We start from the raw sequence: 72,089 nt of genomic DNA, 5'->3' as shown, positions 1-72,089 counted from the left end.
CAATTAGCTAAAGTAAATTATTTCATGTTAATTGAGTTGTTTCGAAGACTGTAAGGGCCAGATGTATCAAACCTTTTTGCATTTGCAAATGGTGTGAATCGCAAAAATCGTCTGTTTGCAAATGCAAAAATGGTCCCTGCGATGTATGAAAGGCATTTGCAGTGTGAAAATACAGAATCGCTAAATTTGCTAATTTTTAGCGAATATGACATGGTTTCGTGTGTCGCAATCTGCGTATCGCAAATAGCGACATGCCTTACTAAATCACTATTTGCGAGATGCAAACTGCAACACAGTTTACCGAATCGCAGATAGGGATCCGCAAAATCCTGCCACAATTTGCGTTACGCAGATTGCGACACGCACAACCATGTTGCAATGCGATGCATCAAAAAATCACAAATTGCGAAAATACGCTGAATGGCCTTTTGCACATGCAATTTACCATGAATTGAAATCAGGTAGTAACCAGGTGCAACCTATATAAAGTGGCCCAGAATGACTCAGCCACTTTTTCACAATGGCTGCACTCTACATGATGGCGAGGAGAATGAGGATTTTGGCAGGATTGAGGAGAGGGAGGAGGAGACAGGAGCGCATTTTCAGAGTGTGCATAACCCTTTTTGACCGAACAGAGGAGGAAATCTACGAGAAGTACAGGTTAAGCTCAGCCATGATACTTGACCTGAGAGCAAATCTACAACCCCTATTGCAGCGCACCACACACAGGACCAATAGCATACCCACCCATGTACAGGTATTATGCTCCCTGCACCTATTAGCCTCAGGGAGCTATCAAGGGGTCATAGCAGCAGCTGGAGGGGTCTCACAGAGTGATACATTTCTGAATGCCATGCTGAGCAAAATACAAGAGAACATAAGATTCCCCAACACCCCACAGGAATTACAACAAACAAAAATCAATTTTTATCAGATTGCACAATTTCCACATGTCATAGATGCCATCAATGGGACACATGTAGCTATCTGTCCACCATCGGCCACCAGGTATGTTTATCGCAACCGTAAAAACCATCATTCCATGAACATACAGGTAATTAGCAATGCCTCGAACATAATAACCGATCTTGTGGCTAGGTACCCAGGTAGCACACATGACTCCTGCATATTTCGGCACAGCGGGATTCACACAAGATTGCAAGATGGGGAGTTTGGCGAAGAATACCTACTTGGTAAAGTAATAGATGACTATGTTGCATTGAAGTTATAGTGACTGCAGATTTCAACAGTACTCATTTTACCCTCTGCTCATTCCAGGAGACAGTACTTACGCAGTGCACACCTATATACTGATACCCTACCTGAACCCTGCAACGCCTGCAGAGAGGAGGTAAAATGCTGCACACAGGGTAACCAGCCGTGTGTTGGAGTGGACTTTCGGTCTGCTGAAGAGCCGCTTCAGGTGCATCCATAAGAGTGAAGGGGCACTACAGTAGAGCCCAGAGACGAACTGTTAATTTGTGGCCACATGTGCAACATTGCACAACATTGCAACGAGAAGGGGCCTACCTGTTGAATCAATGGAGCCTGACTCAGATGAAAATGGTGATCCCTTACCACCCCATCACCCAGTAGACAGGACCAGTGCAGCAGAGGGCAGGCAAAGACATGCTGACATCACGCACAACAATTTCTGATGTAAGTAATGACAACACCACCTCAATTTTATGTATTTCTGTAGTTAGCAACTTTATTACCTTGACTTCAGGTAACATATGTGCCAATAGGATATAGCCATGAACAATAGGCTACCATGTGTGAATAACAGTGTCACACTATTAGCATCATAGTATAACTGTACAGCTACATGTTACGGTAGTCCCCTTTAAGCCTTAACATTACTTCCTACGTCCACGTACTCCACTTGAGTGCTCAGTGGCCTCATTGGCACCTCTTGTAGCGGGTTCACTGGCAGTTCTGTGTCTGGTACTGCGACGCCTAAGATCCATCACAGGGGCTGTAAGACTGCTGAGGCTAGAGAACTCCTCACTACCAAGTTCACTGTTTGTAGCGTTACGTACTGTCTGCATTGCCTCCAGGACATCGGTTATTTGCACTAATCAATGTGCAACATCCCGACTGCAGTGTGCCATCTCCACCTGTATGCCCACAGCATGTCGTGAAATCAAGACAGTTGTGCTAGCCAGCCAATTGACCAATTTGCAGAACCAATCAAACCTTCCTATAAATTGGTGATGGTGCCCACGGTGGCTGGCACGCTGCTGCTGAATCTCAGTGCAGAGGTCCCTAATGGCATTTGTCAGGTCCGCTGTGTTTTCAGGTGCTGTTTGCTGTCCCTCATTCAGAGACTCCAACTGCTTGTTCATTGCGCCCATGTTCTGATTGATTGACGCCAACTGCCTGTGCATTGACCTCATGTGTTTGCATTGCAGGCGCTGCACTTTCAGAATGGAAGCTTCAAGGCTGCCAAAGATTGACGGGCCCTCTCCTTCCTATGTGCACTGTCTGCCTACATCGTGACACCTCCTGAGGGGAGTTGACCGATGCTGGGGCAGGGACTGCTTTCTTCCTGTGGATCTGTCCTCTGGGGGTGGTGTGGGAGCTTCATCCGGCATCTCAACTAAGTCCAGGTTGTACTCTGGGAGAGGTAACACCCTTGCCCTGCGTCTGGTTGGTGCAATACTGAAAGACTCACTTTGCCATGTTGCAATTTGATCCTGGCAGGCTCACAAAGCTGGCTCCCTGGTGCTGGGCTGTGTCTCCCTGCCTGCTCCTGTGGGTGTGGCTCCTGGAAACAGCCTGGGCTTTCTCACTTCCTTGTTGTTATGTCATCATCCTGTTCCTGTTTGCCATTTTCGCAATTTGTGATTTTCAAATACCGAATCGTTATTGATTTGCGATTCGGTATTTGCTAATCGCAAATTGTGTTTGCGAATTTCAAGAACTCGCAATTACCGACTTGCACTTTTAATATATCCCATTTTGCATTTCTAAAATAGCGATTTCTTAACATTCGCTATTTAAGAAATACAAACCGGGAGCTTGATACATCTGGCCCTAGATTCCTTCAGACTTAGGAGCATGTGCCTGAAAACAAACTGATTTCTAAGGTGGATTTCAGTTTTTTTAATAATTTTCAATAAATCAAAGGACCAGATCCAAGAAACTAGAGCCACAGCCTAGGAATTTAACAGAATTGGATAGAGCTAGGTGCCCTTGAGGACTCCACATAGCAAAGAATGGAATTCCAGAGTAAATGGAGGCAGTGACTACTCTGATGCCTTATTTAAAATACAGGTGTTCCACTTAAGTGGTGTGCAATCCTCAAAAGAAATGTGGATGATGATGCCAAATGCTGCCAATGAATTCAGCTGCATAAGGATGCAACCCTTGCTATCACTGATCTGCATGTAAAGGGCATGCATGATATCAACTACACCATTCACAGCAACCTATTCTAAATGAAAGCCATCTTGGGCTGGATCATTGGCACTAAAGCTTTAAAAAAAGGATTTTTATTTAGGAACACCCCTTTGACAAATCTAACTTACATAGTTGACAAGAAAATAGGCTATAAATCAGAAGGCATATTTTAGCAAAAAAGCAAAAGAATAGAAATGATAGAAAGATTAAAATTAAATGGAGTAGTACCTGAACACATTAGTTTAGTGTGCCTGGGATAGTTATGTGACACATTTCATTAAATTATGCTGTTGAAATGTTGAGTAGAATCTTGATGAGTTGGCTAATTTGCATGACACTAACCTTAATCTGAAAATTATGCGTAGTCAGTGTGGAATATTTGGATCCCAACAATACTGTTTGTGTGCAATTCTACCATTGCTAACGTTCTTCCTAGCTGTTTTTCTTCTTTCTCACCTCATACCTAGCAACATACATTATTATGAGCACACAGGTGATGGAAGACATTCATTATGCACCCAGTGGGAAGATATGTTTGTGAATAACATTTGGTACACAATATTTACTTCAGACAATATTGTGACAATATTCAGACATACTGTACAATTGAGTTTAGACCTCAGGAAACTACATGCTGAAGTCCAATACACTTAAAATAGTAAAAGGTCGGCTACATTGCAGAAATAGGGGAGTACAGAAGATAATAAAGGTAGATGCACTAAAGTATAAGGACAGACATAACGGTATGAAAAATACTGGCAAAAGGGGGCTTCTGAGTGTCCATACTGTTTTTTAAACAGGGCAGCAATATGATACCTCTGCTCCAAATTCTGGTATTAGTACCTCTGATTCCTAAATAGAACAGTCTAGTGCAGTATCCTTTGATTTTGTCACAGGATTGTAACCTCTCCAGTTTAAGAAAATGGAGATAGATGATGAGATGTCTGAGGAGACAAAGGGCCTGATTTACAGTAGATCTCAGTGGAGGGGTTACTCCGTTGCAACAGTAATTGATATTCCTTCTACAAAATATTCATACCATTTTTTAATTGGCATTTAGAGTTTGTAGGACGAGATATCCATCTCTATTGCGATGGAGTAACCCCTCCGCTGAGATCTAAATCGAGCCCTAAGGCAGACAAAGTAAGTGAGTTCCAAAGGAACAAGCTCAAGTACGCAAGAGAAAGATAGTTTCCACATTCTTATTGTAGGTCAGTTTAATATTAAGGCTTTAGTAGTTCTGGCAATAGCATCACTTTCTTTTAATCCTTCTCACACTCAAATCTTCAGGCATTCCGTTGAGACATATTGGTGGTCATTATGACATTAGCGGTGACTGTTAAAGGGGCGGTAACACCGCCAACAGGCTGGCGGTAACTACGGCCAAATTATGACCATGGCAGTGATAACTCCATAGACAGCCAATGTACCACACCAACCACCAAGGTGTAAACACCACTGACCACAGCGATAGCCATAACAGCCAGGTGGAAGACAAGGTACCGCCCACCATATTATGACATAGCAAACCACCACGATTTCTGGAGCGGTACCAACGCCATCAAAAGCCTGGCGGAAACCGAACCCAGAAGAAGAAATACTCACCATCAAAGACAAAGAGAAGATCAACACTGCCATGGAACAGGAACTTCAAGTAATTCCAATGCTCATCTACGCCATGCTCCACCTGGAACACCAACGCCGATGAAGACGAAAATGGTGAGTACAGCCAACTAGCACATAAGGAAGGGAGAGAGGAAAAGGAGAGTGAAACACATACACGCACTGCACATACCATAACCACACAGCATACACACAACCAGCTACAAAGGAAAACCTGTCTCACAAGACACATGTAATATAATAATGCAAGGACAACATTTAACCAGAAATGATATGGTAATTTGATGCCAACAGACACCATATTGTCCATGTGAGAGGAGATATTTGAGTCACTATTCAGAAAGGGCCAATGGCCAGTCCAAAGTACAAAAGGCCCACATTGCCACAGGGCACAGTCCAAGGCCCAACTTGTTCCCTGACAAAATCAGCACTACACTGTGCAGGGGCATCATCTGGGGAATGGCCAGGAACCTCAGCTGAAGTGGGAAACTTGCCCACTGGTTCTGGAGGGGGCTCCATGCCCATTTCTCTTAGCTGCGGAGTGCAAGGCCACAGTCTATGAGGTGGGGAACCTGCCCATTGGGTCTGGAGGGGGCTCCATACCCATTTCTCTTTGCTGGGGAGAGCAAGGTCACAGTCTCTGAGGTGAGGTACTTGCCCACTGGTTCTGGAGGGGGATCCATACCAATTTCTCTTTGCTGGGGAAACTGGTTCTGGAGGGGGATCCATACCAATTTCTCTTTGCTAGGGAGTGCAAGGTCCCAGTCTCTGAGGTGGGGAACTTGCCCACTAGTTCTGGAAGGGGCTCCTTGTAAAACAGTCACTGGAGGGTGGCCTACATGCCCTCTGCTGGAGGTGAGGGCTGCTGTGTCTCAGCTTGAGGTGAGGGCTGCTATATCCCAACCTGAGGTGAGGGCTGCTGTGTCCCAGCCAGAGGTGATGGTTGCTATGTCCCAGCTTGAGGTGAGGGCTCCTTGCCCACTGCTGTTGTAGGGGGTCTCTTGCCTCTCTTAGTTGGTGGAGTGGGAACCTTCCCTCTTCTTGGCTGGTGGAGTGGGATCCTTCCCTATCTTGGCTGGTGGAGTGGGATCCTTCCCTTTCTTGGCTGGTGGAGTGGGATCCTTCCCTTTCTTGGGTGGTGGAGTGGGATCCTTCCCTTTCTTGGCTGTTGGAGTTAAATCCTTCCCTCTCTTGGCTGGTGGAGTGAGATCCTTCCCCTTCATGGCTGGTGGAGTGGAATCCTTCCCTTTCTTGCCTCCATGACCAGGAGGTGCCTCCACTGTCCCCGTCAACTGTTTGGCTGAGGTGCTGGGCTGGGGCATTGTGTCCCTGCTCTTATGGGCAGGATGGGGGGGTGTGGAGGGGAAGGGAAGAGGTCAAGTTGGACAAGGAAAAGCTTCTTAGGGATGGTGTAAAAACAACAGATGATAGACTGAATGCAGAGCAAATCAAACATTCACCCCATGTCACAGATCAGGGTTTAATCCATCAGTTTTTTTGCATGCCATTCCAGTTTAGACCCAGCCATATGGAACAGTGTGGCGGGATGAGGAAGGAGGGATGGAAGTGGAGGTTGGGGGAGTGATTGTTGGAGGTGTATGTCTGCTGGACTTGGGTGCAGGTGCATGGGTAGTGTGCTGATGTGAGGTGGAGGGGTGCTGGGTGTCTGAGTGCGTACGTTTGTGTCTCATAGGAGAGGGGGTAGACATGGTGGGATAGGACTCAGGGGACGCGTGGATGGATGTTGTGGAGGTGTCTGCAAGTGAGGTGTATGTGCTGCTTGGTGTGGTGATGGTGGTGGAGGTTGAAGCAGTGCATGCAGGTGTGAGTTTGAACATGACTGTGAGAGAGGTTGATGAGGAAGAGGTGGAGACAGTGGAGGCAGTGGATGTGGTTGTGTGTGCAACTGTCTGGTGTTTGCGTGAGTGCTTGTAGACTGAAGTGTGGTGCCTGTGTTTGACTGTGCCACTCCTGTGTGATGTCTTGTGTGCATGCTTGTCTGTATGTGTGCATTGGATGGGTTGGGGTTGAGGAGACTGGGGCTGGGAAGTGGTAGTTGGAGGGGGGAAGGTAGGAACAGGGACAATGGCTGCCATCAGAGAGGAGGCCTGAGCCTGAATCAATCCCTGTTGGGCTGCCAAATCCACCGTGGATGCCCTCCAGGAATGCATTGCATTGCTGCATCTGTGATGCCAGCCCCTGGAAGGCATTCACAATGGTTGACTGCCCTACAGAAATGGATCTCAGGAGATCAATAGCCTCCACATTCAGGGCAGCAGGGCTCACTAGGGCAGGGCCTGAGGTGCCTGGGGTGAAGGAGATGCCCACTATCCTGGATGAGCGGGCATGGGCAACTCGCTGAGGGGTTACTAGAAGGGCGGTGCTGGTACGGGGGTGGCGGCTGTACCTGCAGCTGGGGTGGTCACAGAGGTGTCCACCACCACCAGGGAGCTTCCATCGGAGGAGGCATCTGAGACAGTGTTGTCACCTCCTGTCTCCGCCGTGGTGCTCCCCTCGCCATCCGTCCCACTGGTTCCCTCAGCAGCAGTTGACTCTGCCTCCTGGGTCCTGTGGGATGCAGCTCCCTCTGTCGCCGGTGCCCCTGTTCCACCGCCAGATGATGCTAATGCCACATGAACAGGATGACAGAAGGAGAAAGGGGGGAGGGAGAGAAAGGGAGCGCTGGGTCAATTACAGCACCAACACCATACACAGTACCGTCACACACGGGGATCAGGATTGAGCACTATGGATTGTACTGGCATTCAATTGGCCAGATGCCACAGCAAGATGAGGGCCAACCACTGCCAACTTTACCCCTCCTGGACCCACTAAGCCATGTCTGACATGAAATGCAACCTAGCTAGGTTACCTGTATTTGCAATACATCCATTACCCTTGAGCTGGATCAAGCTGCAATATCTGACCTGGCATTAAGGGGGACCCACTAACTCACACCCACCACCTGGATCCCATGCCACCTATCAATTATTGTTGTAACCCCCACTGTACTCACCCCCTTGTGGCTGCTGTGATGCTCTCAAGCACCCACCCAGATCCGGGTAGGCCACCGCCAGTATGCGAGCCATTGGGGGGGCAGATTCCGACGTGCACCCCTTCCTGGTTGGGATGCCATCCCCAGCTGGGCCTCCGCGGTCTTCCATAACCAGTGTCTCAGGTCCTCCCACCTTTTCCGACAGTGGGTGCTCTGCCTGCTGTAGACCCCAGGGTTCACACGTCCTTGGCAAAGGCACACCACAATTCCTTCTTTTGATGGGTGCTGACCTGCAGATGCAATACAGACAGGAGGACACCATTACACATACAATCCAGCCTGGTACACAAATGGCCCACCAATCCCGTTTCCATCTCCATTGGTACACACATCGCCTGGCTCCCACCATGTACACTACCACCAGACATTCCCCCCCGAATACACAATGCGTGCAAACAGATCTCTATGCAAACTTGTCACATGGATCATGCCCAAAGTGTAGTCAGCTGTTGGTCTGCAGGCCCATTCAGCTGTCCATACTGGGGTAGGACCTCATCCACCAAGCACTCCAACTCCTCCAAAGTGAAGGCAGGGGCCCTTTTCCCGGTCACATGTGCCATGGCAGGATCCAGACACAGGTCACACCAGCACACGTGTAGGTGTTGTCCTGTGGAAAGTCAGGAATCAAGTGAGGATTCAGATAGAAAATGGCGGTCACGTCCATAGTGGTGTACAATACTTACTGACCATTCCTCTGAAAACTGATGTTTTCTGTGTGGCTGTAGCAGGGAGGCATTTACTTTCTTTGTGTCTCAACTTACTGTCATCTATGGCTTCTCATTTTGCAGATGTTGGTGATATAAGAACTGTGTACTGACGTGATGACTACAGAGAGCAACAGGTCATTAATTGTATGCTATCACAGTGTTCAGATCCTTTGCACAAGATGTGATTGTTTCCATAAATGCACATTTTCATCACAGGAAACACTATCACACAAGTTGTGTTCAAGGGTGTTTATTGTAGTGCAAATAATTAATGGTAAGGCGCAATGGAATGGGGTGATGGTAGAGGACAGTCAAAGTTATTGCTCCATCTATTTGAAGCACAGGTCCAGTGTCCAAGGGGCCATAGGAAGGGGTGCAAAGGCAGTTTAAAGTGGACAAGGTGACAGGGTAGGATACAAGGGAGACATTCAGGAGGGTCTCATTTCCTGGCAGTGGTCTTGATCTTGGCAAGTGTCTCTGGCTTGTGTCTGGGTCGCAGGGAACGTTTGTGGGGTAGTTCACCTTCTGCAGGGGGAGGGGTGCTGGTGGCCTGTGGGTCCTGTGGCGGGGCATCCTGACCACTAGCTGCAGCGGAAGAGGTGGGCTGGTCAGTAGACTGGTTAATGGTTGGGGCCTGCTGGTGTGCTGTCCATTCCCTCATGATGTTGCCATATCTGCCTGTACTCCTGCTATGGAGATCATAGTGGTGTTGAGGGCCTGCAAATCCTCACTGATGGTGTTCCTCCTGCAGCTGCTTGTTTTCCTGCATGTTGGTAAGAATCTGGCCGATCTTGTCCTGGGATTGTTTGTAAGTCCCTAGGACATTAGTGAGTGCCTCCTGGAGAGTCGGTTCCCCTACCCTGTCCTCCCCCTGGTGCACAACGGTCCTCCCAGTGTCCCTGTTCCCCTGTGCCTGTGTCCACTGAATGGTGTGCCCAATGCCAGATCCCTGATTGTCTTGGGAGTGAGGTGTAGACTGGGGTCCCTGTACAGGTGAGCACACTGCTGAATGATGTGTCCTGGGGCCAGAGGTGTGGGGACGTTGGGTGTATGCTGTGGTGTTGGATACTGATGGGGGAGGCTCTGTGGTGGACTGTGAGGGGGCTGGGGTGGCCGACTGACCAGTGGTCCCTGATGGGCCAGGTAGTTCATCCAGATCCTGAAGTCCAGAGTTACTATCATCACTGGGGGCATCTTCTGTTGAGTGACTGGATAGTCGTGGCACCTCCTCCCTGCTAAGATTGGCTGGGGCACCTGTGGGGATGTAAGTGATGTATTATGCTTCATGTCTGTGACATATTGTACATCCCTAGCTTCCCCTCTATTGTTGATTTTGCCCTGTCACCTTTGTTTGTGTATGGTGATATATTGTGGGATGGTTAGTTCTTCACACTGTGCATGTTTTGGTGAGGGGTGTAGAGGCAGGGGTGGGAGGGCTGTCTATGCATTGGTATAGCACGCAGGGCTTGGCATTGGGGTTAGTCAGATGTTTAGGTGCAGTGTGTGGGATGGAGTAGAGTGATGGGAGTGAGGGGTGGGGGGTGTGCTGGCATGCATGTGGGGGGTGATTGGTAGTAAATGTTGACTTACTAGTGTCCAGTCCTCCGGCTACTCCAGTGAGTCCCTCAGGATGCAGGGTGGCCCAGACTTTCTCCTCCCATATTGTGAGCGGTGGGGGAGGAGTTGGGGTCCACCAGTCCTTTGGATGGCGAGCTGGTGCATTGCTGCTATGGAACGTACCTTCCTCCCGTAGGTCGTTCCAGCTCTTCCTGATGTTGTCCCTTGTTCTTGGATGCTGACCCACGAAGTTCACCCTGGCCATGATTCTCCACCATAGCTCCATCTTCCTGACAATGGATCTTTGCTGTACCTGTGCTCCAAACAGCTGTGGCTCTATCCTGACTATTTCCTCCACCATGATCCGCAACTCCTCATCAGTGAAACAGGGGTGCCTTAGCGGGGACATGGGTGTTGTGTGGTGTGTATTTTGCAGAGAGTGTTCAGTGATGTGGTGGGGTGTGGGATGTAGGATGCGTGACGGAAGGGGGGGTGTTTGTGGTCTGTGTGTGTAGTTGTCTCAGTGGTCTTTATGTTAGTCTTGTGGCAATTATTGGTGTTCTTAAAGGGTTGTGTGTGATGTGGGTGTGTGTTTTATAGTGCTGTGGGTGTGTGTGGTGTGTGTATCAGTGTCAGATGTGAGTTTTTGGTATTGGCCCATGTTAAGTTGTTTTGTATTTGGGTGGCCATTCTGAGCGCGCCGGTGGGTACCGCCAATGGTTTACCTCCATTGAATGTCTGCTGTGGTGATTCCTGGGTCATAATGTGTTGGGCGTTATTTTGTTGGTGGAATGGTATGGGTGTTCATACTGTTAGAAATGGGGTCTTTGGTTGGAAGTCAGGTTACCCCCTGTCCAAGTAAGGACCTTCACTCTGGTCAGGGTAAAAGAGAATCACCCTCAGCTATCCCCCGCTCACCCCCTTGGTAGCTTGGCACGAGCAGTAGGCTTAACTTCAGAGTGCTAGGTGTAAAGTATTTGTACCAACACACACAGTAACTTAATGAAAACACTACAAAATGGCACAACACAGGTTTAGAAAAATAGAGATTTATCTAGACAAAACAAGACCAAAACAAAAAAAATCCACAATACACAAGTCATCACTAAAAATGCAAAAAGAGTCTTCATGTAATTTTAAACACAACGCTAACGCTGTTAGCGTGAAAATGTACCTTGGGTGCGTCAAAAATAACCCTGCACGGGTGAGTGTGCGGCAAAAAGGGCATGCGATGTGTCGATTTCACTCACGAGCAACCCATTGTATTGTTCTCCTTTAGTCCGGTGGGTGTGTGTTATTTCTTCTCTCCACAGGAGAGCAATGCATTGATCCGGTCAGCACTCTCTGGTCCGGGCAGGCCTTGCATCATTTTTGCACACCCAGCGGTGTTTGCGTCAGAATTTCATCCGCACAATGATCCGAAAACCATGCAGCATGGGTTGCGATCTCACTGGTCTCCATCAGCGATGCTGCGTGTCGTTTCTCCAGCCGCGGGCATCAATCTTCCGGTCGCGTTGCAGACGAGCGCTGATTTTCAGCCTGAAAGCTAGCGGCGCGTCGATTTTTCAGCCGCAGATCGGAGTCGCGTTGATCTTTTCCCCGCACGACGGTCAGTGTGTGGATTTCTCACTCTTGGGCTGCCGGCTTCTCTTCTCAGGGTCCCAGGAACTGGATGGGCACCACTTGGCAGATTAGGAGTCTCAGCAGAGGCTCCATGTGCTGGAAGAGAGAAGTCTTTGCTGTCCCTGAGACTTCAAACAACAGGAGGCAAGCTCTAAATCAAGCCCATGGAGAGTTCCTCACAAGAAGAAAGGCAACACAAAGTTCAGTCTTTGTCCTCTAGCACAGGAAGAATCAGCAACTGCAGGATAGCTCCACAAAGCACAGTCACAGGCAGGGTAGCTCTTCTTCCTCAGCTCTTCAGCTCTTTTCCAGGCAGAAGTTCCTCTTTGTTTCCAGAAGTGTTCTAAAGTCTGTGGTTTTGGGTGCCCTTCTTATACCCATTTTGCCCTTTGAAGTAGGCTTGCTTCAAAGAAAAGTCTCGCTTGTTTGTGAAATCCTGCCTTGCCCAGGCCAGTCCCCAGACACACACCAGGGGATTGGAGACTGCATTGTGTGAGGGCAGGCACAACCCTTTTAGGTGTGAGTGACCACTCCACCCCTCCCTCCCTCCTAGCACAGATGGCTCATCAGGAAATGTAGACTACACCCCAGCCCCCTTTGTGTCATTGTATAGTGAGAGGTGCAACCAGCCCAACTGTCAAACTGACCCAGACCGGAAATCCACAAACAGGCAGAGTCATAGAAATGGTTTAAGCAAGAAAATGCTCACTTTCCAAAAGTGGGATTTTCAAACACACAATCTTATAATCAACTTTACTAAAAGATGTATTTTTAAATTACCCACATATCTATCCGCTCCCAAAGGGAATCTACACTTTATTGGTATTTAAATGTAGCCCCCATGTTAACCTATGAGAGGGACAGGCCTTGCAACAGAGAAAAACGAATTTAGGAATATTTGACTGGCAGGACATTTAAAACACATTACTATATGTCCTACCTTAACCATACACTGCACCCTGACCTTGAGGCTACCTAGGGCCTACCTTACATGTACAAAAAGGGAAGGTTTAGGCCTGGCAAGTGGGTACACTTGCCAAGTTGGATTTACAGGTAAAAACTGCACACACAGACACTGCAGTGGCAGGTCTGAGACATGATTACAGAGCTCCTTATATGGGTGGCACAACGAATTCTGCAGGCCCTCTAGTAGCATGTGATTTACAGACCCTGGGCACCTCTAGTGAACTTTACTAAGGACTTACTAGAATTATCAAATATGCCAATCATGGATAAACCAACTACATACACATTTTGTAAAGGAGCACTTACACTTTAGCACAGGTTAGCAGTGGTAAAGTGCCCAGAGTAACAAAAACAGAGTCCAGCACACATCAACCTGGGAAACAGAGGCAAATATTTAAGGGAGACCACGCCAAGGATGAAAAGTCTAACACATACCAGCACTTTACCACTGACCTTTGGGCTGGCGGATTAGTGTATGTGGCAGTATTCTGTCAGTTTGGTGTGTGTGTGTGTGTGTCATAATATGGCAAACGGATATTCGCCAACGCAGCGGTATGTTGGCAGCAGTCACTGTGGTGGAAAGCAGGAGTTACTGCCAATGTCATATTGAGGGCCATTCTGTGAACAAGTCTGTGTTGCTATTGCTAATTTCTTTTACCTTGACAAGTGAGAGCCGCAAACTGACTAAAGAAGCAAAAGCATCATGATTAATAATTATTTGGCTTCTATATGTACTGAGGCAAAATGGAAATCATTGAGAGTTGACACAAACAGTATGACAGTATGAAGGATAACTCAATAGGGAGATTTGTAAAGGCACATGATCAGTATTATTTGAAATTTAAGGCTATCATGAAGAAGCTGCATGCTAAAAGACTTGGATATATGTGATTGGGAATTTGACAAAGCTTTGAACAAAACCAAAAAATGAACTAAATGCAACTTTGTACATTTTTTTGCACATTTGGTATATGCTGATATTGATGTGCGAGCATCATGGATGGCAAAATCCTAGATCAAAAGTAATTTGACTTGACTAAATGAGAGATAGTAGGCTAATCTCAAAACATTTACCAGATTTCTCGGGAGACAGTTGACCTGTATAATTAAAATTAAACATCAAGTAGCTTATTTGAAAATGAGTTACTTTGTGAATTTTCTTTTTCATGAACTGGTAGAATACAGGATAGGCTCTTTCAAGTTATACCATATGTAAACATTTCAATATGCCTGTGTCAGAGCATGATCGTATGCTTTGATTAATGTGCAGAGAGAGAACTCTTAATAACCACATACTAATTTTTGCTTATAATTTATTTGTCTCTGTATACTGGTTTTCTGTCATTCAATTGGTTAGTATTTTAATAGGAAACCAAAGACATTTTACAGAAAAGTAAAGTTTAGGGACTAGGTAATGATTAATTTTCAGCAATATACAAGTTGAAACACAGCTTTCAAAGCTGTTTGATTAAACATGATTAGTGTGATTTTGAGGAAAAAATGATTGACATTTGAAGTCATCACTGAACAATCAATATGATAAGAAAAAGGAATATTTCAACTCTTCTCATGATCTCGCTATAGGATTAGAATTAAACATATACATAGTTGTTGCATTCAGCTCTAATACCTTTATCCAAATCCCTATTTTAATGTAATACATGATAACACCTGTGTCTACCATTTGCAAGAAAGGCCTTCACAAGCAGAGAATTCCATGGGATGAATATGAAAAATGTTTTCTAGCGAAATAGATTGATACATAATGTCGTCATTACAATGTTTTAGAAATGTAGATACACATCCAAATATCGGAATTAAGATCCTTTTTATTTGACCTACTGCAGCGATCTTTTCCTTTGCCAGCAACACTCCAACTGGCTTTGAGATTCAAAGCACAACATTCTTATTAACTTGTTCAGAACATGAGCGCTCCTCAACATGAGACAAGCGCTCATGAAGACCAAGGTTCCACATATGACACATCCTTCTCCGGCATTAATTTACACTACAAATGATAAACTGTATCTAATACATAAAAGTCACTAAGTTGTGAAAAACATATCTAGGGAAAACAGACACATTTGTAAAAAAAAAAAAAATACAAGCAAAGCGGAATATCATACAGATTACAGTCAAATGTTGACTTCAAGCTTTAAAATATAAGATTCTACCTAATAACTAAATTATTTTCAATTCAACATTTTTTTTTTTTTACAAACGATTAGGTTTGATATTTGATTCTCTTATATAATCATCCAAATATGCAGGTGGTCTTCTCTTGTTCACCACTCTGCTTTCCCTTCTGCTTCCATTCTCCTTCGTACCTATTTGCCCACTCACTCCACTTCTTACATTACTCTCGGAGACCATCCTGGAGAGTCATCACAAAGTGGTTTCTCAACTACTCTCTCGGTTAACATAAAACCACTACACCCTTCTTCAACATCACATATTTTTTCTTGATTGCTCACTCACACTTTCTGGTACAAAGCCACTCTGCGTTTATTCCACTTGGTTCCATTGTCCAATACCACATAATAATCACTCACTTGTCTAACCTCAAAAGGACCCCAGAACTTAAACAAACCCAAACCCTTGCATCCATCCTTGACTTTCACCCAATCACCAACTTGTATACATGAACGTCTACTCAACTGTGAAACATCCACCTTTACCAAACCTTCCCTCAACCAACCAGGGACCAATTGTGTTCTGGCCTTACATCCCCTTATAAGCTCAAAAGGTGTCTTTTCTTTGTCTTTGAGCTGAGTGGTGCAATGAGCCTAAACTGCCTCATGCACTGCTACATCAATGTTTTGATTACTCTGCACAGCCAATTGAATTGTACCTTTAACCATACAGTTCATACGCTCAACAATGCCATTGGTTTGGGGATTATATAGTGCAGTACAATTGTGCGTGATGCCACAAGCCAACAAAAATTATTTAATTTCAACAGAGGTCAATTGTGTACCATTGTCAGTAATGGTAGTATGAGGGCAACCTTCCCTCCAAAAAAATGTCTTTTAGAATAGCAATGGTACTCCTTGTCGACACCTCTCTCATAAACACTACCTCCATCCATTTAGAAAACAGATCCACTGAGATCAAAGCAAACCTCTGACTGTATCCTAGATCTGGCAGCGGCCCTATAAAACCCAAACAAACTGTGTGCCACGCTTCAATATGAACCATCAGTGACTTTGTCCCAAGTTTCAGCCATTTTTCACTCTCCCTACAGTGAACCCAATGGGCAGTTTGCACATCAATACCAGGCCACCAAATAGTTTCTTTAACTCTCCTTTGAGTCAACGTCTGTCCTAAATGTCCTTTGTGTGCCAATTGTGTGATTCTCTTTCTTACGTCCTCCGGGGTACAAACTTGTCACCTCTCATCACCACCCCTCCATCACTCAACGACAGTTCATCCAAAACTTTAACATAAGGTCTCACCAATACCACAACTGCACTCTCTTTTTGCACCCTCAACAATCATCCTCCTGACACACTATAAAACAGAATCTTTCGACATTCCTTGAAGCCACTCCGTTTTAGAAAAAACACCCAATCCATGTTGCACTATATCCTCCATCCATGCTACATCTCCTTCTTGTTCTTTGATCAAAAATGCCTCACCATCAACCAACTTCCAATCAACAGCGAGCCATGAAAGAGCGTCAGCTTGAACATTCTGTCACCCTTGAATGTGTTAAACATTATACAAAAAATCCTGTAAATGAGCTGACAACCTGGCCAATGTTGCAGACCCTTTGTCCATCCCTCCTGCCGACAATACCTTTACTAGAGGTTTGTGATCTCTTCTCAATTTGAAACTGATGCCCCACAAAAATGTCCTAAACTATTCCACTGACCAGGCAGCTGCTAAGGCCTCTTGCTCAATCACTGAGTAATTTCTTTCACTTTCAGTAAGTGAGAGCGAGGCAAAAGCCACTGTCCTTTCAACACCTTGGTGCAGTTGAGATAACACTGCATCTACACCAGGCACACTTGCATCTACAGTGACAATAGTAGGGAATGACGTATTGAAGGGTACCAAAATTCTTGCAGTACATACTTTGCGTTTTATATTGTCAAAACACGCTTGTTGCACTTCTGACCATATGAAACTCCAACATTTGCGCAACAACACTCTCAACCCCCCTGTTTTGTCTGCAAAGTTTTCAACAAACTTTGAATGAGTCCCATGAAAGATCTAAGTTCATATTTGTTTTCCGGCATGGAGACAGCTTTATATCCTCCAACAGATCCCTTTTTGGTTTTACTCCTTCACCAGAAATTGTGTGGCACAAATACTCAATATCCTTACTCCAAAAAACACATTTCTCTTTACGCAATGTAAGTCCCAACTCCAAACTTTTTTTAAGCACCTTTCTCAAAATTTTATTATGTTCTATAACAGTTGGTGCAAACACCAAAATGTCATCCTGGAAAAATACAACATTGTTAAAGCCCTCAAACAGTTACAACATCAAACACTCGCAGCAGATGATTGACCAAAGGGCATTCTGGTAAATTGAAAAGTGCCATCCATGGTGATGAATGCTATAACATCCCACGAACAGTGATGTAAACGGATCTTATGGTAAGCACTTTTAAGGTCCAGTTTAGAAACGTACTTGCCTCCACTGAGTAACATAATAAGTTAGCTAATACTGGGCAGAGGAAAATTATCTGTTACAAGGTTCTGATTAACACTGGGAAGGTCCACACAAAATCTCACTTGACCATTGGATTTTTTCATGATAACTATGGGCAAAACCCAATCAGAAGCCTCCACAGTTTCGATCACACCCTCCGTTAACATATCTTTCAACATATTACTGACTCCTCTCTAACTACAAAAGGTACCTTCCCAACTTTATGTTTTACAGCAACTGCTCCTGGATTCATGCAAGTTTTGTGCACATACCCTTTTAGCTCCCCTAACTCTTCTCGAAACACTTCCTTTACTCCTTCAAGAATATCATTCACATCACAATCTTCAACAATCACAATCTGTTCTGAACCTCTTGGATTCACAATTATATTAACATCGTATTGGTGCATCCAACCTAAGATTTGTGGTCTGCTTTCAGCCACGTACACCTAGCCATAGGTTTCTCTCAATTTGAACCGTATATCAGTTGTGAAAAACCACCAAATCTTAATTTCTTCCCCTTGATATCCACCTGGACAAGTGTATTTTGCTCTCAACTCAAGTTGTGGCCACTTCTCTAGAAAAACATCTTTAGGAATAATGGTATACTTTGAACCAGTATCCACCATTAATTCTACATTTACGTTTTCAGTGTTGAACCAGGCTTTGGGACTATTTTTCCTTCTGTCACTATCCATTTTGTTGTCCTTACCTAAGCTAAGGAATGCGATCAGATGGCTCACATCTGTCTTCACACGCCGCCACACCCTTCGACTTAGTCCATTTAACACACATGTGTGCAAAGTGGCCTTTGCTTCCACACCTCCTGCACTCTTTGCCTATGGCATAACATCCCTTGGATTCACTGCTGTGTAAATTACTACTGCACCTGTTACTCTTCTTACTATTTGACTTATTAAGAACGAACTTCTGTGTCTTCTGTGAATTCTGTGTATTCTTTCCCACAACACCTACACTACCACAGTTACTTTGAACTCCTCTTACAATTTCATGTGTCATTTGTTGTTCTCCTCCTCCACTGGCATGTTTCCCCATTTCTTTCATGCATAATTCTGATTTTTCAACCACTTTGGCCATGTCAATAGCATCTTTCAAACTAGGATTATTTGCAGCCCACAATCTTTCTACTCTTGCACTGAACCATTAGCTGATCTCTAATCATTTCTTCACACATGTCACCAAAATGCAATTTCACCAATATCTCTCTCAATCTGGACACAAACTCATCAATATATTCGTTCACCCTCTGTGGTTGAGTATAAAACTTGTACCTTGCCAACACCACATTAGTTTCCTTCACAAACCTATTATTTAATCTCATTCTAGCTTCTCTGTATTCACCAGCAATATGAGCTCCATTATCAGTAGCCACAGGCATGAATTTAAATAATCTCTGCGCCTCTGACCCTAGGCAATTCAACAAAATTGTTTTTTTATACACTGAGCTAAAATCCTCGCTATCTAACTCCAACATATAATTATCAAAGATATCTATCCAGTCTTCCTACTGGACCGCTGGTACTCCTTGATGAGGTAAGAAACATGGTGGTGAGGTAATCAAGATGTGTTCCATGACATGCTAGTAGTCAAATGCACAAAAGTACAAAATAATAAAACAAACCGACCCCACAACGTACTGTCACTAAACAATAACGCAAATACACATATTCATTTACTTTAACAGTATTGTTGTGAAGGTGTGCGCATCACCGTGTAGAATATGAAGAAATTGAATGGTGCACGCTCTACTGGTCCTAGGATGTTAGGTGTGCATGTCACTGTGCCTAAATCTTAAAGTTGATCCAGTCCAGTGAACCTTCTGAACACTATCCCTTTAAGTAAATCAGTGCAGCTTTGTTCTTTGAAAAGAAAAGGTCACCCTTAAATAGACCTTGCTCGTTCAGGATCGGTCTCCCGGAAGATGCTCAGTAAACGCTGCTGTGCAATCCACTAGAAAGCGGTATTCCTTGTAGCACCGCCCCTTCAGGAAGTCCGTCTGCTCCTTTGCACGCTGCTCCTTATGCCGTCTTCGTGCAACGCAGCCAGTAAACATTCAAGCACAGAATTGCTTGAAAACAGCAAAGCGCTGACAGTACCTGTTTTTACAGCCGCATCCTAGCCAGGTATTTAAAGCAAAATATTATCGCTCACACAATCATCCTGCCACCAGTCTTGCTTACACAATCTTGCCAACACGCTTGCTGCTTGCCACCGTGCTCTGTTCTGTTTTGTTTTAATCACTCAGTAGGTCGATGTCCAGCACGCTCGTCACCAAATAATGTTGTAGAAATGTAGATACACATCCAAATATCGGAATAAAGATCCTTTTTATTCGACCTACTGCAGCGATCTTTTCCTTTGCCAGCAACACTCCAACTGGCTTTGAGATTCAAAGTACAACATTCTTATTAACTTCAGAACACAAGCGTTCCTCAACACGAGACAAGCGCTCATGAAGACCAAGGTTCCACATATGACATACTCCTGCTAACTGGTGTTTTTGAGGAACAATAAAGATATTTTGTAAATGAAAATAATTACTAATTGTGGTGCTGTTGCAGTTTCAGAACCTCTCTGGACCTCATAACACTAAATTGAGTCATGAGTTAAGTATAATAGGACTTCACATAGTACAGAAACAGTGATACCTTGGGGAAAATAGAAAACCTCCATCTGTAGTTGAATACCTAGAGTTGTTACGTACACTGCTCCCAAGATATTAAACCCAAAAAGACAATGCCAAAAATGAGCTCAGATAGGTTTACTCTCAAATTAGGAGCAAATTTCCAATTTTTCTTGGATTCACACAACGTTCCCATAGACACGCCTAGAAAACCACAATGGGAATACTCTCATGTCTGAAATATTGGTAAGCAGAATTTCAAAAAAGTGTAGAATTCAAATTGCAGAAATCTGATCTTAGTATAGATTTGGAGATTTAGATTAATTTGTCTGGAAGGAAAATATTCTTTCTCAATTAAGGAACCTTCCCTCTGTGTCTCATTTTTAACATGAATGTTGCCTTCCAGTTCCCACGGAGTAAACACACTTTCTCATGCAATTAGAAAAAGAACATTTGCAAAGGGTTGCTATGGTGTGTATAAAAAACCTGACAAACAGATTGGTAAATAGTTGCCTAACTTTGCAGATAGGATCAAAAAGCAAAGCTCTCCAATCCACCCCAATGTTGTGATTGATTAACCTCCTCCATACTGGATGAATTTCCATATTCACAAATGCCAATTGCAAAAGCTTTAACAATGGGTATCTATATGTCATAGAAATAGTGTTAGAAATTAAGCATTTGACAGCATCTATTTCTTTCTGGTTTGTGCTATTAGATGTCCCTTGTGTTAAATAGAACATTGATTGGTGTAAATAACTCTCACCACTGTGAAATATAAGCAGGCATGTGATGGTGATTTTTGGTGACAACCATTTCTATGCATTTTATTCAGATGGATAGCTGTTGAGATCGAAAAAAACACAACAATGCAATACCACAACACCACATCACATTACAGTCACAAAAACCCCCAATAATACAACTGTAATTCAACACACTAACACAACACAACATAACATCAATATTGTACTCAATGAAACAAAACAGCAGTTGAACATGACACATAACTAACCAACAAACCACAACATTAAATAATACGCAGTCACAAAAAAACAGCACACAACAACAAAAGAGAACAACACATTCAGTATACCAAAACATAGCAACAGAGCACAATGAAAATATAATATTCGACAATGCATAAACACAAAAAATGACACCATTAAACACACACAACGCAATTTCGTTGTCTTTATGTTAAGTTGGGGTGTTTATCTGCTATGCTGTTATTGTTGTGTTGTCCACGTTATGTGCTTTGTATTGATGAAGTATGATTTGCATTATTTTATTTAGGTTGTGATATTTGGCGAGTGTATGCCATTGTGTGTTAATGTTACGACAGTATTGTTTCGTATTGTGGCTCTTTAGATTTTATGTTATTTTTTAACATGTTTTGGTGTGCTGCTGATTTGCAATTTTCAGTTGTCATTATGAGATATTATTGTTTTACAAAGATTATGTTGCAATGAAGCACATTCTTTATATTTCCAGCGCAAAGCAAACAATGAACACTGACAAATGTTCTGAAACACAACCACCTTAGCTCTACATTTTTAATCACATCAATCAGCCTAAAAACATGTTAAAGGGTATGCCTTAAAACTGCACAACTCAAGCTCACTTTGTTATCTCGCTCCTGAGTTCTCGAATGTTATTATGAAGGTAAGAGCAGGTACGCTGACTCTTTTTAGAGGCATGCATGTAATCTTTAATGTTAAATAGGTGGACTAAAAAACTATTAGGACCTCATTTACTTCAATGATTATAATGCTATGTGCTTTAAATGGGGTTAATGTATTTGTGTTATATATATTACAGTGCAGGATTTATTAAGGCATATTTCTATGAGCAGTTGAATTTACAATGAAGACTAAATCTATAAATTAAGTAAAACATGCTTTGGATAAGTCCAGGACATACTGGTACCTATTAAACATAATTGGGCAGAGCAATGCCAATCAATCACAATTGCAATCAGGATTTAAAAATAGCTTTTAAAAGCTCTAATGATGACAGAGCTGATTATCAAGGTGAAAAAAATTCTAAGTTCAGGATAACTAAAAAAAAAAATCAAATGCATCTAGCAAAACAGAGAAGTTTGTTTCAGAGGCTTAGTTATGATGTGAACCACAGTTACTTCAGATGATAATTTTGAGTTAATGTTATATAAATATTTCAGCACCAAACTTCAATGAATTTTTTGCACCACAATGAAACATAGTTGCATTATTGCAGGCACTTACCAAGGAAAATCGTATTCAAGAATAGTGGGATTTGTCCTTGTAAATGTGATTTATGTGTTGTCAGATATACTTTTAAGGGATGCTATTTGAGCATTCTAGGGTTCTGGTACAAGACAACTTTGGTGAACACTCACAAGGTCTGAGGCTTCTGAGAAATGACACACTTTATTCAGGTAGTTTCCACACACAAATGAACCATAGATTTAATCCTGCCAAGGCTGTGTGTAGATACTGGCCATAATAATTCAGGCCTGCAAAGGCAGTCCTAAATCCATGCTATTAAAGTTGCACAGGTGAGTGGTGTAAGGCCATCCTGCAGTCCACACGCGGTGCTTGGCCTTTATGCTACTGGTCACATTGTTTGCCACATTATTGTGTTCCCACTAAAAATTCAGCTATGACAAGTAGAACCAATCAATGTTACCATAAAAAGCAAAATATCTGGGGAGGTGATGTGGAAAGTCAAATTTCCCTACAGGTGTTCTTTCACAAGATTCTTTAGTGTCTTTCAAAAGAAAACAGATTTATGCAGGATGGCCTTGAGAAGAGTTACAGGTGTCCTAGGTGTTATAGTATTGCCACAGCAATATGCAATTAACAAATGCCAGCAGGCAGCAGTGCTTGTACAGTGGCTCTTAAGTCCAAAGGAGGAATGGAGAGGTTCAGTGTCTTTAGAAATAGGGGATGGGAAGGAGGTCATAAGGTTGATTTTGGAGAGATGTGGATCCATGCTTAATTTTTGATTGCTGATGTAGCCATGTGATTTCTAGAATGACCCATGGAAAGTGAGATGTCAAGATCTTAAATTGTTTTCAGCCACTTTTAAACTGGGAAAGAGTCTTTGGGTTCATTGTTTTTACTTTCAGATGGAAAGATGCCATATAATTCATAATGGATAATATTAATACTGCCTGACAATGTGCCATGCCCTGTGTATGTATTTCCACCACGGAATTTGAATGATCTCACTGAATAACTCGATCCTCCATGCCTCATATTACTAGTAGTGCTAACAATGTTAAAGTACTGAGGAGTGGTTTGAAGGATGAATATAAATATATAGCAGATGGGAGATTGTTATATTTGCTGTGTATGGAAATGGCTCATGCTGGTATTCCTGCCTAGCGCAAGGTATTGAGCGTGATATCTACACAGAGGTCAGTGGACATTTTCCTCAGTGTTGAGCCGGCAGAGGAGCTAGCACGGGTGTACGCATGCCTGACAGCTATAAGTTGCAACATAGTGGCAGTGCTATGTGCATGCGCAATAACTACAGTGACATCATGATCACCAGCATTATTAGTGTCGCCTGGCAACACTCCCAAACCCAGTGAGTCAGCACGAATATCATTATTGGAATCTTGAAGACCAGGCAGAGGACGGGGTTACATAGTAACCTCCTGTTGTCCAGGGATTGACAAACCAGTGTGGTGATGCACATGCCTGTGTTTATTTAAAAGAAGGAAATGTGGCACAATGTGTATGTCAAAATAAAAATGGATTATCATTCAAATAAACAGAAAATACACATGAAACTTAGGGGGTCATTCCAACCTCAGCGGTAAAAGGCGCTTACCGCCGTTCAGAAGACCGCCATAACACCGCCGCGGCCGCAGCAAACCGCCACAGTCATTCTGACCCACAACAGGCAAACCGCCAAAATACAGACATCCACAAAAGTCCGCCACACCAAAGGGCAGCGAGAAACTGGCGGTGACCAAACCTCCACCGCCACGCCAACAGAAATACGCCCACACTATCACGACACACGAATCCACGCGGCGGTCTTTCAACCGCGGTATTCCATTGGCGGTACACACCGCCGCGCTCAAAATACACACACACTTACAAAATACAACCACATTGGACAATTCAAAATACACACACCTGAGACACATACACACACCACTCCCACACACCCAATTAAATATAAAACACACACACACATCTCCCACAAACCTCCACTCCTAGAGATTCGTGAACACGCACCGAGAAAAGACATCCGAGCACCCAGACGCCCAATTCACTGTCACCCAGCAATGTTTGCACACACTTCACACAACACAACAATACACATCACCACACTTAGCACCACACAATCCACCCTACACATCACCCACACCAGCCCATGGCACCGCAAAGACACCCCAGGTTCTCTGACGATGAACTGAGGGTCATGGTGGAGGAAATTGTACGAGTAGAGCCACAGCTGTTCGGGGCACAGGTTCAGCATACCACCATTGCCAGGAAGATGGAGCTAAGGAGCAGAATAGTCGACAGGGTCAACGCTGTGGGACAAGCACCCAAGAAATCGGGACGACATCAGGAAGAGGTGGAACGACCTACGGGGGAAGGTGCGTTCCATGGTATCCAGGCACAACATCGCGGTGCAGAAGACTGGCGGCGGACCCCCACCTCCTCCCCCAGAATTTACAACATGGGAGGAGCAAGTCTTGAACATCCTGCATCCTTAGGGCCTCGCAGGAGTAGGCGGAGGAATGGACTCTGGTAAGGCAAATCTTAACTACTTCTCCCCCCCACCCCACCTGCATGCCAACTCATACCCCCACCCTCACCCTCACCCCCATCACATCCTACTCCTTGCAACTGTCTCACCATCACAACCCACCCATCCCAACACCTAGCCCTGCATGCGTCCACAAAGCATGGACACCCATCACCTAAGCATGCCCACTGCACATACACATACAAACCCCCGCCCCCCAACCACCTTCACAACAGCCCCACAAAGGAATGCCAGCACTGGGGTACACGGGCACCCACCCATTGCACACTATGACACACACAGAAGCAATAACCATGTTTTTATACCCCTGCAGGACTCGAACGCCACGTCACCGCGCAGGAGGGTCCACAAATGTCCCCTCCACCCCCAGAAGAGGCCCACAGTGAGGACAGCAGCTCTGTCTCCCTGGATCTAGATGACCAGCCCGGTCCATCAGGGACCTCGGGACAGTCGGTTCCCCTCACACAGCCACAGGCCACAGTAGACCTTCCCCCCTCTGGGAACACCAGCACAGCACCCACCCAGCGGGCCCATACCTCTGTCCCCAGGACACGTCAATCAGCGGTGTGTCCACCACTACAGGGAACCCAGGCTAACCCACTAACCCAACAACAACAGGGACCTGGGGGCAGTGGTAGTGGGCACACGGTCCAGGGGACAGAGGCCCAGGGAAACAGGGGAACTGGGAGGGCTGCTGTGCGACAGGGGGGGGGACAGGCCCAGGGAACCCACTCTCCACGAGGCCCTCTCCTCCATCATGAGAGCATACCACCGCTCCCAGGAGACGATGGCGACGGTCCTGGCCAGGTTTCAGGAGATCCAGCTTCTGCAGGAGGAACAGTATATGGGGTTCAGGGAGGAACTAAGAAACATCAGTTCCGCCATGGGTACCATCGTAGTCGCCCTGAATGAGGTAGTCACGACATTGCGGGACACTGTGGCACCTCAAAGGGCCCCTGACACTAGCATGCACCAAGAACTGCCTACCACCTCCGCCGGCGCTAGTGGACAGGAGGCCCCGACACAAGACCAACAGGCCACCAGAACCCCACCCCCTGCAGAAGGAGAACCACCCCGCAAGCGGGCCCTGAGATCCAGGAAGAAGACAGAGTAAGATGTCAAGACCCCAGCCAGCAAAGGATACCGCCCTGATTGTCAACCCACTGTCCCACATTGTCACCCTGTCCAACCTTAAACTGCCCCTGCTCCACTTCCCACAGGCATTTGGACAATGCACCTGTGAAACTGATAGTCTGGACTCTGCCATGGACAACCCTCCACCATCACCCCTCACCGATTTGCAACCACCCATCCAATTTAGAGCACTTGAATAAAAACACTTATTGCACAAAACAATCTGGAGTCTGGCTGTGATTTAGAACAAATGTATTAGACATGACGTGCCAAAATGTTCATTCACATTGTGATGCTAACAAACCGCTGTCACACAGCTGTAGTCCATGGGGAAACAAAGCAGATGTCACGCAGTGGGGCCCACAGCTCTGAAAACGGAAGGGAAAGTCACAACACAGTTAGCATACACTGGGGGAAAAAGTCAGACAGTAGAGAGGTAGGAGTCTTTAAGTAAATGTAATATGCCGGTGTCTACTCTTACCTGTGTGTCACTGAAAATACTGCTGTATTACTGTGTTCCTGTTCTCTATGTCGTCCTCTTCGGCTTCCTCCTCTTCACTCTCCACAGGCTCCACAGCTGCTACAACACCACTATCTGGACCATCCTCCTGCAGAAAAGGCACCTGGTGGCGCAAAGCCAGGTTGTGAAGCATACAGCAGGCCACGATGATCTGGCACACCTTCTTTGGTGAGTACATTAGGGATCCACCTGTCATATGGAGGCACCTGAACCTGGCCTTCAGGAGGCCAAAGGTTCGCTCGATCACCCTCCTAGTCCGCCCATGGGTCTCATTGTACTGTTCCTCTGCCCTTGTCCTGGGATTCCTCACTGGGGTCAGTAGCCAGGACAGGTTGGGGTAACCAGAGTCCCCTAATAGCCAGACCCGGGGCCTCTGGAGTTGACCCATCACATACAGGATGCTGCTATTCCGCAGGATGTAGGCATCATGCACTGACCGAGGGAACTTGGCATTAACATGGGAGATGTACTGGTCAGCCAAACACACCATCTGTACATTCATGGAATGATAACTTTTCCTGTTCCTGTACACCTGTTCACTCCTGCTGGGGGGTACCAAAGCCACATGTGTCCCATCAATGGCACCTATGATGTTGGGGATATGTCCAAGGGCATAGAAATCACCCTTCACTGTAGGCAAATCCCCCACCTCAGGGAAAATGATGTAGCCCCGCATGTGTTTGAGCAGGGCAGACAACACTCTGGACAACACCTTGGAAAACATGGGCTGGGACATCCCTGATGATATGGCCACTGTTGTTTGAAATGACCCACTTGCTAAGAAATGGAGTACTGACAGCACCTGCACTAGATGGGGGATCCCTGTGGGTTGGCGGATGGGTGACATCAGGTCTGCCTCCAGCTGGGCACACAGTTCATGTATAGTGGCTCGGTCAAGCCTGTATGTCAGAATGAGATGTCGTTCCTCCATTGTTGACAGGTCAACCAGCGGTCTGTACACGGGAAGATTCCTCCATCTCCTCGCATGTCCCAGCGGACGGTGCCTAGGAAGGACAACAGCGAGCACAGAGTCAATCAACCCACAGGTACGTTCCCACAGCTGGCACACAACACGATTCACTATGCATTGAATGGTTTGTATGAGTGTTGATGCAAGGCCTAGGTATGTGTGACGCAGTAGAAATTAAGCCATGTGGGCCCTTAAAATGGCAGCTGCCTGACCTGTGAAGTGTGACAATGGGATGTGAGGTCAATGCGCTGGCGTGGCACACCGTGGCGGTAGGCGGTCGAAGACCGCGGCGCTAAGCCGCATTGGTTAACATTGAACCCTATGGGTTTCACGAGCCAATGACGATGTGCGCCGGTGGTCGCAGTACGCACTGCCGCGGTACGCACCGCCGCGGCCGTGACCGCCATTTTCTATATACTTAATCACTCGATACCTGATCTTCCACAGGAGAGGACCTACACTGCAAGTGCTGCTGTGACGTCGGTCTGGAAGAGACAATGGCTGCGGCGACTGGGGAAAGGGCCCCTGCCTTCACTTCTGAAAAATTGGAGAAACTCGTGGATGGGGTCCTCCCCCAGTATGCGCTACTCTACAGTCCTCCAAACCAACAGGTAAGTACACTGGGAACATGCTTTGTGGCCAATGCCTGGGTTGAGTCGGGTGGATGAAAGATGGTGGGGTGGGGAGCGATTGAGGCATGCATCAGATGACAGATGAGAGCATGTGCCACATGGCAAGGGTGGGGATGGGGGGCCACTCACATCGAGCATGCAGAAGGTGATGATTTTTTTTCTCCCCCTGTACATGTCACATAGGTCAGCACCCACCAGAAAGTCGCTATTTGGTGTGCCATCGCCAAGGACGTCTGGACCCTGGGGGTCCACAACAGACACGGCACCCACTGCCGGAAGAGGTGGGAGGACATCCGACGCTGGAGCAGGAAGATGGCGGAGGCTCAGCTGGGGATGGCCTCCCAACGTAGGAGGGGTGCCAGTCGTACTTTGACCCCCCCTGATGTCCCGGATACTGGCAGTGGCCTACCCCGATTTGGATGGGTGCGTGAGGACATCACAGCAGACACAAGGGGGTGAGTATACTCTCATTCTGGTGACTTTGCGCGCAGTGGAGGTGTCTGGTTGGGGGAGGAGGGCTGTGGGTATCCCTAGGCCAGGGCGATTTCTGTAGGCTAGGCCCATCCGTAAGGCATGGCCCTGTGCCCCCGCCCCCCACCTCTGTAGGGTGCCAAGTTCAGGTATCCATGGCCCTGTGTCATCTCTGTGTGCAGTTGTCATCCATAGGCTTGTAGGCCATATCCCACTGATTGAGTAGTGGACCCCAAGTGCGCGGCGTAGTGCAGGGGGCTTCTGTGTCTGTCCTCTCTGCCAACGGTGTCGCCTATCCCTGCACTCAACATGTCTTTCTTTCTCCCCCCCCCCTTTTTTGTGGTCTTCCTGTTCATGTGTGCATTAGCATCATCAAGCGGAGGAGAAGTGGCATCGGAGCACGAGGGAGCTGCATCCCACATGGCCCTGGAGGGCCATGCAATGGACTCTGAGTACACCAGTGGGACGGAGGACGAGGGGAGCTCCACAGCGGGGACTTGTGCTGATGTCAGTGGCAGCAACTCGTCCTCTGAAGGGAGCTCCCTTGTGGTGGCGGCAACATCCGTGCCCCCCGCAACAACAGGTACAGCCGCCACCCAGCGCACCAGCACCGCCCTCCCAGCAGCCCCTTAGCGTTTGCCCCGTGCCCGCTCACCCAGGAAGGTGGGCATCTCCTTCGCCCCAGGCACCTCAGGCCCTGCCTCTGTCACCCCTGCTGCCCTCAGTGAGGAGGTCATTGACCTCCTGAGGACCATCATTGTTGGGCAGTCTACCCTTTTGAATGCCATCCAGGGTGCAGAAAGGGAGGTGCACCGGAGTAATGCTTACCTGGAGGGCATTCATTCGGGTCAGGCTGCCCATCAGCGATCGTTCAATGCTCTGGCCTCAGCACTGACGGCAGCAATTGTCCCTGTCTCTAGCCTCCCCCCTCCAACTTCCTCCACCCAGACCCAATCCCCAGTACCTCTGCCTATCCCAGACACACCATCAGACCAGCCTGCACACACCTCAACACCCAAGGGAAGCTCATCCAGACATAAGCACCACACATCACACAAGCATTCACACAAGCAACATCCACATGCAGACACACCAACACCCACTGCCTCCACTGTGTCCCCCTCCTCCTCGTCTCCCTCCTCCCTCCCTGTCACGTCTCCACTCACACTTGCATGCACAACATCTTCAGCCACTACGTCCATCACCAGCACACCACCAGAACACTCCGCACACGTGCAGTCACCACCCCCACTACCATTTACACTACACGTCCCCTGTGTCCTCTCCCAGTGTGTCTGTCACCCCCTCTTCCAAACCACACAAACGCAGGCAGCCACCCACCCAACAGCCATCCACCTCACAACAGCCTCCAGCCCAAGCACCTGCACCCAAAGACACCAGACTTCACACTCCTACAACCACATCCTCTTCCTCCACTCCCATACCCACTACACCTACCCGTCCCTCTCTTTCCAAATTGCTTTTCCTTCCAAACTTGACCTCTTTCCAACAACTCCCCCACCCCGTCCATCTCCTAAGACTGCAATCAGCACCTCAGCCACCACAAAACCAGGACCTATCAAGACTGTTGTCCAAGGACTGTGGAGTCCCCCACCCTCAAGGGCAACTAGTTCTGCTAGAAGCCAAGGCACGGCCAGCCCACCCCCGGAAAAGCACCCAAAGATTACCAGTGCCCGGCGCAAGAGGCCAAAGACACCAGGGACCAAAATCCCTACCCTGGCTCCGGCTGGAAGTGGGGTGCCACCTGGCACACCGCCACAGGTGGGAAAGGGCCACAGACGACCAGGGAAGGGTGGGAAGGGCAGCACGCCCGACAAGTCCGGCAGCAGGCCAGCTGCCCAGGAGGGCCCCACCAGCCCCATCCCAGGTGTGCAGGAGGACACCCAGAGGCCCGGTACTGCAGCCCAGGAGGGCCCCGCAAGCCAACAGACAGATGGGCAGGAAGGCCCCGCCAGCCACATGTCAAGTGGTGAGTGACATCTATGCCTGGGCCGGAACCGCTGCACTGGACACTCATCTCAAGCACCGCTGAACTGGGCCCTTCATCTCAAGCACCGCTGAACAGGGCACCGCCATCTCAAGCACAACTGCACTGGGCCCTTCATCTCAAGCACCGCTGCACTGGGCCCTTCATCTCAAGCACCGCTGAACATGGCACCGCCGTCTCAAGCACCGCTGCACTGGGCCCTTCATCTCAAGAACCGCTGAACTGGGCCCTTCATCTCAAGCACCGCTGAACTGGGCCCTTCATCTCAAGAACCGCTGGCCCATTGGCGGAAGGGGCAGTGCCGCATCTGTGTCGGGCAGGGCTGCACGAAGCACTCTGGGCACCAGTCCCCCTCCAGAACCAGTTGACACTGTCATCCACTTGAGAGACTGTGGCTTTGCACTCCCCAGGATGCAGCAGTGGGCAACCCACCCACTGTATGGACTTGAGAGACTGTGGCTTTGCACTCCCCAGGATGCAGCAGTGGGCAACCCACCCACTGTATGGACTTGAGACACTGTGGCTTTGCACTCCCCAGGATGGAAAAGTGGGCAACCCACCCACTGTATGGACTTGAGAGACTGTGGCTTTGCACTCCCCAGGATGGAAAAGTGGGCAAACCACCCACTGTAGAGACTTGATAGACTGTGGCTTTGCACTCCCCAGGATGGTACAGTGGGCAACCCACCCACTGTATAGACTTGAGAGACTGTGGCTTTGCACTCCCCAGGATGGAAAAGTGGGCAACCCACCCACTGTATAGACTTGAGAGACTGTGGCTTTGCACTCCCCAGGATGGTACAGTGGGCAAACCACCCACTGTATGGACTTGAGAGACTGTGGCTTTGCACTCCCCAGGATGGGACAGTGGCCATGGAGGCCCCTCAGGATCTGACGTCGTGTACTCATGTGGCTGAGGTGCCCCCCCTTCCCTTCCCCCTGAGGTGCCTGTAGTTTTTCTATCTGATGCCCCTGCAGTGTTCTCTCTGTTGGTGTCAGGTATCCTGTGTGGGCCTTGCCCATGTGATTTGGGCCCAGTGGTCCACGGACAATGACTGCTAAAAATATCGGACTTTTAATATTTATGTATATATTAGTTTGAAATGTGTGATATTTTTATAAGCCAATAATACAATATATTCAACTGTTTATGATCATTTCCTTTTGTCTTTGCATTCTTCCGGGGGGTTTGGGGGTTGTAACAGTGATGTATTGCTATGCATTGATGTGTGTGTTGTAGTGGGTGAGGGTGGTGGTCGGTGTGTCGCGTATGTGTGCCCGTAATATTTTCTCCTCCCCCCTCCCCTGTGTCGTAGGTGCAGTACTCACCGTTGTCTTCTGCGCCGGCGTTCGTGCTCCTGGTAGAGGAGCAGGAATACAATAGCTGGTAGGATGTGTAGTTCGGGTTCCATGCTGTCCAGATTCTTCGTGGGGTGTATGGAGGTGAGCGTTTTCCGTTTGAAATGGCTGTTTCTGCCGTGTTTTTATCGGCGGGGCTACCGCCCCGGAAAAGGTGGCGGATTGGTGGGTTGTGATAGGGTGGGCGATACATTGACTCCCACCTGTCTGTTGGCGGTGACCGCCGCGCTGTTTGTTTGTCCCGCCGTGGCGGTCGGAGTGTTAAAGTGGCGGCCTCTGTTGGTGGTTTCCGCCAGGGTCAGAATTCCATTTTTTTAACCGCCAGCCTGTTGGCAGGTTAGCCGCCGCTTTACCACTGACCGCCAGGGTTGGAATGACCCCCTTAATCTGAAATGGAACAGGAAAAAATATATGTGGAACAGCAACAACAGTATTTGAGCAATAAGGAAAAGCTTTTCTAGAAACGCATGACATTGAATTTAAATAATGCAAGGCATAAGTGACCCCCCTCAATTTTTGAACATGCCAGGTGAGCCAGTGGTCACATGGGAAGACTGGAAAGAAGGTTTCTAGGCATATATAGAAGCTATTGGCAGAGACATATTTACCACATCTCACAAATTAGCTATTTTGAAGCACTGCTTAGGGGCAAAAGGGTAACAGGTATTGAAACATCTACCACCTACTTCAGACCAAGATGAAGAAGATTCTGATAATGATGACTTTGAAATAGCTTTAAAAACAGTAGATCTGGACTATGGAAAAAAAGTGGTGGTAGAAAGATTCAGATTTGTACAAAGGGCACAAATTGACATTTTCATGGCAGCATTGAGGAAATTAGCTTCCACATGCAACTACAAAGGTTTTGTGGAAGAAATACTACTGGATCTGTTGCTACAAAAAATCAGAGACAAACGCATGCAAGAAAAGTTAATACGAAAAGCTAATGTTGATGTAGGCCATAGACATTGTGAAAAGAGCAGAGAATACAGAAGAGGGAATCAAAGAAATGGCAATGTATAATACAAGAAAAGTGAAAGTAGTGTGAACTGATCCATTGGCAAGAACTAGAAAAGAAACAGCATTGTCACAAGGCAGTTGGAATGATCAAATGGATATGTCTGTTATGAATGTGGTCTGCGATTGGACAAATGTGCAGGAAATGTAAGGCCAAAGGGACTTTTCCAAGCATTTGCAAAGAAAAAGGAGGGGGAATCGTGCAAAATAAAAAGTGTCTATTCACAGTACAAACCTAAATGATGGTAGTGAACAAGAAGAAGAGTTTATTTTGCAAATTGGTGAAACAGGAATCTCTTCAGAGATGGTAGATCCTTATTGTACTATCACGGTGGATGGGGTGGAGGTGCGTGTGATGGCTGATTCTGGTGCCTGTTATACTTTGATTGGTGAAGAATATATTAATTTCCCAATCACAAAATGTTCAAGCCAGACATCAAACTAGTGACATATGAAAACTTGCCAATAGAGTTGTTGGGATATATTGATATGGTGGAGGTCCAAGGAAAGAGTATGTTGTCAAAAATACACATTGCCAAAGATGGTTCATGATTACTGGGATGGCCTCAACAAAGGGAATTATTGATCAGATTAGACTCTAATCATCTTGATCAAGTTTTAGGGGCAATGTCTCATGTAAACTCTGTAAGTGAAAATGTATGGCGAGAAACGTATCTGAGTGTTTTTAGTAATGAAATAGGACTACTTGAGGGTTTTGTGCATAGAATAGTTTTGAGGGATGAAGTTAAATCCATGATGCACAAACCTTGTATTGTACCATTGATGATGAGACAACTCTTGAAGAAGGAGTTGAACAAGTTGTATGAGTTGACATAACTGAATAAATTGAGGCTTTGGAGTTATTGGTCCTGGTGGTTTTGGCTAAGAAACACATTGGGGAGCTTAAGAGTGTGTGTGGACTTATGCAACATGAACAAGGCTATTTGGGTAGATAGACCCCATTACCAAATACTGGTGAGATGTTGATGACAATCAAAGGGGCAAAGGTATTTTCCACTTTGTACTTGTCATCTGCGTACCACCAAATTGCCTTGCACCCAGAGTCAAGGCCTCTCATATGGTTTGTCACGCCGGAGGGAGCATTTAGATTCAAGCACGTGCCCTTTGGGCTTGCATCAGCCTCCGCAGTGTTTCAAAGGGCAATGCATCAGTTGTACAAGGAAGTGATAATGTAACATAGTTCCAGGATGATATCCTTATATTTGCCGCTAATGATGAAGTCTTGGCTAAAGTTTTAGGAATACTACAACAAAGTGGGTTAACCATAAAAATTAAGAAGTGCAGCATAGGAATCAAAGGTGTGGAATATATATGACATTGTTTGGATGAAAAAGGGGTGTCACCTAAACTGAAATTAGTGAAAACGTTTGAGGATGCTCCTCAACCACAAGACAAGGATAAGTTGAGGTCTTTCTTGGGTCTGGCGGAATATTATTCACAGTTTATTCACAAATTTGCTGCTAAAATTGAACATGTGCATAAAATAATGTAAAAAATATTTAAATTCTATTGGGATATGGAGTGTGAGCAGGATTTTAATTTCATCAGCTCCTGCGCTCTAGCCTTTTGACTAGAGCATATTTTGTACTGACACCAGTGCCATAGGTTTGGGAGCAGTACTCTTGCAACTTAGACAGGACAAAGAAGTAACCATGGCATATGCGTCAAGACCTCTGAGAAATGCAGAACACATATATTCAACAATAGAAAGGGAAGTCTTGGCATATTGATGGGGGGAATTATTTTAAGAAGTTTGTGTGGGGCACAGAATTCATAGTTCGTGCTGATCACCGCCCTTTAGTTGATGTGTTTACTAACAAGGGTACTAGTCATGCATCATGCAGAATCATGCAGTGGGTGCTGATAATGTTAGAATTTTCACACACTATGGAGTAAATGCCCGGGGAAAAATATGTGGTGGCCGATTGTTTATCAAGGCTACCAACGAGTGACCCAGAGAACGATGAATAGAAAGAAGATATGGAATTGGTGGCCAGTGTACATGCCACAACTGAGGGTTGCAGTAGTCATGAGGAGTGGTTTCAGGGGATCAAGGAAGATGTAACATTACAAGAGGTACTAAAATATATGGTTGAGGGGTGGCCAATGAAAGGAAAAGCTTCTATTAAAGTAGAATCTTTTCGTAATGTGAGCACAGACTTATCCATTGACGGTGGAATTTTATCTAGAAGAGAGTTGTTAGCCTGAGGTGCTGAGGTCATGAATATTAAGCTTAGCCCATGAAGGCAATGGTGGAGTGGGTGGTACCAAGTGAAGACCAAGAGCAGAGTATTGGTGGCCGGGATTATACAAAGACATAGAAAGAATGAAACAGGATTGCTTATCATGTGCATGGAGTGATAAATCTCAAAGAACTCTGGAGTATTATCCGTTTGAGGTTAAAAAGATGGGTGCTCCATGGAAAAATTTAGCTTGGAAATTACAGGGCCATATAATGTGTTTGGATTAGTGCCCAAGTATTCTTTGGTCATCGTGGATTACATTTCAACGTGGCCAGAGGTTACATTTGTGGATTAAGTGACAACTCAGGAAGCAATTTAATTCTTGGAGGAATTGTGGGAAAGAGAAGGGATTCCAGAAATAATTGTGACAGATAATGGTGTGCAGTTTACTTCCCATGTTATGAAGGATTTCTTAATAGTGCATGGTGTATATCACATAAAATCATCAGTGTACTATCCATAAAGTAATGGTCTTGTAAAGAGGTGAAACAGAACCTTGAAAGAAGGTATACAGTTAGCCTTGTGTCAAGGTGGACAATGGAAAGAGGCTATGAGAAAATTTATAAGGATGTATCACACTACTCCCAATAGCATTAGAGGAAGAAAATCCTTTGGAATGTTAATAAAGGGAGTTGAAAAGTAGAAAGGGAGTAATAGTACTAACAAAAAAAGAAGTGATGATTCAGAAGGGAGTCTCCAAGAACATTTTAAGAAGGATGATTGGGTGCGAGCGAGAAAAGGATGGAAGGAGTGTAAGGGTTTGTCGAAATTTTCTGAACTATTGCAGATCAAAAGAGTAAATTGTTATTCTATGTTGTTAAGTGATGGGAATGTATGGAACTAGAAAAAAGCTGTAAAGCTACCGGATTGCTTGTTGAATGATTTAGGAATGCGAAATGAGGTGGAGACAGGTTGATGAGAAAAAAAAGAATTTGCTGAGCTCCAGAGTGTTTTAACGATTTTGTCATGGAATGATAATGTACATGTCATTATAGTAGATTGATAATGTGTTATCATATATTAGATATGTTATGCTATCAGTTTAGTTGTTAACATTTATTACATGTAATTATTTATTTTGTATTTCTTTGGGAAGGGAGATGTGTTACATTTGCTGTGTATGGCAATGGCTCTTGCTGGTATCTCGAGCCACAGAATGTGGTGAAAGATACGAGCTAACATTCGATGTGGGGTGGGTGGAAGATGCTCGAGAATATGGACGGCAGCTCACACTTTGCACTATTCAATGTACAAATAAACTTATATATATACTTGGCCCTACCTGCAGTCATCGTTCTTTCAGAGATGTTACGCATGTGTCACACACTTCCATCCAGACAAAGCTATGTATCTCTCCTTGACCTTCTGCACTTTCCACCTTCAAGGACAAGGTTCTTTAAGGCAGGAAGGGTCTTCTGAACATGTACTTGTGTGTTCAGGCACCAGCAAGATGATGTATTCTATACGTATTGCAAACGTTCAGGGAATCTATATCAAGGAGAGTAGGAACGGTACAGAATTGAGAGAGGAAATGCACTGATTTTTTAAAAAGCTTGACCAATATGTTCTGGAGACCTCTTCTTAACAAATCGCAGTAAAGTTTTTCCCCAAATAGTTTAGCACTGTGATTTAGCTCCTGTTATGAATTTTTTCCTAAATCTGTCCTAGAATCCTTTCACAAGTTTTCATCTAAAATGTTGAAACACCTATTCCTTTTTGTAAGTCTCCTCCTCTCTCAGCTTGAATGACCCAATTCTTTATCCAGAGAACAAAAAGGAATCTCTGCCCATTAGTTCTCACCTTTTCCAAACCCATTATGTGCATGACTCTCTGTGTTTGAAGATGGTGTACGCAAGCAAAAAAAACAAGGTATTTAGAGTATGATGGGTGGTAAGGCAAACACCTGTTCTGGGCCTCCCCAAGTCATACAGTGACCTGCTCACTCTATGAGAAGGGTTCAAAAGAATGCACAAATTATTTGTCAAATGTATTACAAGCGAGACCAGTTTTACTCATATTGCTCAATGCCAGCCAACCTATCAAGCGTGGTTAGAATGACAGTGTGGATGGTAGTTTGTTTCATTTTTTAAGACAAAGGCACAATGTTATTTTTGAAAACTGTGTCTCTGACTTAGGCAGAATTTTTTTGTTCACGATTTGGGGCATACTGAGATTTTTGCTATGTCTTAGGATCCAGTGGTGACTTGTGAGAGGGAAAAGGGGTGGAGTGGCACAGCGCGTTATAGGGGAAAAATAAAATAAAATATTAATTTTTAAAAACGTACCTTGCACACTGCTGCTCTGCTCCTCCGTCCTCGAATCGACTGCAGGCAATCCTGATGCTGCTCAGAGCAGCTTCGGGATTGGCCGGGAGCTCCCATCCAGGAACCTGTGCATGCTCTCTCCAGCTTGGCTACACAGTGCCTGCCGGATCAAATCCCTGATAAGGCTAGGAGATTTGTTACGAGCAGATATTGGGAGAAAGTTAACGAAGATTCCCTGCACCAAAAGAGGGCGGGTAGGTTAACAGTGGATTTTCTTCAAATTAAGCATGAGCCCTGGGCTGAGAATTTCCTGAACCTGAACCTCCCTATCCCTCCGTATGCCCGTGCTCTATACCTGCAGTTAAGATATGGCACATTGCCTACCAATGGTTTCACGGCCCATTGGCCTTCTAACATCGCTACAAATGATAGGTGTATCTTCTGTCAACATTGTAAAGAAACATCAGAGCATGTATTATTGTTCTGCCCTTTGTATAAGACACCAAGAAAGAGGTGGATTATTCCCCTCTGTAAAAACATGTCATTTCAGGATAGAGTAACTGCCATTAGAATCTGTACGCATGATTTTTCTCCCAGGGTTGCCATTCCAGTTACCAAATACTTATCGGAGGCCTGGTACATCCGTCGCAAGTTCATTGCACCTAAAGGCTCCTGAGTCATTTCTATACTAGTCTTTAGAAGGATTTTAGTCTTCTCTTTTTATCCTTTTTGTATTGCTTTTAGTAGGAAATTTCCATTACGAATTTGTTGCCTTCTTTCTGACTACCAAGACTGCACAAGTTTATATAGCCTTCCCATATAGTTTTTCTGTTGTTTTTTTTTTTGATTGGTACTCTGATAATGTTTCCTTTTTGCCCAATTAGACTATTTTCTGTCTTTTTTGTCTTCTGGTTGTGCACACTGGTCCTCCAGACAAAAAGTTTTATATTTCAGTTTTTAGCTCTGTCCCCTTTTTTACTACATCTATTTATGTTTTATTTTATTGTATTTATATATATGATGAAATGCTTTGTCCTGTTGTTCTTATTGTTACAATGTTTTGACGTCTATTGGTTTTATATTGTTACCATGTTTTTATCACATTCTTTTTTCAAGTATGACTGTTATTATTATCTTAAATGGACTAGATTTCTAGACCGAATTAACTTAATAAATAAATAAATAAATAATGAGCCCCAGTGCCTGTCTGGAGAGAGCCTATTGCCCAGGTGTGTTTGGCCAGCCTAAGATGGCCGGCCAAACATACATGTGCATTGAGGTGAGTGCACATTGCACTCCCCTCAGTGCCCATCACAGACTCATTACAGACTGTGCCCCCCTTTAATACAAAACATATGAGCGTGCATGACTGTGGTATAACTGAGCTTCAAGGGCTATTTAAAGGCCATAGCCCTTATGTGGTCATGACAGTGCTTGAAATGAAAACACTTAAGGCATAATTTACAAGAATCTGATGCATCACCCCCAATGTGTCACATTTCTTGCGCTGCCCTATGATTCCATAACAACACTATGGGTGTGCTGTATTTACTATACAGAGCTCCATGACACACATTTCCACAGATGCGTCAGAAATTCTGACACATCTATGGCACTAAACTGGCGCATTGATGGACTAGCGACAAAAAATTATGCTACTCCAGCAATGCGTGGAAGGGTCCCATACAAAAAATCCGTGGGCCAGTTTAACGCCTGCTCTGAGCATGCGTTAACAGCTTGATGCAGTGAAGTCACAGAATGAAGCAGTGATATTTTTTAACTTTCACTGTCAGTTCTGTCTGGCTTTTTGCCCAGGTACGCCTACCTTGCATGCATTATACCTGGCATAGTATAATGTGATGCAAGGCTTTACAACCTGACGCATTGGGCCCAATGCATCAGTTTGTAAATATGGAGCAGTGTGAAGCTTAGCACCACCGGAGCATAAAAAAAATGACACAACAGTGGCAAAAAGGCCTTGTAAATAAGGCCTTTATTTTGGTAATTTTTCTTGCTAGAGGAGCTACAGGATTTGAATTGCTGTATTTAGGTGAATATCGATTTGGCTAATATTTGGTTGGAGATTATAACTTTGCTAATCTTTTAAAACATCTTCATGGTTTGCAGTCTGCTCCTCACTGTTGTTACCGTGGGGTAAAATCCTCATCACTGTCAATACAAGATTAACCCCTTGGGTGAGGGTCACGACCAGTGGGTGACACCAGGGAAGGGGTTAAAAAAACCCTGGGTGACATGGAAGATCTTCTGTGTCTCCCCCCCCAAGGTCCCACCCGCCCCTTTGTGATGTCAGGGCGCCACAGCGCGTTGCAGTCACTATCTGTTTTCCCCACCGGAGCAGGAAGTGGTCATAAGGCTGATTCCTGCTCAGGTGGGAAAAATGGGCCCGCCGCGATTGAGGGCCAGGAAACCCCACTAGACACCAGGGATTTAGCTTGGGGGGGGGGGTCAGCCCATTTGGAAAAGGGGTCCTCCGTCCCCCTGGGCACACTTAAAAAAAAAAAAGGTATGTTTACCCTTGGGGGGTGGGGAGAGCGGGGGAGGTGGGGCGAGATCGCACCACCCCAGGGCTTTTTAATTAAAAAATATATATATTTAAAAAAAAAATGAAATTATGAAATTGACAAGGGGTTGCCCATGAGCAGGGGGAGACCCCCTGTGGGGGCACATTTTCTTTTAATCATAAATATATATATATATATACATACATATATATAGAGAGAGAGAGCGAGAGAGAGAGATCACTTTTATCAATACATGTGTGGTTTCCCTGGGGGTTGCGATCGGCCCCCAGCTAAACCACACCCGTATATATGTATATATATATATATATATATATATATATATATATACATATGTATATATATTCGCCACCAGTTCTCTTGCAGTTGCAGCTTGCGTCTTCAAAGCAATGCACATACTTCAACTGACGCGTTTCAACTGTAGCTTTTAGGCAGCAATAAAAAAGTCAAGATTTTTTTTTTAATATGTTTCTGCTACAAAAGGATCAGACTTTTGTCTAGTGGCAGTTTTGATGTCATAAAGTAGTGCAGAAGGTTTATGGGGGTCATTCTAACCCTGGCGGTCCACGACCGCCAGGGCTAAAATGACGGAAGCACCGCCAACAGGCTGGCGGTGCTTCCCTGCCCATTCTGACCACAGCAGTAAAGCCGCGGTCAGAAAAGGGGATCCGGCGGTTTCCCGCCGGATTTCCCCTGTCTGGGCTGAATCTCCATGGTGGCGCTGCAAGCAGCGCCGCCATGGAGATTCCAATCCCCCTTCCCGCCACCCCGTTTCTGGTGGTTTTTACCGCCAGGAACAGGATGGCGGGAACGGGTGTCGTGGGGCCCCTGGGGGCCCCAGCATGATTTTCACTGTCTGCTTAGCAGACAGTGAAAATCACGACGGGTGCAACTGCACCCGTCGCACCCCTGCAACACCGCTGGCTCTATTCGGAGCCGGCTTTTGGGTTTCAGGGCCTTTCCCGCTGGGCCGGCGGGCGCTCCCTTGGCGGGCGCCCGCCGGCCGAGCAGGAAAGCCAGAATGGCCTCCACGGTCTTTTGACCACGGAGCGGCCAAGTGGCGGTTCCCGCTTGGCGGGCGCCGACCGCCACCCACCAATGTAGGAATGACCCCCTATATGTCTACTACAAATATCAAATCTGTATTTTATGTGAACAGCTGAGTGGATTAGTAAAGCCAGCTATTACCCGCACTATATTACAAATTAAATGTATGTGCGAGGGGGGCTATGGAGAGATGAAAGGCGTTTTTGCTAGGTGGTAGTGAGGGAATCCGAGGAGGAGGTCATGGGAGTGGGAGCACCAGTAATGATTGTTGGACTGAACGCTAGATGCGCTAACGACTGTGACGACTGTAATCCATTGTCAACAGGTCCATCAGGGGTCTGTACACCGGAGGATGCCGCCATCTCATCACCTGCCCCAGCGGACGTGGTCTATGGAGGAGAACGGTGAGCAGAGTGTCATACAACACTTAGGTATCACAAGGCTGTTTAGCACAAAGGTAAAATTTTCTCTATGTGCCTTTGTCTGTCCGTATTCCTGGCTTAAATAGGTGTGACACAGTTATTTGGCCTGCCATGTGGCACCCTGAAATGGCGGCTGCCTGACCTGTAAGGTGGGACAATGGGAAATGAGGTAACTGTGCTGGCATTGTACACCGTCGGTGTAGGCGTTCGAAGATCGCGGGGCAATTCAGCATTGGTTATCATAGGGCCCTTTGGGTTCCAGGAGCCAATGGCGATGTACGCCGGCGGTGACGGTATGCACCGCTGTGGACCTGACCACCATTTTCTATCAATTCCCTCACTTGATACCTGACCTTCTACAGGAGAGGACCTACACTGCAAGTCCTGCTGTGATCTGTGTCTGGAAGCGACAATGGCTACAGTGTCTGGGGAAAGGGCCCCTGCCTTCACTTCGGAGGAGTTGGAGAAACTGGTGGATGGGGTCCTCCCCCAGTACACGCAACTGTACGGTCCTCCAGACAAACAGGTGAATCAACTGTGTGCATGGTGGATGGCACATGATTGTATGGAGTGTCGTGGATGGAAGAGAGAGGGGGGACAGGCCAGCATGTGAGGATGGTGTGTGTATGTATGTCTGGGCCAGGGTGGGAGGTGTGTGGGCAATGTGTGAGAAGAACTGCACAGGAGAGTAACATCCATTCTAACTTCACTTTTACTCTAGGTCAGCACCCACCAGAAGGGTATTTGGCGTGCCATCGCCAAGGGAGTGCGGACCTTCGGGGTCTACCATAGATGGAGCACGCACTGCCGGAAAAGATGGGAGGTCCTGCGCCACTGGAGCAAGAAGACGACGGAGGCCTAGCTGGGGATGGCCTCCCAACATGGAAGGGGTGCCTGTTGCACCATGACCCTCCTGATGTACCGGATCCTGGCAGTGGCATATCCTGAGTTGGATGGGCACTTGAGGGCATCACAGCAGTCCCAGGGGGGTGAGTACACTCTCATTCAGCTGACTCTGCGCCCTTGATAGGTGTCTGGGTGGGTGAGGTGGGCTGCGGCTTCCCCTAGGCCAGGGCAGACGCAAAAAGGTAGATCCATTGATTTGCAGGCTCATTCCCACTCCAAACCCAAAGGTGGTATTTGCTCTCTACACCTAGTCAGGCTCCCATAGGTTCCAGCTGTGCATGAAATGGGTATAGAAAGAGTCCCCCTTGGGCATGTGCTTTTCCCCTGCACTGTTAGTGGATGGCTTAGTGCATAGGGCTGCTCCCTGTGTGTTGTGTCCGCCAACCGTAGTGGTGTTACAGGCATTGACCATGTGTCTCCTCTGTCTCCCCCCCTTTTATTTTGTCACCCTGTCCTTGCGTGCAGTAGCATCATCTGGGGGAGGAGCATTGGCACCGGAGCAGTTGGGATCTGCATCCCACATGGGCCTGGAGGGTGCAGTAACAGAGTCAGAACGCACCAGTGGGACAGAGGGCGAGGGGAGCTCCACGACGGGGACAGGAGCAGACACCAGTGACAGCGACTTCTCCTCTGATGGGAGCTCCCTTGCGGTGGCGGGCACCTCTGTGCCCACCGCATCAACAGGTACAGCTGCCACCCCCCAACCAGCACCACCCTCCCAGCAGCCCCTCATCGAGTTTCCCGTGCCCGCTCACCAGGAGGGTGGTCATCTCCTTCACCCCAGGCACCTCAACCCCTGCCCCAGTCATCCCTGCTGCCCTCAGTGAAGAGGCTATTGACCTCCTGAGATCCCTCACTGTTGGGTAATCTACCATTTTGAATGCCATCCAGGGTGTTGAGAGGCATTTGCAGCAAACAAATGCATACCTAAAGGGCATTCATTCTGGGCAGGCGGCCCAACAGAGAGATTTTCAGGCTCCGGTCTCAGCACTGATGGCAGCCATTGTCCCTGTGTCCAGCCTCCCCCTCCAACTTCTTCCACCCACACCCAATCCCCTGTACCTCAGCCGATCCCAAGCTCACCATCAGACCAGCATGCACACTCATCAACACATAAGAGTGGACATGGCAAACATAAGCACCACACATCGCACCAGCACTCACACAAGCACCATCCCCATGCAGACACAACAACATCCACTGCATCCACTGTGTCCCCCTCCTCCACGTTCTACTCCTCCCTCCATGTCTCGTCTCCACTCACACCTGCATGCACTGCATCCTCAGCCACTACCTCCATCACCAGCATGCCCATCACCACACACCGCTCATGTGCACTCACCACCCCCACTACCATTCACACATCCCCTGTGTCCTCTCCCAGTGTGTCTGTGAGCCCTCCTCCCAAACTACACAAACGCAGGCACACACCCACCCAACAGCCATCCACCTCACAACAGCTTCCGGCCCATGCACCTTCACCCAAATTCAGCAAACGTACACCTCCTACAACCACTACCTCTTCCTCCACTCCCAAACCCCCTCCATCTTCCCGTCCCAGTGTGTCTAAGAAACTTTTCCTGGATAACATTGATCTCTTCCCTACACCTCCCCCCCGTCCTTCCCCTATAGCCAGGCTGTCCAGGTCCCAGACCTGCAACTCAGCCACCAAATCCTCCAGCACAGGTGTTTCAGCAAGTCTGGTCACATCGCGGGCGGCACCCATCAGGGCTGCCAGTGTGCCACCTAGCGAGGCTAAGGAGCAGCTCATTCCTCAACCTGCCAAGGTGAAGAAGGTGCCCACATGCTGGAGGGGGAAGCCACACCAACCAGCAAGCAAGGGCTCATCCAATCCAAAAGGGGACAGTGGGAAGGCACCAGCAGCGACATCAAAGGTGGGGAAGGGACACAAGCCGAAGAGCAAGTCAGGACAGGGCACAGTGGCTCCGGCTGAGGGACCAGAGTCACCCCTTCTGTCAACCACAACACCAACCTGTACGGCGGTGGACACCGCCACCTGCACATCTGCTGCCTCAGCAACAGTCCCCAGCATCATCCCCAGTGGGCAGCCATCTGAGACTGCAGGAGACGTCCTGCTGTGTCCATCAACAGGTGCAGACACATGCACCACCGCCAGCACCTCCGCCACAGACACCGCCGCAACCACCGCCACCAGCCCTGTGTCGTGCTCAGACAGTGCCACCACAGCTGACATGGCAATCATCTGCAGTGGCAAGCATTCCAAGGCTGCAGGAGACATCCTGGACCCTTCCCAGCGTAGAGGAGGCATGACTCCCAGCACTGTTTGTACCAGCAGATGGCAGGCAAAGTCTCAGCAGGGTGGAGTGTGTCTCTGCCTCCATAGGGTATCATGCTACCTGTTCCCAGGCAATCTCGTGGCACACACACCCAGGTGAGGAAATGGGACCTGCCACATTGCATGTGAAGCACTCTGGGAACCCAGCCCCCTCCAGAACCAGTGGAGAATCACATCCACTACCTCAGTCTTTGGCAGGATGAAGCACTCTGGGCACCAAGCCCCCTCCAGAACAAGTGGAGAAAAGCATCCACTACCTCAGTCCTTGGCAGGATGAAGCACTCTAGGCACCAAGCCCCCTCCAGAACCAGTGGAGAAAAGCATCCACTACCTCAGTCCTTGGCAGAATGAAGCACTCTGGGCACAATGCCCCCTCCAGGACCAGTGGAGAATGTTATCCACTTGAGAGACTGTGGCTTTGCACTCCGCAGGATAAAGCAATGGGCAAACCACCCACTTGTGAGACTTGAGAGACTTTGGCTTTGCACTCCCCAGGATAAATTAGTGGGCAACCCACCCAATTGTGAGCCTTTAGAGACTGTGGCTTTGCACTCCCCAGGATAAAGCAGTGGACAACCCACCCACTGGAGAGACTTCAGAGACTGTGGCTTTGCAATCCCCAGGATAAAGCAGTGGGCAAACCACCCACTGGAGAGACTCGAGAGACTGTGGCTTTGCACTCCCCAGGATAAAGCAGTGGGCAAACCACCCACCGGAGAGATTTGTGAGGCTGTGGCTTTGCACTTCCCAGGACCAATCAGTGGGCATGGAGCCCCCTTGTGGAGCAGTGGCGTCATCCGTTCATCCGGCTGAGGTGCCCCCCACACATCCTCCTGAGGTGCCTGTTTATTTTCCATCTGATGCGCCTGCATGGTTCTCTCCATTTCAAGTCAGGTATCTTGTGTGGGCTTCGCCCATGCATTTTGGGACACTGATCCACAGGCAATGATTTCATTAATATCCAGACTTGTGTAGTTGGTGTACATATTTCTATATACTGCTATTTCAATTTGGCCTATCTGATATTTAATTGATTACACTTGTTACAATCATTTCCTTTTGTCCTTTCATTCTTCCAGGGGGTGATGGGGTGTATATGTGATGTTGCTGCATGTATTTGTGTGTATTGTGTTGTGGGTGAGGGTGAGGGGTTGGGGTGTTGCATGTTGTGTGTGTGTGTCACTCTCTTTTCCCTCCCCCTCCCCTGTGTGCTAGGTGCAGTACTCACCGTGGTCATCGCCGGCGTCTTTGCTGCTCCTGATACAAGAGGAGGTAGACCAGCATGGGCAGGACCTGTAGTTCGGGCTCCATGGCTTCCTGGTTCCTCGTTGGGTGTCGAGAGGTGAGTGGTTTCCATTCAAAGTCCTGTTTCTGCCGTGCTTTTGATGTCATTGGTACCGCCCCGGAAAAGGTGGTGGATAGGCGTGTTGTAATACAGTGGGCGGAACCTTGTCTTCCTCCAGTCTGTTGGTGGTTACCGCCGCAATGTTTGTTTCTACCGCCATGGCAGTCAAAGTGTTAAAGTGGCTGTCTATGTTGGTGGTTTCCCATGCCATGGTCATGATTCCATTTTATTTCCCGCCAGCATGTTGGCCGTATTACCGCTGCTTTAACACCGACCGCCAGGTTTGTGATGAGGGCCACAGTAATGTGTTTTATTTGTCCTGACAGTGAAAATTTGCTAAATTCGTTTTTCACTGTTGCTAAGCCTGTCCCTTTCATAGGTTAACATGGGGGCTACCTTTAAACCCGATTAAAGTGTAGATTCCCTTTGTGAGCGGATGGACATGTGGAGTTTGGGGTCTCTGAGCTCACAATTTAAAAATATATCTTTTAGTAAAGTTGATTTTAAGATTGTGTGTTTGAAAATGCCACTTTTAGAGTGAGCATTTCCTCGCTTATACCATTTCTGTGACTCTGCCTATTTGTGGATTCACTGTCTGGGTCCGTTTGACAGTTGAGCTGGTTGCACCTCACACTAGACAGTGACACAAAGGGAGCTGGGGTGTAGGCTGCATTTCCTGATGAGCCATCTGTGCTAGAAGGGGGGGAGGAGTTGTTACTTACACCTAAAAGGGCTGCTCCTTTTCTCACAATATTCAGTCTCCATCCCCCTGGTGAGTGTCTGGGGCCTGGCCTGGGCAAGACAGGATTTCACATTCAAGAGATACTTTGCTTTGAAGTAGGCCTATTTCAAAGGGGAAATTCGGTATGAGAGAGCGTAGCTTATATAATTAATATTAACATGAAATGTTTATGAACTAATGTGTAATAATGCCGCATAGAAAATGTATTAATGTATTTTGCTGTAACGTGCGCTTGAAATGTGCCCACGGGGAGTGGCCGCCAATATATACGGGGACTAATGAAACTGACTAATAATTATAAGATGTTATATTAAGAGATGATTTGAACTAATAATAATAAGTTATATGTTAAGGTTTTGCTAATAAGTTATTAGGCTTTAGTTAGCATGAGTCAAGGCCTAGCTGCCTGGTTTTCATATTAAAATGTGTTTTTTTAACGTGCAGTGTGCTGACTTGCTGAAGGACATGAACTCTTGTTTTCTTCCAACTAGAAGCTGAATGTAACTGTAGTAGATCCGTTCTCGTGAAATTCGACTTGCTTGTAGAAACATTTTAGCTGAATGCAACAGTGTAGATTAACACCAGGTACAAGGTCGCCTGAACTGGTACAGACAATGGAGCCACTGACTGAAGATATGCAAAGGACTACGAAAGTATGAAATCATAAGGACCAAAAAACTACGTGAGAACTGTTATGGGTTGACAAATTTGATGAGCTAATTGAAACTTTATTGGAGGAAGATAGTGGGGTGCAACCCCTCATCCAACCAAATTTTAGTGGAATGTACAACAAAAATGGGATAAAAACCCTTGACACCAGGAAGTAAATCAGAACAGGAGAGAACAGGAGAGAATAGGAGATTAGGAGAGAGTTAGGGAGATGCTGATGTGATTTGTTATGACCTAGACACTTTGTCACTCTGCATAGAGACTTTGCTGTTTGGTTCTTAAAACCATTTTTGCCTTATATTGCCGGTTTACACTTTACCTCCTTATGAGGGAAGTGCTCCCTTTTACCCGATTGCTGAATTCCTCATGGCGAACCAACTGATGTCCTGAGGACAAAGACCGAACCTGAGTGCTGACCCAAATACGAAGGGTAACTATGTGACAATGAAATTGTAAATGTCTGCTTGCTTTTCCTTTCTAGGTACCAACTGCTTCTTTTTACAGAGACCATAGTTAGATGTTTTCCAAATTGGTGTTACTAAATTGTTTTGCATGAAGCCCAACATGCCAATGCTAATTCGAGGTTAGGAGAGGGATTCACTAAACTGACGCAAATAGACAAATGCCCAAATCTATGCTTTGTTGAATAACGTGATGATGATACTCTGCTAAGGATAACCTATGTTGACGCCGTGTTATGTTCTAATATTCGTGATTCTTGCTTTAATGAAATTCTATCAGAGTTGCCATATTGTGATTATGCTATTGTGTTTCTTGGTTTTAAGACTAATAAACTTGCAATAGGGAATAAACTTCACAAAATCATACTAAACTGGTGTGGTTATTCATGACTGAAAGGTCATGGTGGTTTGCAAGTTCTATTAAATGTCTTGGATTGATTTTGAATTGTCGTATTACTATGGACTTCGATAACATTATTGACATATTGATTGACATGCTGATTAGCTATCTCGTTCTAAGGTGTCTTCAATCAGGGTCAAAAGATTAATTGGCCTAAAACGAGTCCCAAAGTGAGTAAATTAGTCATATAGGGACGCGTTAACAGTTCTGGTAGCAGAGCGACGGTTTAGGCCCTTTGTGGCCCTAGGACGGAGGACTATTGTTTAAATTGTTTTTTCGAGGTAATGCAAATTGGAGGTATGATGCGTTTCTAAATTCCCCATGACTTTCCTGGAATCTCAGAGCTTGCCTAAGTGAGTTGGGTATGTTCTCGGCATTTTAGCATGTGTGGTGTAGAATTTGCGCTTGCTCAGCTTATGCATATTGCAGGTGAATTGTGAAGTTTGTGTGAATTTAGGTCAGGTAATGTTGTTTTAGTAGGAGTGGGCGTACTCCGCAGTATGAGAGCAGGGAAGTTGGCGAACTTCATGTGAGTGTGGCGCTTTCTGCTAAAAAATTATCCACGTGATTGTTGGTGATGTACGGACCCGTCCTCCGGAGTATAATAACAAGTGTAGGAGACACTTGGGTTTCTGTTGTAATTTGTGTGGTTTAATAGGTCAATCGGGCGTGGTTGACAAGTCGAGTTTGGGTCAAATTGTGTGAGTGAAACCTTCGATGGAGATTTGGCAAGTTCTAAAGTGCACTACAATGAACCATTGACAAGTCGAGAGTAGGATTTGCGGGTCAAATTCTGCTTGCGAGTGTCGGGAGCTGAGAAGGATAGAGAAGCGGCCGAGGCTTCATGTGAAATCTCTGTAAAGTTCTGAAGCGATTGTGTTACCCTTCCTATGGTAAACCGGCAATTGTTTTTTTATTTTTTTATTAAAGGTGCTCGCAATATATTGCATTAGCTTTGTGTGAGGAGGACAAGACGCAAGACTTTGTTAGCTGCAGTGTGTGTGAGTGTGACGTCAGTGGTGTCATTCTGGGATAGGTCAGTTGCCGAGAGGGGTCGCGCATGGATTGGCAGCCGTCCGTGAGAGGCAATAGATTGAGAAAGGTGGGTGAAGAGTGTTCTGGGAATTAAAGTCACTTCCTGATTAGATTCAAAACAAAATAAAAGACACAAAAATGAAGTTTTTCAAGGCTCTAAAGAGTGCTTTAAAGGGAAATGTATATATTAGAGCCAGTGTGGGGGAGCCTACACCGCCTGAGGGTAATCCAGCTTATATTGTAATAGAAGAAATGGGAGTCGCGCCATGTCTTTGGATAAAGCAGTGGTGCAAATAAACAGAGAAGGAGGGATGTTTAGCATTTCCAGAGTATGGAACGTTTAATACAAGAATTTTAGAGAACTTGAGGTGGATGTTAAGTGTGCAAAAACCGCCTCCGAGACCAGCTCAGTACGAAGCGTTAGCAATTTGGGAATTGATGGCCATACGACAAAGACAGCAGAAATTTGAAAGGAGAATGAAAAGAGCAGGAAAGACTTTAGCTGAGGCTAGATGGGATAATGAGACCAAGATGTGGAGAAGGGGAATAGTTGACAGACTTAAATTGTTTCCAGCAATAACACAGGAAGATGAGACAAAGGGGAAGAAAGCCACCTGTAAGAAAGACAAGGGCTCTAGTAAGCCAAAGGAGACTCAGAGGTCTTGGGTAGATGAAGATGACTCAGATGATGAAGAGTTTCTAAATCAGTTGTTACATGATCGCCCGCCACCATATGACTTAAATGAGAATGCGCAGAGCACTAGTGTGAGTTCTGAAGACCCGGCACAAAATAAGGGCGTCTCAATTGCAGCACAGACAAGTGATACAGTTTTGATACAGAATGGTGTCAGTGTACCCACTGCGCCAGAGACACAGACACAGTTGCAGCCACCACACATTCAAAGGATTTATCCAGACGTTCCAGTATTGGAAACAAATACGAGTCTGATGGTGCCGCCTGATCCGACATATACAAGATCAAAGTTAGTGCAGATTGAGCCAACTCCGCAATTGCTGCCCCAGCTGCAGCAACAGCTGGTTCCGAGTTACACTTCAGTTGCAGGACCGCAGTCAGTAGCTACAGCACCTATGATGAATCAAGCTATGGGAGTTAATGCTTCACAGGGTTTGGGACTTGGACAGCCACCAGCTGCCATATCATTGGCAATTACTGTTGGTCCACCAGTACCTCTGTATGCGCAAGGTAAACCTGGCGTATGCGATCAGGGAGTACTGACTCAGGAGGCGATAAGAGGAGGGTTCGCAGGAACTTCCCAAGGAATGACACCAAGAGAACAAACTGCAGAAGGGTCTAGATCTCTATTAGACTTTAGTCTGATTGGGGTTCCTTTGGAGACGATGAGGCAAGCAGGGTTGGGAATGCTAACACCACAGGTAATGAGTACAAATACGACACAGACACCAATGGTGCAGTCTGGAACCATTTTGTTGCAAGGCTTAACAGCGCAACAACTGAACGAGTGGTTAGACAAACTCAACTCTCCACAAACTACTGCAGTGACCGCAGAGAAGTCAGAAAGGGAAGAATACCTGAATTTTGTGAGACTGGGTGTGGAAACCATTGAACTAGAGGAAGGGACAATGGGGGTGAACAGATTAGAGTCGTACACAGAAGCAGAATTGAGGTATTTGTGCCCCAAAATCACTAAAGATTTGGGCAAGGTGCAACAGAGGTTGGCAAACCTGGCAGATAAATACAACATAGACATTGAAAATACTAAATATTTGAAGAGAAGCTACAGATTAAATTTCGAGTCTAAAGACTTCGAACACATGAGATCTACCGGAATGAAAGTGCACCTTAAAGAAATACTCCAGGGTGCTCAAATTTGGGGAGCCTTAGAGAAGTGGGAAGGCAGATGGGCAAAGAAGGGAGATAAAGAGAAAGGCGAAAGTCCAGAACCAAGACAGGCTAAAGCCGCACCTGACACGGGGACAATAAAAATGTTACCATTGAGAGAAACAGCTGGAGGGGTTCTAGTCCATGTACCGTGGTCTAGAGGTGATATTTTGTCATTCACAAATGACTACCCAGGTTGAGGGAGAAGCCGATAGAATGGTATCAGCAGACGGACAGGTTTGTGAAGCTTGCAAAATGTCTCTGGGAAGACTTAAATACCCTGTTTGAGATTATAGTTCCACCTGACTTATGGCTTGAGTGCAAGAGGGGCGTAGACTGGCCGACAGAAGAGCCGGCAAGGAACAAGGTTACTGGAGCACCATCCGCAGAAGTGATGAGGTATTATCATAAAGTGATTGAGTTCTTGAAGCAGAAAGTGTCGCCGAAAGTGACTGATTGGCAGAAAATCGATTGAACCTCACAGGAAGCCAAAGAATCGATTCATGCTTATTATGAGAGATTGTTGAAAGCATTCAAACATTATAGTGGCACTGAGGTCATTGAGCAGAAAGACATGAAGTATCTTGTGTTCAGGTTTGTTGAAGGGCTGAGAACAGAGATTAACCAGATGATTAAGAATCATTTGATCTGTTGGCAAGCGAAGCCGATTGATGAGGTGTTGCAGTATGCGAAATGCTGTAGTGACGAGATTGAGTTGAAGCAGAGAAAGTTGAAAGAGAAGGTGATAGTGATGCAGATTAAGGCAGCGCATGCAGGGATGCAGGGAAATGGAGTACAGCAGGTGATACAGCAACAACCGCAGGTGAATGGAGTGTTTCAGGCACAACCGAGAGGTCAAGGACGAGGAGGTTTTATGAACCGTGGTCCAGACTTGAATACTGTTGTGGTTCAAAATGATGTGCAGGGGATGAAAAAGGTGTCACCATGTCACACGTGCGGGGGCATTGGAAGCGGGAATGCCCAATGGTGGTGCAGGATGGTGTTGTTCAACAAAGCAATGATGTCGGTACATTCTAAAATGTGAGGGGTCCAAAGATGAGGGGCCAAAATCAGAACTTCCAGAATAACCTGGTTCAGATGCAGGGGTTACAGCCTGTGCAGCAAATGCAAGTGCCGCGTGTTCAACCAGCACAAATGCAGCAGGTACAACAGCAGGTTCCCATGGTACCTAGACAGCAAATGCAAATACCATTAGCTCCAATGGGACAGCAACAGGTGATGCTTCCTCAACAGGTCACAGGCCAAACGAGGAGTCAAAATAACACAGTACAACAGTTCCCATTGTGTGGTGAGGATGGAATAAACGATGAATGGTCAGATTATTGTTCAGACAGTGAGGAGTGCAGGCTTGCAGCTTCCCTAGAAGTAGATCAGAGGGGACCCTATGTAGAGGGAAGGTGATGGGTCATAAGGTCTCATTACTAGTTGATACAGGAGCTACACACTCTACAGTCAGAAATGCAGAGGTTCTGAAATTGCTACTTTCAGGGCGTACCATAAGAGTGGTAGGAGTAGCAAATCAGACCTTGACAAATCCGATTACAGACCTGGTCCAAGTTGAAATTGGCATCTTCCAGGGATTACATAAATTTGTAGTTTGTGATTCGAGTCCCGTATCCCTATTGGGAAGAGACTTACTGTGTAAAACGAGGTGTTCGATTACCTGTTCCAATGAAGGGATTGAAGTGCAGACAAACAGTGATGATGAAGGGGACGATGGTCAGTTTCCAGAGTTAGAGATGGAGATTGCAAATGAGGAATACCCTTTAATCACCTTATTCCCAATGCTTACAGTAACAGACTTGCCACCTGAGTTGCAGGGGACAGTGACAGAGAAAGTGTGGGACCTGACAGGAAAGGAAGTGGGACTAATAAAAGGAGTAGAACCATTCAAAGTACAGGTAAAGCTGAATGCAGTGTTTCCTCAGGTACCGCAGTACCACATGGCACAAGATGTCCTCATTCAGGTAGCACAGATAATTGCGGACTTTGTGAAACAAGGGGTTCTGAAAGAAGTGCTGAGTAGCCCGTGTAATTCACCAATAATGGGTTTGAAAAAGCATTGTGGGAAGGTCCGAATTGTGCAAGACTTGAGGAAAATAAATGAGATTGTGGTAAAATGCTGCCCCATAGTGCCAAATCCAGCTGTGATCATGTTTCAGGTTCTGTGTGATGTAGAGTGGTTCACAGTTGTGGACCTGTCGCAAGCCTTCTTTTCGGTGCCTCTTCATAAGGATAGCCAATTTCTTTTCAGTTTCAAATTCTTGGATAAGGTGTACAGTTGGTGCAGAATTCCTCAAGGGTTTTCTGAGTCGCCTTCCATCTTCAATCAGATATTGAAGAAGGACTTGGAGTCATTAGAACTGCCTTTCAGTTCAGCTCTAGTACAGTACATTGATGATTTGTTAATCACGTCCAGAACAAAAGATGACTGCAGGTATGACACAATTGCCTTGCTAAACCATTTGGGAAAGAATGGACATAAAGGGGGTCATTTCAACTCTGGCGGTACAGGATAGCCAGGGCTGAAATGACGGAAGCACCGTTAACAGGCTGGCGGTGCTTCCAGGGTCATTATGACCGAGGCGGAAGTGCCGCGGTCGCACCGCCGGGGCCGGCGGTTTCCCGCCACAATGGCCCCGGTGTTAGTAATCCACCAGGGCAGCACTGCTAGCAGCGCTGCCCAGGGGATTACGAGTCCCACTACCGCCAGCCTTTTCCTGGCGGTTTGAACCACCAGGTAAAGGCTGGTGGTACGGGGAGTCGCGGGGCCCCTGGAGGCCCCTGCACTGCCCATTCCACTGGCATGGGTAGTGAAGGGGCCCCCTGACAGGGCCCCATGTGGCTTTTCACTGTCTGCTCTGCAGACAGTGAAAAGCGCGACGGGTGCAACTGCACCCGTCGCACGGCCGCAACACCGCCGGCTCCATTTGGTGGGCTACTGTTGTCAGTGGATTCCCAATTTCTCTATTATCTCCAAACCATTTGTGAAATTGACAGTTAAGGAAGTCCAGGATGACCCGGGTACCATAACCATGTCTGAGAAAAAGATGGAGGCATTCATGGAATTGAGGGAAAGCATGTGCAGGGCACCAGCTTTAGGTATGCCTGATTACACAAAGCCTTCCCTACTGTTTTGTCATGGAACGTGATGCTTGTTCTTTGTCTGTTTTAACACAGGTCCATGGAGGTGCAAACCGCCCAGTAGCATATTTTTCAGCTACTTTGGACCCAGTCGAAGCAGGCTTACCGGGTTGTTTGCGTGCAGCTGCAGCAGTTGGTCAAAGTCTCACCCAATGTGAAGGCATAGTGATGGGACATCCCTTAACAGTAATGGTCCCTCATTCAGTTGAAATTATGTTAACCCGAACTAAGACACAGCACATGTCAAATGCCCGCCTTACAAAGTACAAGACCATTATACTGGGGTCTCCGAATGTTTCCCTTAAGAGATGTACTGTATTGAACCTGGCAACTTTACTTCCTATTGATAATGCAGAGATTGATGATGCTGAGGAAGTAGAACAGGATTGTCTTGAGGTAACAGAATTATGCACCAAACCAAGACCTGACATTAATGATACCCAATTGAAAGAAAATGATTACCTTATGTTTGTTGATGGTTCATGCTTGAGAGACTCAGTAGGAGTACTGAGAGCTGGTTATGCCGTGTGTAGCATCACCGGTATTTTAGAAGCTTCCTGGGTCGAAAGAGTGTACTCTGCTCAAGTGGCTGAATTAATTGCCCTTACTAAAGCATGCCACGCAGCTGAAAATCAGAAAGTCACTATCTATACTGACAGCAGATACGGATTTGGAATTGTACATGACTTTGGCCAGTTATGGTCACAAAGGGGTTTCATGACCTCTTCTGGTTCACCAGCGAAAAATGGAGAAAAGATTAAGGAGTTGTTGCATGCGACTCAGTTACCTCTTGAAATTTCTGTGGTGAAATGCAATGCTCATGTTAAGTCACAAGACTTTGTGTCAATGGGAAATGGATATGCAGATCAAGTCGCAAGGTTTTGTGCATTGAACTGTATATCGTTCTGAGATCAGTGGGAGTTGTTACCGGAAACTGAGAATGAAACTGCTTAAACTTTGCATTAAGAGTGGTTGACACATTAGATGAGCTAAGATCATTGCAAGGACGTGCCGGCAAAGAGGAGAAATGCTCCTGGTAGAGAATGCAATGTGTACAGAGAGCTGATGACTTATGGGTCTCAGAGGAGGGGAAAATGTTTTTGCCAAACAGTCTTCTGTCACAGTTCGCGAGGTTTTATCATGGCCAAGCCCATATAGGGAGAGACGCAATGATCAGGTTGTTCAAAATTGATTGGTTCAATCCAAAATTCAGACAAGCTGCAGAGGTTATCTGTCACAGGTGCATCATCTGTCAACAGATGAATGGAGGGAAAGGGACTGTGGTGAATATGAGCCACGTTGGGAGAGCTGGTGGTCCATTTAGCAGGATGCAGTTGGACTTCATTGAAATGCCTGTGCGTGGAGGACTGAGGTACGTATTGGTGATTGTGTGCGTTTTCAGTCACTGGACTGAAGCTTACCCTACACGTAGAAATGACAGCCTCACAGTAGCAAAGCTGTTGCTTAGGGAGTTAATACCACGTTTCGGATTCCCGATCTCTTTAGAATCAGATAGGGGAGACACTTCGACAATGAGATGATTAAGCTCTTGTGTGCTGCACTGAACATTGAGCAGAAGCTGCATTGTAGCTATCGCCCTGAAGCATCAGGACTAGTGGAACAAATGAATGGTACCTTGAAGTCGAGAATTGCAAAAATGTGCGCAGCTACCAATTTGAAATGGCCAGATGTATTGCCCTTAGTACTGATGTCAATGAGAAATACACCTTACAAGAAAACAGGACTATCTCCACATGAGATTCTGATGGGTCGAGCTATGCGATTGATCGCAGTGCCTGCAAATGCTCTTGTGAATATCACAGATGATATGGTGTTGGACTACTGCAAGGGTCTGGCTGATGTGGTCCGCTCTTTTTCTCACCAGGTGGAGGCTACCACATTGCCACCGATAAGCGATCCAGGTCACACCCTGAAAGCCGGTGACTGGGTGGTTGTCAAGAACACGTGAGGAAATCATGTTTGGAGCTGTGTTGGAAGGGGCCATATCAAGTAATACTGACAACAACCACTGCTGTGAAATGTGCAGGCCTTCCGAATTGGATACATGCCAGTCACACAAAGAAGGTGATGTGTCCAACTGATGAGGAACTTGAAGTGCCAAAAACAACAGCTACAGAGAAGGAAGTCTCAGGGCCGGAGAGTATTCTAAGGGGAACTGAGACTGAAAGAGAGCCCGCTGAGGACTGCTTAGTCACTCAAAGTGAGTTCCAGAGGGGTGACAGTGAGCCTATCTCAGTTGAGGTAACAGGGGAACCAGCGTAAAAAGAGGTTCTCCCAGAAGCAGACGGATACGGGTTTGAAGTTGAGCCCGTAACAGGCCCTGAAGGCGAAGGGAGTGAGGCGGAAGGAAGTCGAGGTGTTCTGACTTCTCCTGAGCCACTTGCAGGGCCATCAAGAGAAAACACCACAGCCAAGAGGAGGGCGCTGTTCAACATTCTGAAAGGCCAATCAGGAAGAAAACACATAAGGGAGATAACTGGCCGAAGCCACAAGCTGCAAGGGAGAATGTGGTTCCTAGTGAAACAATAGAAGAAGAAGTTGACACAACTAGACAAGAGGATTTAATTGAAGGAGAGTTGCAAAGTGAACGTAAACTGAAAAGAAAGAGAGTTGCAAACAAAAGGTACGCAGGTCCTGAATGGGCGTATGCAACATCAGCTGAATGGCAACAATAATTTTTGGCGTTCTGTTTTGATCGAGAGGTTCCAGGTCAATACAACGGCACCTGAATTCAACTCTAGGAAGAGACTGTGTTAAGTTGAAATTAAAATTGAAAGCTGAGAAGTTGAGAAAAAGAGACTGATAAATTACCGGATGTGACACTGATAACCTGAATTGACTTTGAAAAAAACGATTATGACAAGCTGCTAACCTAATTTGACAAAGGGGTCCTGGAGTGAGTGAAACGCTGTAAATACTCACAGAGAGAGAGAGACTTTGCACAGAAGAAAAAAAAAGAGCTTTTATATCTTCCTCAAGTTGATTGTTTGCTTTGTATTATTCTGCTATCTGATTCTTTACAGATCATGAGTTACTCTAGAGGTAATAGTAATAAGGGTAGGATGTGTGGTTGGTTGAGTGCAGTTTTGGCTATTGTATGTGCAATAATAATTATAGGTGTGATTGTGGGAATGCCATTGGTGGATAAGAAACTGACTAACAATGCTTCAAATCCAGAAACTGCTACACTAACACCATGGGAGAAGTTTGAGCAGGATGCAAATTACTTGCATGAGGGAACTAATCAAAAAGGGGAACTATCTACTAATGTCTTCTATCGCTTGCTAAATGAGTATGTTGACACAATGGATGCAAAGAATTGTTATGTGTGCACAAAGATTCCTTCGTCAGTACAAGAAGGGGTTACTTATCATAGCCTGCCACTAACATACGGGATAAGCTGTAGTTTGCTGTTAACAAGATTCCATGATCAAGAACATGTGCAACACTTCTACTCTAACTTAGATGTAGTCTTTTCCTTTGTGCCCGTGATTGAGTTTCTAAATACATTAGCTAAAGAACACAGCATAAAATTAGTTAGGGGTTTCTTTGAGCCTACACTGACATTTGGGACAGCTTATGCGCACCGCAATGATCTAACCTGCTTACTAACACCGGTAGAAAAGAGCTTCTTGGATCACACTGATGATAGACGAAAGGCATTAAAAGAAAGGCTAGAAAAGGGATTCGAAAAACGCACACTTGCAAATGACTATGCTTACACCGCAATAAAGACAGAGGGTAAATTAGCTATAGATGCATTACATGTAGGTAGGCTTTGTATATATAGGCTGAAATCTGAGCATGACACTTTATTTGTGGGAACGAGTGAATGCAGGCATGTGTTTTTGTTTCAGAGTAAATGGACATTCATGTTAAATGGACATTCATGTTAAATGGACATGATCCAGCGATCCCTGGGATCTATTATATATGTGGACTCAATGCTTATTACCGTCTTCCAAAGGGATGGTATGGGACATGTTATTTGGGAATAGTTTTCCCAAAGATTTACCAGATTGATGACTTAAAGCAAATTCCTAAAATGTATGAATTACAACATGCTAGACAAAAGAGAGAGACAGCGGCTGCTGTTGTTGGTGACATATTTGGAGCCATAATTCCTTCAGTAGGGGTTATTCTAAACTCCATAAAGATTCAAAAGTTGTCTACTATTGTGGATAACATGCTGACAAACTTCACAGGGGCTATACTCCTGATGGATACTGAACTTGCTGTGGAAAGATGACTATGACTATGACTATGACTCTTCAAAACCGGCTTGCTTTAGACATTCTTTTAGCAAAGAGTGGTGGAGTCTGTAAAATGCTTAATGAGCGCCATTGTTGTGTGTTCAATCCTATAACAGCAAAAAGATTAGAGGTATGCTTACTAACCTAGAGATAGTGCAGATTTGAAGGAGCTGAAGGAATCTGGAGTTTGGGAAAGAGTTGGGAAAGGAATTACAAAAGTAGGGAATTGGTTTAGTAGTGTTTGGAATGGGGTTCTTGCAAAATTATTAGAGGGTCTATTGATTGTCCTGATATGTTTATTGGGATTATGGCTATATCATGCAAAGTTAATGAAAGAATTAAAAGAAATTTGGCAAAATGAAACAAAAGAAATGAAGAAAGAGAAAAGGAGAAAATGTTCAAAGAAATTTGGGAAAAATCCCATGGGGGATGATGTTGAAATGTGCATATTGAGAAAAATGAAGGGTTCAGAAGGTAATGGTTTGTGTGATGACGTGTCATCAGAGGAGGGACTGAGAGAGCATCGCTTATATAATAAATATTAACATGAAATGTTTATGAACTAATGTGTAATAATGCCCCATAGAAAATGTATGAATGTATTTTGCTGTAACGTGCGCTTGAAATGTGCCCACGGGGAGTGGCCGCCAATATATACGGGGACTAATGAAACTGACTAATAATTATAAAATGTTATATTAAGAGATGATTTGAACTAATAATAATACGTTATATGTTAAGGTTTTGCTAATAAGTCACTAGGCTTTAGTTAGCATGAGTCATGGCCTAGCTGCCTGGTTTTCATATTAAAATGTGTTTTTCTAACATGCAGTGTGCTGAATTGCTGAAGGACATGAACTCTTATTTTCTTCCAACTAGAAGCTGAATGTAACTGTAGTAGATCTGATCTCATGAAATTCGACTTGCTTGTAGAAACATTTTAGCTGAATACAACAGTGTAGATTAATACCAGGTACAAGGTATAGACAATGGAGCCACTGACTGAAGATGTGCAAAGGACCATGAGACCACGAGAGTATGAAATCATACCGGACATTCCACCCGCTAAAGACGTCAATCATAAGGACCAATAAACTACGTGAGAACTGTTATGGGGTGACAAATTTGATGAGCTAATTGAAACTCTATTGGAGGGAGATAGTGAGGTGCAATCCCTCATCCAACCAAATTTTAGGGGAATGTACAACACAAATGGGATAAAAACCCTTGATACCAGGAAGTAAATCAGAACAGGAGAGAATAGGAGACTAGGAGAGAGTTAGGGAGATGCTGATGCGATTTGTTATGACCCAGACACTTTGACACTTTGCATAGAGACTTTGCTGTTTGGTTCTTAAAACCATTCTTGCCTTATATTGCCTGTTTACACTTTACCTCCTGATGGCAAACCAACTGATGTCCTGAGGACGAAGACCGAACCTGAATGCTGACCCAAATACGGAGGGTAACTGGCAATATGACAATGAAATTGTAAATGTCTGGTTGCTTTTTTTTTCTCGGTACCAACTGCTTCTTTTGACAGAGACCATAGTTAGATGTTTTCCAAATTGGTGTTACTAAATTGTTTTGCATGAAGCACAACATGCCAATGGTAATTCGAGGTTAGGAGAGGGATTCACTAAACTGATGCAAATAGACAAATTACCAAATCTATGCTTTGTTGAATAACGTGATGATGATACTCTGCTAAGGATAACTTATGTTGACGCCGTGTTATGTTCTAATATTCGTGATTCTTGCTTTAATGAAATGCTATCAGAGTTGCCATATTGTGACTATGCTATTGTGTTTCTTGGTTTTAAGACTAATAAACCTGCTACTAGAATTGTAATCAATAGGGAATAAACTTCACAAAATCATACTAAACTGGTGTGGTTATTCATGACTGAAAGGTCATAGTGGTTTGCAAGTTCCATTAAATGTCTTTGATTAATTTTGAATTGTCGTATTACTAAGGACTTCGATAACATTATTGACATATTGATTGATATGCTGATTAGCTATCTCGTCCTAAGGTGTCTTCAATCAGGGTCAAAAGATTCATTGGCCTAAAATGAGTCCCAAAGTGAGTAAATTAGACATATAAGGACACGTTAACAGGTATAAGAAGGGCACCCAAAACCATAGACTTTAGAACACATCTGGAACCAAGAGGAACCTCTGCCTGGAGAAGAGCTGAGGAAGAAGAGCTGCCCTGCCTGTGACTGCGCTTTGTGGAGCTAACCTGCAGTTGCTGCTTCCTCCAGAGTAAGAGGGCAAAGACTGGACTTTGTGTGCCTTCCATCTTGTAAAGAAATCTCCAAGTGCTTGATTTAGAGCTTGCTTCCTGTTGTTTGAAGTCTCAGGGACAGCAAAGACTTCTCTCTACCAGCACCTGGAGTCTCTGGAGAGACTCCTACTCTGCCCTGTCTTACCCTTCCAGTTCCTGGGACCCTGAAAGGAGCAGCTGGCAGCCTAAGACGAGGACATTCACTCACAGAGCGCTGTGCGGGGAAAAGATCGACGCAACTCCGATCTGCAGCTGAAGAAACGACGCACCGCCAGCTCCGCAGCTGAAAATTGATGCTCTTAGGAAACGCGACCGAAGAATCGGCGCAGAGAGCAGGAGAAATGACGCGCAGCATCGCTGACAGAGGCTGGGAGATCGCAACCCAAGCTGCGTGGCTTTCGGATCATCGTGCAGCTGGATTTCCAATGGTACACTAGGCATGTAAAAACAATGCATGGCCTGCCCGGACCCGAGAGTGCTGACCGGATCGACACATCGTTCTCCTGCGGGAGAAGAAACAAAGCACCCTGACCCGACGAAAGGAGAAACAACACAAGGTCTTGATTGTGAGTGAAATCAACACATCGCAAGCCCTTTTTGACAAACACTCGCCCGTGCAGGGTTATTTCTGATGCACCCAAGGTACATTTTCACGCTAACAGTGTTAGTGTGTGTTTAAAGCTACATGAAGACTCTTTTTGCTTTTTAATTGATAACTTGACCTGTGTATTGTGGATTTTTGTCATTTTGGTCCTGTTTTGTTTAGATAAATATTCTCTATTTTTCTAAACCTGTGTTGTGTCATTTCGTAGTGTTTTCATTACGTTACTGTGTGTGTTGGTACAAATACGTTACACCTAGCACTCTGAAGGTAAGCCTACTGCTCGTGCCAAGCTGCCAAGGGGGTAAGCAGAGGTTAGCTGAGGGTGATTCTCTTTTACCCTGACTAGAGTGAGGGTCCTTGCTTCGACAGGGGGTAACCTGACTGCCAACCAAAGACCCCATTTCTAACAGTTAGTGATTGAATTAACAATATTATTAGTCTTAGTGACACTGTTGTGCTCCATTGGGATATGCTTCTGTGAACATTGAAACAACCACTGTTAGGAATAAATTGAAACATGATGTGATCAAGCATAAAGATAATTTAGGTAGTGGGTTAAAGGAATACATCAATGCTTAAATGGCTAATGATTATACAAATATTATGAAGATTAAAGGATGCTATGTCAGTGATTCTAAACAAAATACTTTTTTGGTAAAAGCCAATCTTGAGAGGCATTTATTATGTTTGTAGGATGACTGCCTGTTTCATTCCACCGCATAATTGGGCTGGTTCTTGTTATTTGGCTTAAGTGTTCCCCAATGTGTATTGTATGAGTGAAATGGATATTGAAATTGGCATGAGGAGAGTGAAAAAAAAAGCTTTGGACAAGTAGTTTTAGATATGCTTAATGTTATAACTCTTTTTGTAGGTGTGGCAATGATTGATGTAAAAATCAACATCACAAAATAAAATGATTGAACAAGTGTGGAACATTTTTAAGGACTAATCCCTGTCACGGATCTGGGATTAATCCATTAATATTTTGCTTGGCACATCACTCCAGCTTGGACCCAGTCATATGCAAATCACTCTTGACCCTGCTCCACATGGGAGCAGTCCAGCCCAAACTGCGAAGCCAGGTCCTCCCTAGACCAAAAACAAGCATCCCTGGGACTGGTTTCAGGCTTTCACACATCATCAGCCAGGCTAGCTTTATTTTTGTTGTGCAGCAAGCAAGAGACCCAATCTGGAGATACCCTGGCCACTTAAGGCGCACAAAGCAACACCACAAAATAAAATGATGGATGGAGTGTTAAAACTTTTCAAACACTCACCTCCAGTCATAGATCTGTGTTTAATCCTATCATTATTTTGCTCACCACCTCATCCCAGTTTGGACCCAGCCATATGGAAATAGGTTTTGACCCTGCTCCACATGGGAACAGTCCAACCCAAAATTCCAAGCCTGGTCCTCCTGGACAAGACACAAACCTCCTGGGACCGGTTTCGGAGTATCACCCCTTACCAGCCAAGCTAGCTTGAATTTAGTGGCTCAGCACACAAGGGACTCACATCTGGGCATACTCTACGCACTTAAGGTGCAAATAGCAGCACCACAAACTAAAATGAAGGAGGGAATGTTGAAACTATTCAAACATTTACCCCTAGTCACAGACCGGGGTGTAAATCAATTATTTTGCTCATTACGTTGCCCCATTTTGACTCAGCCATATGCAAATCAGTCTTGACCCTGCTCCCCATGGAACAGTCCGGCCTGACGTATAACATGAATGATGGTATTACTTCTGATTTGCTAAAGAGTTTTTACATGCCATGCGATCATGCTATGATGAATTTGTGGTTTTTGATTTAGAATTTTACAGGAATTGCGTCTTAAAAAATCCTTGATTTTTGGGGTGATTTTGAGCTTTTCATAGATGCTGTCAGACTGTTTTCTGATTTTTCTGATTTCTGATTTTCTACTAGTCTGTAATAACTCTGTACTTGAGCCTTCATTGCATTTATTCTGTACCACTTGATTTTGAGATTTCTGCAATAAAGCCCTTAACTTTTTCTTGATTTAGTACTCAGTTTTTGAGCGGTCCTAGTTACTTATTTTGATACTCTGCTAAATTGATCTTCGGGATGGTGCCTTTTTGTGCAATTATTCTTAGTGGGAGAATTGTATGGGGTAAAATTCTGTTTTTTTAAATTACACTGTACACTAAAATATTGGGGTAAACATTTTGATAACACACCAACCATCATAAACAACTCATGCATGGCATTTACTGCAGTACAACTTTGAACCTATTATATCATAAAGGTCAAATTGAATATTAGTTCTAAAAACTATGACAAATTCTTTTCAGAGGTGTTAATGTATAGACATTTAAATCCTCATACAAAAACTCAGTTTATGGGCAATGTTTGGCATTTTTTCAAACCATTAACTAGACTTGATGCTTCTCACGTTCACAGACAAAATCTCACTTGAGTCCTTTTGAAAAAGATTTTATTGGTTATTTAGAAGACAGAAGAGAGGAGACTGAAGTGGAGTGAGTTAAAACATAGATTTGAATTTTTAGATTTTTCGGAGCACCTATTTGCTGAAAATTACCCTTTTGTTCCTGGTGTGTATTCCATTTGTGGAAAGCATGCTGATTTTAAGTTCTTCAAAATGAGTAAAGGGGCTGCTATTCATGTTTTGTATTTGCGAATCTGTATCACATGGAGAAGATGGGAAAGCAGGAATATGCACCTCCTTGGAGTGGAGCTGCAGTCTCTGAAAATGGCCACCTGGCATAAGGACCTGCATATGTTATATGTTAGATATCAAGCCTTTTGTGGTGGTGTAATGAACAAGAGTTTTCCTTGGGGAATTAGTTCCTTATTGGATGAAGGCACAGGACCAGATTTAGATACTGGTGGTTGAGTTACTCTATCACAACGGTGATGGATATCCTGTCTGTCGAAACCTAAATCCCATTATATCCTATGGGATTTAGATTTTGGTGGATGGGATATCAGTCACCGTTGTGACTGAGTAACTCATTCACCAATATCTAAATCAGGCCCATAGTCTCCCAAACCATGACCTAGTGATGTAACTGGAAATAATTCATGGATTCCGATTATACCTGGTGGAACTCATTAGTAACATTACTAATTAATCTAATCTACCCTTCTCTGGGATTAATCTCTTAGCTTTCTACAACACCCCAGTGATCAATGACAGAATTGATTCTTACTAGCCCCTAGTGTGGCATCTGGGTTCAGAAGTAGGGAGAAAAATGAGATGGGAAGAATGTGAATATTTGATTTTTTGAAACCATGCCCCAGACATAACGTGCAGAATGCAGAATCTCTGAGAAATAACTCTGTGATGGAATACAGGGTTTTGGAAGCAAGGCCACATCCCAGGAAGCCCAGTCCAAAATTACCACCTCCCTGTGCATCCGAAGCATCTCTGTTTCATAACCACTCAAACAGTATTCAAAGCTGTGCTACCCTCTAATTAACAGTTAGCATCAGGACATCTCAGTCCTCCTGATCTCCTTCCCACTAGCTATCTAGCTATTGGAGGGCTCTTACCAGCTCAAATAAAAGAGCTGAGTGACTTTTGGAGATCATGTCTTTCTGTGGAATCAGTGCTCAGAGAGGCTGAAGCAAATATAGCAGTGATGGCAATACATTATTTTTAGTTCTGATAACGCTCCCCTACTATGAAATATATAAAGGCAGAGGTCACCTTTGATAGTGGGATGAAGCTTTGGGTAATTTCCTGTATTTATCTTTAAGGTGGACTTCATAATAGTCCTGCAAATTGCCCAAGGTTGTTTTGATAGACTGCTTTAGATCAATTACCATCAACATAATATCTGCAAAAAGATGAGCTGTATGTTGCTCTCAACCAAACAGCATGCTCTGTATTCCAGTTTGTCTCCTTGTTTTGGCCATCAGAGGTTCCACTACTTGGGTAAAATGAGGGGAGAGAAAGGGCAACTCTGTGTTTCCTTCCGTATAACTGTAACAGTCATGCCTTCACACCGTTCACCATAGTTAAACAATTGGGGCCTTCTAATCGGTCTCTGTAAAAATATTCACTTTTTGGACCTAAGCTGATAACTTTCAGTATTCAACTGAGATACGTCTCATTGACTCTGCTGAGGTTTTAGTCAGCATCTGAAAAAAATTGCCATAGATATTTTTTGACAGTTTGATTTGTCAGTAAGATGCAGAATCCTTCTAACATTACCAATTGCATAGTGATTGATGCGGATGAATCAGACAGGGCAAGTGGGATGACAATCTATTTGCAAAAATCTTGATGAAGATGTTGACCTCTGTGTTTGTAAGCACTATTGGCCTGTAGGAAGCACAAGAATTCTCTGTTCTACCTGCTCAATGAATTAAGGTAATATAATAATGATCTGGGTGGGCAGCGCCGTCAAAAAGTGTTTATTAAAATTATTTGTCAGACCATCCTGTTCCGGTGTCTTATTGGGGGTTAGGTTTTTGATAACTGTGGTGACTTTTTCGACCAAAATTAGGACCTCCATTGCTTTTCTATTGCCCTCAGATATCTTGGATACTTGGACAAACTCCAGAACGTTTCTACCCATCTTAAGTCTGCATGTACCTCTGCATAGAGAAGTTCATAAAAATTACTAAAATCTTCCCTTTTAGTTTCTCCCCTGTTATAGGTTTCCCATTAGTGTTTGCTATATTAGATATTTTTGGTGAGAGACAGTGTTTTAGGCATTCTCACTAAAAATGAGTCAACTTTGTTGTCTTTCATAAAATCTGTTTCAAACAAAGAAGTGCTTCTTCTGAGTTTTCTGTGGCTAAATGATTAAGTTATCAAATTGCTACAGATGAAAGGAAGAGGCTAGAGAGCAAAGAAGTATACCAACCTCTTGCCAGGTTGAATTAATCCCCGCTCTTGTTTCTCCTTTCCACCAGGAAGTAATTTTAATTCATACCCTTTTCCTCCGAAATATGAGCCCATCACAGAGTACCCATCACTCCTCTTCTGCAAGTACCTAACCTGTTCTTGATAACACCTCATGAGCTCTTCTACAACAAAGTATTAGCTCACACTAGGAACTCCCACACTGGTGCCAGAAGGTGCCCAATGATGAAGCATGCCACCTGAGGGTAGGTGAGGGCTTTTCATACTGTAACATCAGAGTACTCACTCAATCTTTACAGCTACTGTAGTGTTCCTATTGACTTACAGTTTCTAAGAAAGGAGAATCTTTTTTGGTCTTCAAAAAATTAAGGGCCTGATTTAGAGGTATGTGATGGGTTACTCTGTCACAAACGTGACGGACATCCCGTCCACCATATATCAAATCCCATTGGATGTAATGCACCTGTAATAGGGTGGAAGAGAGATCTGCCATGTTTGTGCTGGAGTTACAAACCCACCAAACTCTAAATCTGGCTCTTACTAGCCACTTAAGGGTCGTTATTTCCCCAAGAAGCTGAAGGGACTTTGAATCTATGTTTTCTCTGCTGAATGTAGGTCAGCTTCCAGCTTTTCTCTTGACAGGAAGAAATACTTTTGTTCCACCTTTACTGATATATATTGACACCTGATTACTATCTTAAAAGGATCCCAAACAGCGCTTGTGAACAATTCACCCATGTTATTTTCCTCAAAATACTGCTTAATGGTGTTGAGTGTTTTAGAAGGTATTTGTCAAATCTCCAAGTGTTTCTTTAAATAAATCGTAAACTGAAATCAAGCTCTCATTTAAACACAGCATGATTGAGAAGGGTAATTACCCCTATGTCTAGGTAGAAGTGTATTCTGGAATCTATTGGACACCCTGTGCCAAAACCATCACAGAGCAAGAAATGTGTACATTAGAAAAATAACTTAAACTCTTTGATCCGTGAGTGCATTTCTTTCCAAATATCAAGGAGGCCTTGCTCCTATAATTTACTGTTTCATCTCTTAAAGATGCCCCTGCAAATACCTATCCTATGGATGTCAATCCAGTGTTGCATTAAGAATCAGATTACAATTAGTGGCCCAAAATATTTTGTTTTAGCATCTAGTCTTCCAATTTGTTGAACATGGGGGCCAAGAACAACACCTGGCCAGAATTGAGTCCATATGCAGGGAGTATAACAATATCTGCAGACATATAGATTCTGGCAAATACTCAAATCTGCCTTCTTTTATGTCACCGACACACCCCTTTCCTTCTTAAAATAAGAGACCTTGTGTAATGCTATCATTACCCCTTTTCAGATTGGCTGTTGCAAAATATTCACCGAGCTATGCCTTATTCTTCATAAGGGACACATCTAATTTGATAAGATGACTTTCATGAATATATACTATATTAGAGTTACCCTCCACCCCGTATTGCTCTCCTGAACTCCATAACTTGTGTCCATTAACTGGTGAGTCAGACCCTTAATATTCCATGAAAATATGTTTTCGTTGTCTATCTCAGTATGTATGCACAGCTAAAAACATCTTCATTGAGAGCTAATAGAGTTTGCTCAGAAACTAATTGGGCTGTTTCCGATACCCATGTTGTATCCCTGCAGAACATTACTGCAACTGTCCCCAAAGATAAAAACTCAGCTGCACATTCCATTCTTCCAACAATCCTACCTGGGAAGGAAATGCATACATCCCAGGTGCAGTGATATATTGTGCTTTGGTATGCCACTTATCAGCGGACCCTCCCAGCAGTGCATGCTCAGCAATTAACCCACATATGTTGCTAACGGAATAGCAAGGCTTATGATGGTGGAAGCCAGTATATAAATTAGATATGGTCAGCACTAATATAATATTCTTAAGCAAAGTTCCTGACCTCTTCTGTCAAAAACTGGCACCCTCTCAATCAGGTCTTTCACATTGTTCTTTTTAGTGGTTGGGGCTTTGCCCAATTTTCGCTTAGTCTCCAGGCCTTTGTCCTGCCTCCTGATACGCATTTGACTGGTACTCTTCTGATCCTCCAAGAGTTTTTTGGCTTTCCTTAGGAGTTTGTGCCGCATATGTTTTGGAGTTTAGTTACAACCTTATGGCAAATGGAAAAGTCCATTTATAGCACTCTTGCCTTCTCCTGAGCTCAGTTGTGATGATCATTGAGGCTCTTCTTTTGTTCAGGGTGCTCTTTGTGAAGTCTTGAAATAGTGAGATTGCCCTATAATGGAGAAATCTCAGTCATCTTTGCTTTTCTTAGAATCCTATACATTAGTTGTGATGAACTAAGCTTGGCTAAAATAACTTGAGGTGGGAGTCCTAGGACTTCTCATGGGCCCCACCTCTGTACACTCCTATAATTGGAATAATAAATCCCTGGTCCTAAAGCAACACTCTCCTAAACAGGTTAGTGCACTGTAAAACTATGTCAGTGCCTTCCTCTGCCTCCCTTAACCATGCATAGGCTGACATTATCTCAGTACATCCTACCGTCTAGGTCAATGCATGTATGTGTTAGATTTATGTTTTATGTATTTAATTATTCTTCTGTTCTGGTTGTGCAAACAATGATTCAAATTATTCATTTCCTCATCAGTGGATAGCCATTCTTCAATAGCCTGTTTATCTTTGTTAATGTCTGCCAGTGCTTCTATCATCTCAGATTTCATCCTTTCCCAGCATTAGCCCTAACCATATCATACTAAGGAAGAAGGGCTACACCCATTTGTAGGTAGACCTGAGCAAGGTGCCTAGCAAATCTGTCCCCAAGCCTTTCCGAAGTGGGGTTTCCACCATTCCAGGTACAAAGCCAAGTTGCAGTCACATTAGTCCTGCGAGCCACTCTACCATAGCCAATGCAAAATTCCAAGAGCCCTAGATCCACACCTGTCCTCTTCTTTCCTCTGCCAAGCTGAGAACACTGTGACCCACCTTCAAGTCCAGGTACCATGCTGCCTTATAAATTGCACCCAGCCATGCTCTTGTGCTGCAAATAATCTAGAGGCCTTGAAATGTCTGTTACAGCAAGATCCTTCCACTTGGGGAGAACATGGGGGCCGAGCAATTGGCAGTGGCTAAATTTAATTTGAGCATTCCATCTATCACCTTGTTTTTGATGCCCTAAGTGTGACGGTTACACCCAGACATAGGTCTCATGCTCACTGTGCCACTGGACCCAAGTTACACCTGGCTGATGAGCCCTAGTAACGGAAGAACTGGTCCTGGGTTGCTTGCAATCCAGTTCCGGGTGGACTTGGTTTTGCAGTTCATGCTGGACTGTGCTCTGGAGCAGGATCAGAACTGATTTGCATATTGCTGAGTCTAAACTGCGGTGACATGGTGAGTGAAAAATTAAAACTTGAGATGTGGCCCCAAGTGATTGCCAGTGGCTGAAATGAATTCAAGCATTCCATCTATTACCTTGGTTTTGATTCCCTAAGTGTGACAAGTATGCCCAGAAGTGGGTCCTGGGCACACTGTGTCACTAGAACCAAGCTATACCTGTCTGATGAGCTCTAATAAGGGCAAAACTAGTCATTGGTTACTTGCGTTCCAGTTCAGGGAGCACCTGGCCAGGCAGTTCGGGCTGGAGTGTTCCCACTGGAGCAGGGTCAAGACTGATTTGCATATGGTCGGGTTCGAACTGAGATAGCATGGTGAGCATAAAACTATGAAGTGGGATGCAGTCTGAGTAAATCTTCCTATTTGTGTTTTCACCATTCTGTTTTATGGTAGGAATTATATTTCTTTTACAAAAATTATAAACAAAGTTCCAAGACAGAAAGCCGATGTGACAACGTGCAAATCCACTTTCCCTGGAAAATGATCGGATTGGAACGCTCCTGGTTTAATAGCTGCCGGCATGAAGGTCTTCTGGAGGGCAGTAACACAATATTAATGACTTATTAATGTCATAATTAGAAAAGGCAGGGCCAACTACACACTACTGCTTTTGATGGATTGGCCGCGGTATAGAAATAGATTATCCTTATTGGCTGCAAGACAACCCTTCCTCACGAAGTAGGTGTCTTAAATTTCACTCATTTTAAATTGAAATGGACATTTTCATAGTGGGTGCCCATATTCTGCTCACTTTCTCATTCAAAATTTGTAATTTTTATGTCGAGCAAATGTATTAAAAACGCTGTGTGAAGTCGATATTTCTTAGTATGACATCACCTCACAGAAGTAAGTGAGAAAGAAATGTGGTAACACTGCATAGGATCAGGCTAAATTGTCTTACAGTTAACAATTAAAATGTTAGTATGCAAACGCGGCACACAAAATGACGACTATAAGTGGAATTATTAGAGAAGAAACATTCTTTCTTCAACTGAGTTTTTCAGGTGTGACATTCCTAAACGGGGGCGCCATTTATTTTATCTTGTCAGTGCGTCTATATCTGATGGCTCAAAAAAAGTGAGGCCTCTTACTACGTTCCCCGATGTAATTGCAAGAAACAAGCCTACGAGCTGCTTGTGTGTGTCGCATTCCCTCGGGAAACTCCAGCGGAAAATGTTAAAAAAGATTTCCTTTTTAAATTTAACAAACTTGAATTTTGTAGAATAAGGTTTTGTGTAGTCCAGGTCGTGGTTCAGCAGAAATGATTTTTTTGGGGGTAAGTGGTAAAAGGTTCAATACACATATTATCCAGTTATTATACGAACATACAGGAACTGAACCTTTCACAAGATGTCAAGGGTAGGGGCAGGGATGTGGGGGATGGAGCAGCCAGAGGGAGGGGGTTTGGGAGGGGGAAATATAAAACGTACCTTATTCCATCACCGCTGCCTTCTGCAGCGTTGCTCCTCTTCCCTCAATGTGGTGTCCCATCTTTCGCTGGAACACCAGCACAGGCACCCCAGAAATCCTGGTGCTGCTTTCATGCTAAACCTGGCATGAAAGCATCGTCATGATTGGTCTGAGTGTCTTGGACTGCTGCTTAGACACATACCCTGGGGTCTGCCCAGTTGTGTTGGAGAAACCTAAGTGTGCATGTGTGTTTGGCCGGACAAACACACATGCACACCTAGGTGCAATCTCTCCTTCCCCCCTCCCACCTCCTGTGGCCCAGACCCTAAAAGACAAAACAATAATGAAATATAGTTTTTTCTTTCAGCTTCTGGCATAGCCAAGGGGGCAACACTCACCATTGCGAAGGAGCCTCCCCTTCAAATTTTACTAAAATACTGCACTGTCTGCATTGCCTTGTTTCTTGTTTACAGTTGTAATACGTGAGCTGTGTATCCTTATTGTTAGAAATTGAGTTCTGCACCTTGTCCAAGCAGGAACCACACTCCTAGTCAGGATAGGTCACAAACACACCTTAAATTAACCTGTGCTCATCCCCTGGTAACTTGGCACAGAGCCGTCAGGCTTAACTTGAGAGGCAATGTGTTAAACATTTGTGCAACACTTTAAACAGTAAAACAGTGAAAAGACCACACAAAGAGATATCACATC

Source organism: Pleurodeles waltl, chromosome 6 (assembly GCF_031143425.1).
Source record: "Pleurodeles waltl isolate 20211129_DDA chromosome 6, aPleWal1.hap1.20221129, whole genome shotgun sequence".
Lineage (NCBI taxonomy): Eukaryota > Metazoa > Chordata > Amphibia > Caudata > Salamandridae > Pleurodeles > Pleurodeles waltl.
The sequence above is the reverse complement of the archived record's forward strand: the minus strand, read 5'-3'. Positions refer to the sequence as shown.